Source organism: Phyllostomus hastatus, unplaced genomic scaffold (genome assembly GCF_019186645.2).
Source record: "Phyllostomus hastatus isolate PE091 unplaced genomic scaffold, TTU_PhHast_1.1 phas_contig_58, whole genome shotgun sequence".
In the NCBI taxonomy this organism is placed as follows: Eukaryota; Metazoa; Chordata; class Mammalia; order Chiroptera; family Phyllostomidae; genus Phyllostomus; species Phyllostomus hastatus.
In genome coordinates, this window is record NW_025333916.1 from 44,102,039 (window position 1) to 44,174,127 (window position 72,089).

Sequence of the window (72,089 nt, forward strand, 5' to 3'; positions counted from 1 at the left end):
TCCGGGGATTCGCTTGTGTTTCACATTCACCATGAGACTCTGAAACCTGCCAAACGTGAACACAGCTCAGGGGTGGTGAGTGTGACTGTTTTCAGGGGAGACTTTTGTTTTGGTTACCAAATTTAACTTGATAGAGTTATTTATTTATTTATTTATTTACTTACTTACTTACTTACTTATTATTTACTTTAAAGGGGAGATAATTTTAAGAAGTAATTTCACATCATTAGAACTGTATCTCAAGCTCATGGGTATCTAGCTAGTCTGCATTTTTCCCCCTTTCTCCTGGTTGCATAAAGTCTTGTCTGCCAGAAGACAAGTAAGTACATATAAATCCCACTGCTATAATGAATTCATTTTCTAGTTTATCAGATTATTAGTCACTTCTCTGTACTTAGAATTTATTGCACCTTACAAATTAGCTAATAAGGTTGACACTGTTTTCTTAAACGAGCCTGCCACCTAGTGGTTATTTGTAAAATCAGACTTGGCAAAACTAGTGCTCTGTACTTTGTCTTCCATAAATATGTTTTAAGCTGCTAATGTGTACCCAACACTGGAATGAAAGGGACAAGAATGCCCAGCCTCCTGGAGCTTACAGTGCATAGCATAAGGACTTGTGTATATAAGTTGAACTTTGGAAACGTGGTCCACTTTCACAACCTGTTAACCTAATATCTTACCCAAGTGTGTGCCCATCTTCCCTATGCTGCCTGTGGGCGAAAAGTCCCTGTTCCCATAAAGGTCAGCTCTTCTCTCTTCTGTTTTCTGGGACTTCCAGTTGGCAATCTGCAGGCCCTCGCGTTGCTTTTAGGCAGCTGCCAACAAGACATGGGGTGCCCACTGCCAGACCCCCATGGTGCCCCTTTAGGCAGAAATGGGGAAACCCGAGTTACTTGGGCTGAAACACAAGTTATGGTGAGTTTAAAAGAAGAAGAATAGAACCTTAAATACAAATATTTCTTACTATTTTTCTGTCAACACAATACTGAAGAAGTCAGGTTTTGCACTGCACTGTTTGTTTCAAGTTCACACCAAAGCGTCAGGCATTTAGGAAAAGAAGCTCAAGGAGGGGGGCGAAGAAGGGCGTGGCGGCCTCCCCTGCGTCCCCGGCAGTCAGGGGTCCCCAGGTGGAGCTCCTCTGCTGGAGACTTAGGGGGAAGGCAGCTTCAGAGCCTGGGGGTGGGGCACGTTTGAACACACCTCACTCCCCTAAAGGACATTCTGCCCAGTCCAAGGAGGGGCTTCTTGCTTCTCCCCTGCACCCTCTGTCCACGGGGAATCTTCCTGCACGCTCCAGCCAAAGTCGCTTGTCTGCGCCACGTGATTTTTACCTTTTGGTAACAATTATTTAGCAGCATTATAAGATGATGGTTTCTGTAGTTTGCAGGTGGATAAAATAAATGGCCTTGAGAGAACATTTCTTTATCTCCAGTAAAATCATTATTGAAATGTTGTCCTTTATGAAATTTCATATTCTTTACATATAAAGGGATAGAGCAACACATTCCTCTCCTTAAAGTTGATTGGTAGGAAGATTTGTCTCTCCCAACACACTGAAAATGTTTGCTTTTATTAGCAAAATTAATAGTCCATAATATTTTAATTTCTTCTTTTGGCTGCCAGGAAGCTTAGAGCTAAAATCCTTGTGCAAATGTAGCTATATACTTCAGATTTTTCATTACTGCTATCTAGGCCCTCCCGTAATCCCTGAAACAGTGCTTAACTCTTATTTTATCTTTTCCTTAATGGTCCTATCGGTGGTGCTATAAAGCCAGGCTATTTAGGATGCATTTTCTGAATGTGTCTCATGAATTAGCTAAGGGCTTTAAATACATTTTCCCACAGAATCCTCAGAGCAACCCAGTGTGGTTGGAATTTTTCCATATTCCAGATGAAAGAGGCTGAGGCTCAAAAAACCACAAAGAATTGTGTTCAGAATCAAAAAGCTGGAGAGTGGGGGCCAAGTCAGGACTTGAAACCGATGGAAGCTAAAACACCGAACTCGTCAGCTCCGCCTCTCGGATGCGCATCCCCGCCTGTCACAGGTCGAGGAAGTTCAACAGGTGTCAGGTGTCGAAGGAAACTGTCAGAAGAGCATCAGTTTCCCCAGATGAAACCCAAACAGTGAAGCGCTATTGGAGAAACAAAGCCAATTCTTGTTGGTAATTAAACATATGCAACTTAAAGCCATTTTGCACCCATGGAAAGTTATGAAGTGTATTGGTGTTGGAGCGCTGGGGAAACGGGTTCTCTTAAATTATTTGTTGGTTACACAGGACTTTTAAATCTCATTGGAAGACAAAACCCCATAAAAATCAGCAGGATGGTTGGCAGATCCCATTGCTAGACTCTTAAACTGAGGGACTATTTTAAAAGATGAGAACTATGTGTTTAAAGCTGTCACAGCAGCATGATTAGAAGTAAAAAAAATGAGAAAGGAAGATAATTGGCCTTCAATGGGATAAAATACTTAAGTGATTTTGATTCGGCAGCAGTGTTGTGTATGTTAGGTCATTCAGATAGATGGAGACAGACATGAAAACTCATGTTACACAGCAAATAGAACTTTGTGTTGATTACGGGTCCACCAGTGCAAAAAGGAAGTTAATATATGGATGGCACAGTCGGTGCTAGGTATAGGTGAAAGTCTCCTTGCTCCTGCCATCACCTCAAAAGCTGGGGGTGGGGGAGGTCTCTTGCATTAGAGGTGAAGGAGAGTGGGACACCCCAGGGATGTCAGGGCTAGGGCCACATTCTTCATCTGAACTGAGCCACTGATTTAAAGGTGAAGAAGCAGAAGAATGCAAGAAACAGAATGCAGAGTTCAAATACAGAGTGCAGGGGAGCTCATGAGAAGGTGCTTTCTGAGAAATGATTTCTCAGCCTGGGGCCAATCTCTTAAACAACACACAAAATCCTATGCGGTTCCCAAGGTAATGAATGGTCATTGCAAAAACATTCATTCCACATGGAACTGTGTAAGATGGTGCTGGAAAGCCGAGCAACCTCCACCCCACCTCTGAAACCACCCAAGTTCTCAGCCAGAGTGATGAGGGGACAGTTTTGGCTAAAATCCTGCAATCGTTCTCCGGTGTATCGATTTGGAGCCTAATAGGGCAATGTTATACTTCCTGTTCAGCAACTTGCTTTAGGTACCTACGAGGTTGTTTTGACAGCTTTCCTTGTGTTGGATTTTGATCAAATGACTACTCTAGTTACAATGAAATTGCTTTTGTTGTTCTTCCAAGTCCTCCAGGAACAGTGACAAGACCCATGATTTTCTTCCTGTGTCAAATTTCATGGTCCCTCACTGCGACACATTTTCACAGATGCTATTGGGTGTCCCTTAGAACTACTGACACAATAGCTGTTTTGCTTATTTTTTTTGAAGATATCCTCAACTGTTTATGCCAGCTTTTTCCTCAATACGCTTTAAGTCTGGCTCTCTCGTTTCTTACTGTCTTACTTTTTTTGGTTTGGAGAGAGGTCTTTCTTTCTGACGTTGAGTTGAGCTTACCTGAGGAGATTCCTGGGCATGGGACGCAATCGGGCTATAGCGTCTGTGCGTGCTGAGGGGCCTGTGCCCAGACAGAGTGAAGCAGATGCTGGAATTTGGACTGCATTTGCACTTGGAGAAGTTGGGGACACAGCACCCCAAATTAATTCATAGCAACAACGTGCATTCTCTGCATTCCTTTTGGCAACTTGCTTGTGCACTTAACCGATTTATTTTGGACACCATTCTCCGCATTGGGGTTAAGGTAAAAACATTTTAATTACCAGTAAGGGCTGATCCGAGAGAAGAATCTGGCGGCAGCAAGGAGTGGGGCGAGACGGTGCTATCGAGCACTGGAACCTCTGCAGTCTCATGGATTCAAGAGCAGAGCCACGTGAGTGATTGTTCTGCAGCATTCCTGGTGCCGTTGTGAAGTAACTTGTTCTCCAAAGGGTTTAACGGCTGATTACAGGGCAAGGGCCGCCAAAGAATTAAGGCCTGTTTTCCCAACATTGAAGTCCTCTGCTCTAATCCCCTGCCCTGCGTCTGTAGAAACAGGTAGGCGCTGCTTGGAAAAAGCCCTTGCTGGTTAGTGGGGCGAATGCCCTTTTATCATGGGTTTTGTGTGTTTTCTTAATAGATAATACTAGAGAGTAGAAAAAGTCCTTTGGGACTGAAAGCCTAGGTAGGGAAATTACAGTTGATGACAGGGAGAAGAGAGCTGGAAGTAACTATTCAGGTAGAGTATGGGATTGCTTTTTATTCACCTTTTATCTGGGGCAAAAACGTTCCTAGTGTCGTGCCAAGGCCAGGTTGCTCCTTCCAGTTCAAGTCCAACGCCTGGTAGCAAACACGTGTTTGCTCAGGTTTCCCGGCTATCCTTTTACAGTACAGGAGGGAAGTGAAATAAGGAACCAAGTCAAGCTGTTTTCTTCCAGTTGCTCAGCATGTAGTAGTAACAAGAGAGGGGAACTCAAGGTCCCTGATGTTGGTCTTCGGCACTGCTCTTGAGGTGACTGCCTGGATTTGTGCTGCAGTCGAGGAAGGTAGTCAGTGACAGGCTCAGGGTGCATCGCAAGCCCCTGCCGGAAGGAGAACTCTGCTCAATCTTTGTACCTCCAAGCCTGCTGCCTGCTCAAGATACCCTGAACCACGGCGAGAGGCAGTTCCCCTTGCAGCGCGGGCTCCTAACAAAAATCAGGTGTTTTCCAACTTCATGTGATTGGAAACCAAGGTTTCCCAAACTCACTTTGCATTTTGGGCTGCATAGTATATTGACATTTTGGACTCTGGATAATTGTCTGTTCTGGGGCTATTCCGGTGCATTGCAGGGTGTTCAGTAGCAACCCTGATTGTTACCCATCAGATGCCAGCAGTACTTTGCCTCCTTACACTCCCTTCTCCCCAAATGCCCCCGGGTATCTCCAATATCCTCTGGGGTGCAAAGGAGCCCCAGCTTGAGAACCACTGAGTGGAACTGAGGAAGTCTTTTTACTTGGCTATGTGAATGGTGAGGTTGTAGTAATATGGGGGTGGTAGGGAGAAAAATGAAATAAATACCATACAGATTTCATGACTTACCTTTGATTAAAAATAATAAATATATTTAGAGAAAAAAGATGTACATTTTCATATATAATACTGGCTGCCTGGTCTTGAACTTGCAATTTGTAGATGAAGCCTTGTCAACAAATCACAGCAACTCAGTCCTCTCACTAAAACTTACCAGCCGAGCTAAACTTACCAGATTCTCTATGTGGGTCTCAGAGGGTTCACGTTAATTCCGCCGCCTTAAATAGGAACTACCAAAACAATGTCAAGCAAAGGCAGCTGTGGCAACACTGGGGTGACACTGCTGTCACCGTCCTTTTGCTTCACTCATGTTGGTCTACATCTCTTATTTGGGACTTTCATCCTCTTTCTTCTGTCTGGGAGGACAGGACTTGGAACTGAGGAAGAGGCCAGGCCTCAGGAAAGAGAGGGGGGTGGTGGGTGAGCTCTGGAGGTGAGATGAGCTCTGTGGAATCATCGTGGGCCCTCGGTGGACTATTCGAAAAGGTGAACACAGGCCGACGTGTTGTAAACTGAGGGGTAATTCAGGGGATGATATTGCAAACAGTTCTATTGCAAATACTATAGCAAAAACAGTGGTCACTGAATAATGTATCCTTTCAATAAGTACTTTCATAATGCAGGTTTGATTCACTGAAGCAGATTATGTAAGTAGTTGAAAATGACAATGGAATTTGTTTTACAACCCAGGAATAAAAATACATGTAGTTCATTTGAAGAGTAACAGGTTTTATTTTGATGATGTAATGTGGAAAAGTAATTAAATTTGCACCTTTAAAGTAGGTTCCCAAGTCCACTAGTCTATAATCTAAATAGCTAGTGACCTGCACAATAGTTAACGTTAACAGTTTTCTAGACTCCAGAGCTTCAGATACTGAGTCATTGATTCCTTAAGTTTCTGTTTCAAAAGATGTTGGATGGAACAACTAAAAATATCACCAAATTGGACATTATTAGTGGTGTACAGAAATGTAGTATTTTGGCTACCATTTGATACATGTTTATAAATTCTGGAAAAGCTTCCACTCTTTAGGTTAATAGCACTGTCAGCCAGTTACATCATTATTTCATTAAAAAGTAACGTCTTAAACATCTCTTAAGAGAACAACTACATCTGATGACAGACAAAACTGAGGCAACCCAAAGCCTGACTGGTGTAAGATTTTGCCTCTCATTTCTATGGCAACCCGTGATCTGTATTCCAATCACACCTTGTTTTCTTTATCATGAAAATTTAGCCAGAAGCACTGAAGGTACTGAACATTAATTTTTATATGTCCTTTTTCCTTTGAAAAAAATTGGAACAGGAGAAAACAGACCATAACATCCACAGGCTTATTATACAAACACAGTAAGACCATACACTTACTAATTTTGAGATGATTTACATGCCTGGAAGGTCTGAGGGCTAAAAAACTGAATGCTAAATGAAAAAACTAACTACTCTGATACCCTAACAAATACACTCAATGAATGTCGGGTATAAAATTGCAAATGCTCATCTAACTTGACAGGGTCAAAACTTAGAGACTCGCTCACAGTGGTTTAAAATTTTATAGCTCCGTATTTTTCAATGGGGTGATTTTTGTCTCTTAGGGGACTCTTGGCAATGTTAGGAGACATTTTTGGTTGTCACCACTAGTGGAAAGTATGTGGTGGTGGTGGTGTGTGTGTGAATGTGTTTTACTGCTAACTAGTGGGCAGAGACCAGAAATGATGCTGACCATCACAGAGTGCACAGGACAGCCCCCCATCGACAGAAAATTATCAACCCGAAACAGGAGGTTGAAACACCGTGCATCTAGCCTCACAGATGGTGTGCTGGAATGAGGGACACATACTGAACATATTAAATTATTGAATAAATACTTGAATGCAAAGAAATAAAGTTGTTTTGGAGGCAATCGTAGTTGTAATTTGCGTTCCTGTTTTTGTATTCTATTTATTTGTTATTCATTTAAATAGCATAGAGAGAGAGAAAAAAGAGAAAAACAAACCCACAAAATCCCTACTTTTTTTTCTTACTGCCCTTTGGTTAAAATGGTGAGGTCACATGTAGGCTCTAAATACCTGATCAGTTTCAAAAACGAGTATTTCCATTGCAAAACCTTTGGCGTAGCACCGGGTTGACGTAGCCACGTCATCTAATTTAAGTTCGGATAAGTTTTTTTCCTGTTAATCAAAAATAGACTTACCTTTTCCCAGTTGAATGCGATGCAGTTGCCTTTAGCATCTGTCGCCCTAAATGTGGTTACACTTTGTCATCCCGATTTTGCAGGGAAACCTTGGCCCGGAATCCAATGGACACCCAGGTGAAGAGGGCAGATCCACTCTGGAAGAAAACGGGCAACTAATTTTTTTGATGGGATGGGTATAGGCGAGCATGAAAGCAATTCAATCACACAGCCAGAGGGCGCCAAAATGCCGCAAATAAAAGTTCCAAAGGTTCACCAGGGTTTTGCGGGAAGGTAACCTTCGCTTTTGTCTAAGGAAAGAACTAGCGTTGTAAGCGATATTCTGTTACGTTCTCTTTTGCACTTGCCTCTTGCCAACGGATAAGCAAGGTGAGCATATCTCCCTACCCTGGTGGTTATTTTGTGTCCCGGTGTTCAAAAAAGTGGCAGTCCCCAGGACTCCCCGACACGCTGAAGCCGGCCCGGGCTTTGACTTGTGCGCTTCAACACGGGTAGCCCCGGTTAACTCAGTGTTCCCGAGAACTGGCTGCTTCCATTAAATCACACACACAGACACAAACCCGACGGGTCCTTTCCTCGGGTTCTTGTTTTTCCTTTCTCTCTCAATTCCCGAGAGCATCCCCGCAGGGCGACACTGCCCGCCCGGCCAGCTGGACTTAAGCCGTAGCGCTTGTCCGAAGCCGCAGCCATCCTGGTTCCACCGAGCGCGCGCGGGAGCCGCCCACCCAGCGCGCGAGGTCCTCGGGGCGCCTCCCAGAAGTGCCAGCTGTTGGGGGCCACTTCCACCCCGCGGACATCCATCGTTAGAGCCTGAGGGGAAGCCACCAGGTCACTCCCAACCTCACTGCTGACCTGGGCATAGGAATCTCAGCCGATGTCGCGAGCGTACGGGATTGGGGTGCTGAGAAAGGTAGCAGGTGGTAGGGGGCGTCCTTCATCATCACCTCTAGCCAGCCCCTTAAGTCTGAGCGTGAGCCGGAGCACATCTAACCAACCGATCCAAATGAGAGGAAGAATGAGAGAGAGAGAGAGAGAGAGAGAGAGAGAGAGAGAGAGAGAGAGAGAGAGAGAGAGAGAGAGAGAGACCCACCCACAGACAGTCCTGGAGCAGCGTGGGAGGGGAAGCATGGGGGCAGGGACCCTAGAATGGAGGGTGGTGGGGAGTGGGAAACCCGCATAGAGAGCAGATAAAGAGAAGCAGAAGGAAGAAAGGGGGGACCACCGGGATGGAGAAAAGAGGTGGGGGGTTAGGGCGGAGGGGAGGGGACTTAAGGAGCGCACCGAGATGGAGCGGAGTTGAGGGGAGGCGGGCGGGGCCCCGTTATGGAGGGAAAGGAGGAGGGAGGCGGGCGGGGTGGCGGAGCGGGAGGCTGGGCGGGCGGACGCGGCGGGGGAGGTGCTGGGCAGGAAGGGGAGGGGGAGCGCGAGAGCAAGAAATGCAGAGGCTGCAGCGGCGGCGGCAGTAGCGGCAGCGCTCCAACTAGCTCCTCGCTCCGGGCTCCGCCGTCGAGCCGGAGAAAGAGTCTCTGTCAGCGGCCAGATACTTAGCCGGACGACGCCAGGGACCCGGGCCCGTCGGCGGCACCGCATTCACCCAGGGGCGGCGCAGGCACCCAGAGCCGGTAAGGAGGCGCGTCCGGGTGGCCCCGTCGCCAGCGCCGAGCAGGGGCGCCGGCAGCGTTGGGGGCCTCCGTTTCCCTACCGCACAGCGCCCTGCTCCCCAGGCCCTTCTTTCTCAGTCCGCGCTGCAGCCGGGGTGGGTGAGTGGTGGTGATGCAGGGCCGGATTAGACGACGCAGGGCGTGGGGTCTCCCCACGAGGGCTCCATCGCACTTCGGGGATCTGGGGTGATGGGGGCGGCGAGGTGGGAGGCTTCAGCCACTCGCAGGGTGGGGAGGATGCGGGGGATGTCGAGTCTGATAAACGGAGTTGGAGCGGGTGGTGGGTAGCGGGAGAGGAGCTGCTAGTTGAATAAACTGCCGAATGCGAAAGCTTTTAAGCGCACTGAGGCCCGAAGAGCGGCTTTGTGGGCCTGAAGGGAGCGTATCTGTCATCGGAACCTTCCACAGCCGGGAAGAAAGCATTTGGTGCGAGGGGCTCAGCAGTAAAAGATGGAGGGTGGGGGTGGGGTGGGGCGGGAGTAAGGGGAGAGAGAATATGGGGAATCTGGTCTGATCAGAGGAAGGAGGTGACTTTGGGGGTTAGCAAATGAATTTCCTTGACCGGTGGGACTCATGAATCTTGATTTGGGGTGGCCAAGGAATGCGAGGTTCACACGACAACGTGCCTCCAAGAAGCACATACAAGCGGATCAAAGCCTCAGCCTCGGACGTGGCTGAATTGCTTCCCCACTAACCTGTGGGCCACCTCTGAGCATTTCATTTTTTTGGAGTCTTCGGTTCAGAGAACGCACCAGGCGCTTCCACTCGCGGCCCCAGCCCAGAGGGTGTGTGTGAGCTTGAACCTGACTACGCGCGGCCCCCTAACGACCCAGCCCCGCTGCGAGCGAAGGTTTGGGGTTTAGCAGGTTTTGCCTAAAGCACAAACTATGAAACCCGACGCCAGGTTTCTGTTCCTCCCCCTCCCCCCGCCCCCGCTCCGAAAAATATAAATTGCAGAATCCCTGGATCGGATCGCACACACAATGCCCGGCTGCAAACCGCATTCTTTTCATGAATATTCATCGAACGCTTGGCTGGGCTCCTTATCTGCTTCCCCAGAGATATTTCCGCCTTGAAACGAACTCCGTGGACAGCCTTTGCTTGTGTAATTTTCACCCTGCTGAAATTAGCACCGTTCACATGGGTGCGTTATTAGTACCTTGAGCAGAATTGACACACCTCGGTCTCCCGCGAGGCCAGTAGCACGTATGTGGCTGGTTAAAATCAAACATTAGCATCGAGGTGGTCTTCCTACCAAAGGGGTGTGGACCAACACCCTTACCCCCCTTCCCTCGGGATTACAGCCTGGGCTAACAGATCCCCAGTGCTGTGGGCAAAATGAATGAATCGGGACTGTAATTACCTATTCCTTTGTCTTGGCCTCGCGCATGCGCGAGAGAGCTGGGTGTGGAGGGCCGGGGCAGCCGTGTCTGATCTCTCCATCACTCACCCACCCACTCCCTTCCGAGGCGGAGGAACAAAGGCTTTTGCCCTAAATGTTGCGTGAAACCCTTGGACACAAATGACAGTCTCCCCACCCCACCCCACCCCCCCGTGTGTGCTTCTTCTTTATCAAGCTCTCATCTTTTGCTTTTTTAGTGATTTCAATGGACCAAAAATAAGATTAGCCTTTATAATGAGAGCAAATTATGGATTAACTATTTTTTAATCGAACACTGTTACTGGCCTTTAAAGTACTGTCCATTATTCTTTTTCCTGTAACATTGCGCTGCAGTGATGGTGACTCTTCATTTGCATCAATTAACTGTTTGTCTGACAGATTTTTTGCTGCTGGTCATTTGACTAAAGGCCACTGATTTCAAAAACGGCTAGTGGGTATTGGCTTTACTGTCACAACTTGGTTAAAATTGAGACATCTTGGCGTTTATAGGAACAAGATGGCCTACAAAACCCAGAGCGGAGAAAATGGTTACCTTGTCGGGGGATCCTAAGCCTTTCATTTTTCCTTGCTTCCTACCTCATTGTTTCATTAGGAATCTCCAAAGGCAACCCCCCCTGGAGATGGAAATCTACTCATGGGGGAGGAAGGTGGCAGTCCCTCTGGCTGCTGGGGGGGAATATAGTTAAGTTCATTACACTTTCTTTCCTTCTTTTCTTCTTTTCTCCTCTTCTCTTCTCCTCTTCTCTCTCTTCTCTTCTCTTCTCTTCTCTTCTCTTCTCTTCTCTTCTCTTCTCTTCTCCTTTCCATTTTCTTGTTTTTTTTTTTCTTTTTCAGTATCTAATGGAAGCCATAATACGTGTACCTTTGCCTGATTTTCTTTCCAATAATGTATTATCCAGGTTATGGCTTTTTAGATTTCTTTTTGGGCTACCATCCAAAGGGAGACATTGTGTATATAAAGTAGGAGCTAAATACATTTTTTGCAGGTATATATACGTATAAGAATTTTAGGCTTAAGTATTCTCAGTACACCCTGGTAGGACAACATGTGGCAGGACGAGGGAAATTATCTCTTTTGTTCCTTCTAATAAAAACTTGAACCCTATATGAAAGGGCCTGTACTTGGTAGGACAGCTGCCTAGTACCTGTTCTATTTCTTATTATTGAGAGGTTTATTGTGTGTTATACCACTAGATGTAGTTTTTATCTTTTTTCTTTTCCTGTAGATTGTGTTTCTGAGGGAGAGGTGGGTTGGAATATAGACCAAATTCAATAGGGAATATACACCAATATACCCCCAAAGCAATGAGTCTCAGGTTTTCGAGCAATATAATTTTTAAATAGAATTCTTAAAAAGATTATTTATCTTAATCTTTTACCTAGCTTGATTTTTACCAAGCCCTAGCAGGTGAGAAAGGGAGCTAATTGGGCCTTTTGACAAAAATGCACCAAAGTGATTATATAGACAGTGGCATTTTCCCCTTAACTGGTGCCTGTGCTTTCATTGTGGCCTGTGGAAGAGAGCCGCCCCGCCCCCACATCACTCTAATTAAACCGTTCAGTGGAAGAGCTCAGCCTAAAGGCCTTAGCTCCCTGTTCTTGGAGGCGTCATCATTAGTTGTGTGTATGTTTAATTCACATTAAGAACAATTTTAAGCCTTTTTCATTCTATGGTCACAGTAAGTGGAGTATGAAGAACTTATGTGTGGGTGAGATTTGATCACTATAAAATAGATATCTGTGCTTTTCACTGTATTACAGAAAAAACTGCAAAACCCAAAACCATTTTTAAAGCAATCAAGGTACTGTGTGTGTGTGTGTGTGTGTATGCTATACTATAATAAATCTTACTAATGTTATGAAATTAATTGGTATAGAATATTATTTATAGTGCTTGGTATTAGTCTTTGGAAAATATTTTATTTTTAAATATGTATGTAAAAGAGAGAGCCTAACTAGTCTACTAAGAAGCTTATTTCCAATTTCTACCAGTGCACCCCTAAAACAAATGGGTTTCATTGAACATCTTAAATTAAGACATTCATCTAGAGGCTTAAAAACTTACATTAAGCCCTACCAAATTTTAAAAGCTGCAATAATCAATGCTTTTTAAATAAAGGATTTATAAAATTGTTTTGTCTTATTTTTGTGATCTCTTTTAAATTTTTGTTCTGAAAATATTCAAAAAAGGCCTGTCTATTATTTGTTAAGAGCATTTGCCTGTGGTGTCTGTTTCTGTTGAAAGACATGCTTTGGTTTGCTTAGGCTTTTGTTTTTCTTGTGTGTAGTTTTGAACCTACTCATTTTACACCTCTTTATATGAAAGATTAACATCTTAACGATCCTTTTAGCTGGTAAAGCGGAAACTAGGCAAAAACCATGCATATTTAAACAAGGGAAAATGGTGTGGAATCTTCTTCATTATATCAAGTTTTCTCATCTTACTGAATCTTATTTATTCTGTCTCTTAAGACTTAAGGTAACCCAATGCGACATGAACTTTACTTTTTGGCTCAATTATGGTGGATAAATATCAAGAAATGAATCTGAGGTTGCGAATAGTCAGAATTTTTAAAAGAGTACAGTCTTGATGTGTTTTATGGATTTTTTTTTTAAGTTTTCCTAGGGTATAATAGAAAGCTACTGTGTTTAAAAATCTCTAGGCACTGGCTGGGCTACTCTGGGCAAATTACTTCAAACCTCTCTGGATTTTACTTTCTTCAGTTATAAAACTGGGATAATAATTCCTACTTTCAAGCTATAGTAAGGGCCACACGTAGGTGTGAAAGTGCACGGGACTTCTCAGTCTGCATTTTGACACCTGAGGGCTCTGGGTGTACTCTGTCAGAAAATGAATATTTCATTCTTAAAGATGCTAATTCATCATAATCCTAAACTCCTGTTCATTCGGATATATCTGAGGCACTGCATGGGAGTTTGCCCAACAGTGGACCCAATGAAGCCAGGACAGCCTCTCTCATTGAATTCCCTATGGCTGCTTATGTAACTCAAGAGATGGCATTTGAGTTCTTTTGAGAAAACACAGGGCTAGTCTTAAAACCACGGAAGTTCCAAGCCTGCCAAAGGAAGGTTTTTCATTGTATGCTGTTCTCTCTGCAGCTATTAAGACAGACAGCTAGGTAAGGGTCACGTGAGAAAACTTGTCCAATGAACTTGATCAAGAGTAAAAGACAACCGTGGAGCCAGATTCTCACCCGGATACAGATAAGTTGTGATTTTGAGAAGCAGCACTGTGATCACACAGCATTCTCTTCTTCCCTCTGGAGGTCAGAAATGGGACGAAGTGGAAGGCCCCAAGTCTCATAGTGTGTTTTCCTTCTGCACCCTAAGGATTTAAATAACTTAAAGAAAAATCAGGCTTTCCAAAGACAGTCGATTTTTTTTTTTTTAACAAACACAAAGAAAGCAGAGATTTCTTGGCTAGCCAAGGCCATCAGTGAGGGAAGGTTGCAATTGAGCAGGCGTGGAAGTCTAGGAATAAATTCCTGAAAGCTTTAGAGATTGAGACATAGAAACCATCTGCTAGCACCACAGGGACGCGGGGCATAAGGAGACATTTCAAGGTAATATAGGAACATGGTGTTCAGCGGGGGAGGTAATGCATCGACACAGTATTTCCCCCTTCTCCCTTGAACATTCTGTGAACTTTGTTGAATTAATTTTGTTGTTGGGTTGCTTGTTCATTTTAGATAAGGGAGGATGGGCTGGATTCATTAGTTTGGTTTTTTTTTGCACTTCTCTCTGAAATGTATATTTCAGCCATTAAACACACTTACGTGTGTAGGGAGTATATTTAGAAAGCATGGTTTGCAGGGGTAGGTATAGTGGGGTTGGACTCTGGAGCCACATTCAATGGGTTGAGAACCTTGTCCCAGTCATTCTCCAGCTGTGTGAATTTTGGCCAGTTGCTTAGCTTCTCTCTGCCTCAGTCCCCATCTGTTAAGTGGGGTTACAATACATAGTTATTGTAAGGATTAAGTGAAATCCTCAGACTCTGAGGACAATGCTTCACGCATATGCAGTGCACCTTAAACACCTTAATTTGGCATGTTCACGGTAAAGTAGGAGAAGCCCAGCTTTTTCTACTTTGCCCTCTACACCTGTAGCTGTTCATCTGCTTGTTTCAGAGAGGTCATGTTTCCAGCCAGGCCATGATGGTATTTTGAAGAGAGTACCATATTTTGCCATGTATAATGTGCACTTTTTTGCCCAAATTTTTGGGGAAAAAATACGGATGTTCATTATACATGGGAATAATGATTACATGCCATGGGTATAATAATCCCATGTTTATAATAATCTCAGAAAAACGTGGGTGCACATTATACACGGCAAAAACACTGTAGCTGGTAGGACATTAAAGTCTGAGGTTTAGAATAATCCTGGCCACAATTCAGTATGTGGCCAGGACATTTGTCCCAGTTTCAAAAGTCTAAAATGGGTAGGTTAATACAACCCCAGCCTTCGTACTGAATTGGCATTAAAGTGAAAAAAAAAAAAAAAGAAAAAGCGGAAGTCCTGGAACTTGAGAGGCCTTCAGAGGAAGGCTCACTGTATGGTGTTAGGGATAGACTGAATTTCTTCAAATTCCTGGAGTTACTGGGCTTTATTGTGTCTTGAATCAAGGTGTACTAATTGGCATTTGAAAGGAGTACCAGTACTTAGATTGATAAAAGCCAATCTTGTTGTACATTTAAAATACCAAGGACTCACCTGGTGCACCTTTCACTGTCCTGCACCCTCCCCACCCCTTTCCAGGAGGGAAGGCACGACTGTATTATGCAGGAGTGTGAGGTCTTGTCAACACCCTTCTTCGAAGTAAATATCTGGATGGAGGCTTTAATCACTGTAGCCTCTTCAAAACAACAACAAAAAAGTTTCTTTGGAATTTCAGCTATTTGGGATTGGTCCATCCTCCAATCAGTTCCAGCCTTTTAGGCGTTTAATTCAGGGATCTGCCCTAGTGGTTTGATTTTGGCTTTCTGGACGCTCACTGTTGCTGTTGAGCAAAGGTAAAGTTATTCTCATTTCAGTTATGTCATTTTTAATTGTTTCTTTAAACATGTTTTGAACCTTACAGATTCGGGAGGGAAAATAAACTTTCCTTTACTTCTCTGTCCGGTGCTCACTGGAAGAAAGATGTTTCCGACAAGGTGGTTGTCTCTTTTGAAAAAGTCCCTCTCTCAGAGGTTTTTTTTCTTTTTTAATCTGAGAAGTTAAGGGATGAAATGGGACATTTGTTGATTGTACATCATATGCTCTCATTGAATTTCATCCCCTCAAATTGTAAGATGCATTTTACCTGTAAACAAATACAAACTAGAGGGCATCAATGTAAGAAAAGCTTAAACCTATAGAGAATTTTTATGGGTTTATTTGAGCCAAACTGACGACAATTGCTGGGAAGCAAAATCTCAACGGATTGAGGAGATGCTCCAGGGAATGATGGCAGCTTTGCACCTTACTTATCCATTGCAATCAGAGGAGGGGCAGAAGGGGTTACCTGGAATTCATGGTAATAGATCGGGGAGGCAGGAGAAGGCAGAGCTGGGAAGTCTCTGTGATTGGATAAAAAGTAAAGTGAAAAGACACTTCCTTTACATTTGTGGGTATAGGATAGTTAGCAGTTAACAGCTGATATGACAACAATAATAATGAGGGGTCTGGAGGTCTCTGCTTTGGTGCAGTGAGGGGTCCCAGTAAAGGAAATGACCCTGACTTTCCAAAGGTATGTTATCTTAGAAGCAAAAAGACAATAGACAAGCTCAGTTACGGTAAAGGTTGGTCTTTGTCAAAGAAGATACAGGTCTAGGACATGACTATCCGCCATGATTTACTTTTAGTTAGAAAATTTGAATTTCAGACCATTCTATGTGGTTCTTTAGGTGTCTGAGTTTGTACGGCTGCCTGCAGGCCTCCCCTGAGCTTGCCAGCTCTAGGCCTCTTTTGGGTCCACTAGGGTTTAGTAATATACATAAGATCCTAGAGCTAATAGAAAGTGATGGAATTCAAATCTGTGTCTGATGGCCCCATTCCTCTCCACATCGCTGCACTGTTCTTGCTGTAAGCCTTGGCCTTTTTACCCTCTGTCACATGGACAGCCTTCACATGTGCTAACATTAAATGTTATTTAGAGAGAATCATGCTTAGCTCTTTAATGAAAAATTACGTGTTACAGAAGAGATGCAGTGTGGAAGAAATATTTAATCAGTAAGTACACGACGTGAATGACGGATTAGAAGTGCTTCTTGTTGTAGTGAACATGGGCTCATATCCTGACGTCACACCTTTTCTAGCAGGATGGTGCTGCTGGCGGCTTTTCATAAAGACTGTGGGTGAACCTGGTGCGTTTGGTTGGCTCCCTTCACTTCCTCCTTACCCTTCACAGGTGGGCCTCGGATACCTTCCTCGTGGTTCCGACTTTGAGATACTAATCAGACAGGAGTCAGCCTTCGTCCAGCTCTGTGGTAGGGGTTGCCTGAGTAGAAGTAGACCAAGTCCTCGGTGTATTAACTGGTCTTCATTCTGCCTCCTTGTGTGCGGGGTTCACTTGTAGAAACCGGGTGGCTGCTTTAAATACAATCCTGAGTACAACGTAAGTCCTTTGTAAATACTCATGCTCTCATAACAAAAAGTTTGAAAGCTCATGACTAAAACAGTTATTTAGGAACTTAAACGGATCTTAGAAAAGTTAGTGGATTACCCAGGCTCCCTTGAGCTGGTTAGTGGCTGAGTGGAAACCCAGGTTATTTCCCAGGAAAGCCTCACACCTACTACCCCTCCCTTCTGTCTGACTGAGCCAAACTCTTACTCACTGTCTGTAACTTAAGAAAAAAAAAAATTCCCACCACTTTTCGAAAATCCAAATCTGATTCCATGTGTCTCTCCCTGCTGCCCCATCTCCTGTCTCCTGCAGAAAGAACTTCTACTGTTCTTCTACTTGGTCCATGATTGGCCCCCTACGCTCCAGTTCCGTCCTGCTACTGCTTCATCTCCAGGCCAGTTTTCGCCTCAGCTGACCTGTCTTTGCTTCTTACCTTACGGGCACGTGACTTCCTTCATATGCCAAAGAACTTATGGCATGTATGAAAATAACTTTGTTCATAAAAATACATTTTAGTGTCACATCTTTTGTTTTCCTCCTAAAATTTACAGCGGTACAAGGTTGGAGAGCTGTGGGTGGAGGGTACATGTTTGAAAAGAAGCCAGTTGGTTTTAGGCTAATTTGGGGGCCGCAGAGCAAGTGGAATATGGAGTACTGGGCTGTAGAAATGCTCGGAAAACTGTTGGGAAACCCAGCCCCCTGTGTTGGGAGAAGTGAGTGTTATCTGGCTTATTGGTTTGAAAAGTGCATAATACACGAGGTTTAACCTTTTTTATTTATAATTATCATTTATAGTATTTGGGCTGATTTAGAGGATTTAAAGGGCTCTGAGTTTCTGAAGTAGTCATTAAAATATAGAACTAAGTGACATGTTAAAACATTTTACCAAGCCTAACTTTTAGATGGTTGGTTTTAGCAATGTTAACAATTTGCATTTGTATTTGGTGAAACTGGTAGTTTTAGACAGGGCACAATTGTAATTTCATATTTTGAAATGATTACCTTTAGACAGATCAATAAATGGAGAATAATCTTTGATTAATTTACATTTTTTCCTCCCCAGGGAAACCAGCAAAAAATGACTTCACTGTTTTTGTAATGTTTTTAATTATTATAGTTTTGCAGGTTGAGAAAAAGAATATATTCCTAAAATAAGCTCCCATTAAAACCTCTTTTATGCGTCTCTGAAGAAATAGATGTTAGAGAATAGTTTTTCCTGGTTGAGCTTTCCACATTATAAATTTCCTGAATTGCTTGGCAAAGTGCCTTTGAAAAGACCCACATCATTTCCCCGTTGACAGCCACTCAAAGCACCATTACCACCCAGGCCAGCGCAATAGCCAAGCTCACTGGAAACAACGTCCAGTTGTGGAAACAGTGCATGAAAAGGGGCAACAGCAGCAACCATCTAGTAGCTGGGACACCATCCTGTTTCCTCCGCAGGTACAGAAGAAGGTGCTTAGAATTGTTGGGTCTTTGCAGGACACTGTCTTAAGCTTTTCTGAGCTTTGTCTTGGAAACCATAGGGGCTGTAGGAATATTTGCTGCCTTTAACCTTTACAAATGTTCTCAGCTGTTTCAATAGAGGATAAACGACTTCTGTATTTGCCTTTGGGATATTTAAGATGATTGGGGAAAAGGAAAACCTGGAGAAATGGGTGATTTACAGGTGGGGAGATTTGAGGTGATTATTTTCCCTCCTTTACCCTGCATTTCGTCAAGAAGGTAGGGTGACATTATGTGACCACTGGGGTATTTACTAATACATTGTATGGTTAAAGAAGGTGCTCTGGAATATTCTCTGAATGACTCATTTTCCTAAGGAAAAAGAAAGAATCTCGGTTAACACTGGGCGGTGAGGAGAGTTCCTGGGTCTTCTCGTGATAACCCGGCCTTGGTGGGTGCCCCTCTGTCGACAGGAGGGGTCCTGTGGCGAGAGCGTGTCCTCAGTAGTTCCGGTGACCTGCTGGTGAGACCTCAAGCTTTGGGTTTCCAGGGCTCAGCCCACTGGACTCTAGAAACCTGGTTCCAGAAATTTCAGTGTTCGGTTTGCAGACAAATAGCAACTAGTGTTTGTCCTGGTGTTCTCGGAAAGGTTGTTGAGACCAGATGGATAATGGTTTCCCAGGTATGTGTTTCTGCACACGTGACTGGCAACTGAATGTTATGCTTCTCCGGAACACGGGGCGCTGCTTGACCCATGAAAAGCCTCACTGAAGGCTTCATTGGTGTAAGACAAAAGTTCATCGCTCGCTGTATTTACCTCTACCTTTTCTATTCAAACTCATTTTGTTTCCACCACCCAGAGAGCTTAGCTCTGGTTTCAGCTGTACTAGAGTTTCCTGGGTGGGTGGGTGGGTGGGTGGGTGGGTGGGTGGGTGTCTGAGGGGACCGCACGGGCCACAGTACAGAGAGGGGCAACCGACCGGTGGACTTACACAATTTCACCAAGGTAAGAGTTGTGGTTTTAAATATAATGCACTCTCAGTGGAAAATCGGCATTCTAGTACTATGTCTAAGATACTGTGTTTAACTCATTACTACTCTGAATGCGGAGAAGGTAATAAAAAAGTGAATTTAACAAAAAAATTTTTTTCAGCTGTCTTCACATCTGTGTCCCTCATCCAAAATATCACTTAGTTGCACTTTAAACTTTAATGGCTGTCCATAGTAACACTTTTTTTTTTTACTGTGTTCAGCAACAAATATTAGAATGTTTTGGGGGTGAAGAGGTGGTTAGAGAGAGCAGTCAGCAACTCAGGACAAATGCACGCACGCCGCCCCTTCCAGGTGCCTTCTGTGGACCAGGAGCCGGCACCTGTGGATCTTGTTCTTGTCCCGATCCCCAGTGGGGAGGCGCACAGCCAGACGAGGGGCCTTTGTCATTCTGGAGCGAGAACCAAGAATCTCAGATAAAGGGCAAAGAAGTCCGGGATGATGTCATACTGCAAAAAAAAAAAAATGTTAACTGCTGTTTCTCAGGGAAGTGAAAAAACAACAAAAAAAAAGCCCCCAAAAAGCTGAAGCCAGTTTTGAGTTGGGCATGATTCCTGTTGGGGGAGGCTGTGAACTGGGGGAAGATATATCTGAAAAACAAAACAACACCCAAACTCTTAGGGTACTGAACAGTTGTTAGCATTTGCAGCCTGGCACACCAGCAGGTCCTGCCGGGTTGGCGATTGTTTGCATAGTTTACCTGGTAGAGGAAATATCTAACTGCCAGAACAAATGTTTCAGCGCACTGTTATGCACTGTGGTTAGTGTGAGGTTAATTGGCCTAGACGTATTTCCATTTAAATTGGATTCTGATAACACATTTCACTACCTCCCCACCTAATTAAACAGTTCAATCTAGGGGATCGACAGCATTTCTTATTCGCTGTTGAGGTTTTTAAAGACCTGCCTGAAAAGGTGGAAAGGGCTGCCTGCGGGGGTGGAGGGGGGAGTTCAGCGCAGTAAATGTTTGGTAATTTTGCAGTGAGGAGTCTGGATGGAGAGAGGGGAACACCATTCCTTTCTGTTTCCAGGAATGCCCGTGTGTGTGTGTGTGTGTGTGTGTGTGTGTGTGTGTGTGTGTGTGTGTTTCTGGTAAGTACAATACAGGAAGCAAAACTATATTCTAGGTCAGCAGTCAATGTTACCTCTTGTTTCTTTTTTTTTTTTAATAAAGATTTTTATTTATAGACAAGAGGGGAAGGGAGAGAGAAAGAGAGAAACATCAATGTGTGGTTGCCTCCCCTGCACCCCTGCGCTGGGGATCTGTCCTGCAACCCAGGCATGGGCCGTGACCAGGAATCAAACCAGCGACCCTCTGGTTTTGCAGGCCCGTGCTCAGTCCACTGAGCTACACCAGCCAAGGCTACCCCTTGTTTCTGAGCCCCAGGTGCCCTCCCTCTAGTGTTCCACAGGAGTGAAAAGAAAGCACCCTCAAGAGGAGGAAGTGTGAATAGGAGAGGGTGGGAATGCATACGGTAATAGAAGGCGATAGAAGTGGTGGCAGGCACTGGCCTTGTTCCTGTTAGCGCTGCCATAACAGATAGCATAGTCTGGCTGGACTGTGCAACAGAAACCCATGTTCTCACAGTTGTGGAGGCTCGAAGTCCAAATCGAAAGTGTTGACAGGTTTGATTTCTTCTGGGGTCTCTCTCTGTGGCTTGCAGATGGCCCACTGTTTGTTCTCACAGAACCTCGCATCTGTGGGCCTGCCTCCCTGGCGTCTCTGCCAGTGTGTCCTCATCTCTTTTATAAGGACACCAGTGCTATTGGATGCAAGGTTCACCTTAATGGCTTCATTTTAGCTTAATCATCTCTTTCAAGGCTGTCTTTCCCAATACAGACACATGTTGCGGTACTGGAGGTTAGGGCTTCAACAAATGAATTTCTGGTGAAGTGCTCCTTCACACGTTCTTGCCCTCAAGAAGTGGGCGGGGAAAACCAGCAGCACTTGAGCCTTTGGTTTAATGCTCATGAATCCAGTGGGGCAGGCTTGAAGTGTCCTCACCTGACACATTAAATGCAGGGAGGTTCATTTTCTTAAGATTCACATTGCTAGAAAGGCTAGGGCCTGGTGTGGGGTTCGAAGCATTGTTTCTGTGGCTCCATTGTCCCTCCCTGTGCGGGTGCATTGCCTCTGTTGTGCTCCTGGGCGTGGGTTTGCGGAGGAGGCCTTGGGGTCCCTCCCGGCACAGGGCTTTAGGCAGCTGCCACCAATCGATAGGCATTAGCACGTAGTGAAACCTATTTTTCATTCTAACACTGAATTGTGTCCTGTCATGCTTTTCCTCTGCCTGAAAGCCTTTCCATTAGGTTATTTATATATCCAGATTTTGCAGGGGAGTGCATAAAGGAAGAGAGAAGGATTTGCGTAGTGGGTCTAGTATAAAGAGCTAGCTAGTCTTGAGTAAATTTGAGTTATTCAGAGAAAGCCCACTTTAGAGTCTCCCACCAACAGTGGCAGGGGGAAACAGGTCTTCTTATGCTAGCTGGAAGAATGGACAAGATGTGTAGGCCTGTTTAAAATCCTGTTCAGGGGGCAAGTCTTACTGGATGGAGACTTGAAGACGTTAGAAGATAGAGGCTCTGACACAAGCACATGTGGGAAGAAGGGCTGGAGTTTTTCTAGGTTTCTATACAGTGGGGCGTTACACAGTGGGAAATAAGAAGTGCCAGGAATCATGTGAAGTCTAGGATGACACAAAAGTCAAGGCTAATGAACTTTGGGGCCTTTCCAGGCAATAAAACAAGTGGTGATATAATTAAGGGATTCTTTGAGAGGAATTTCCAACAAATGTGGATCTGGGTGTGTCCATATGTAACCCCCTTTATTTTTGGAATGCAACAACTTTATTGAAAGAAAGTGCAATTAAATGTGTGGAAAGCTTAAAGGGGGGGAACTTAGTAACCTCCCCTCAGTCTCAGGACCAGGTGCAGAGTGGACTCTTTCTGGATGTTGTCGTTGGACAGGGTGTGTCCTTCCAGCTGTTTCCTGGTCAGGATCAACCTCTGCTGGTCAGGAGGGATGCCCTCCTTGTCTTGGATCTTGGCCTTGACATTCTCGATGGTGTCACTGGGCTCAACCTTGACCGGCAAGACCCTGGAGGTCAAGCCCAGTGACACCATCGAGAATGTCAAGGCCATGATCCAAAACAAGGAGTGCATCTCCCTTGACCAGCAGAGGTTGATTTTCGCTGGGAAACAGCTGGAAGGTGGGTGTACCCTGTCCTACAAAACACTTAACCCCTTTGAGAGGCTGTTTTTATAAAGCAGTTTACAACTTTTGAGGGTGCTCTCTCAAGGGATGTAATTATTGCTTCCTGTTTTCGAATTTCGGATCATGTCACGTGGTGTTAACTATGGCAATAAAAATATTACTGAAACTGGAAAAGCTGGCGTTCATGCTGCCTGTCACCTACCAGGCCCAATCAGCAGAGACAAGAATTGAATCTTTATGGGCACTTTATTCAGATGTCTGGCGATCTGAGAAGACAGCGGGTTTGTACCCTAACAGACTGTCTTAAATTCCATTTTGAACTGACCCTTTTTATAAGTAGAAGACAAGTGTAGGTAAGGAAATTGGAATTCAGGGAAAAGTTAATCAGATAAAAGCTGCAGCGTTCTTTCATCTGTGTCCTGGGGGGTGGTCTTTATCAGGGCCCGGGCAGTGGGCATCTCACCCTGGAGCACAATGACTCAGATACGATCTTGATGCTTGAGACCCCTGGAGACACAAAGGTGGGACTGCTTATGGTCTCCTGGAGTCCCGGTGGGTCATACTTTCAGTTCTGGAAACAACAGCTTTTTACATACATTGATTACTAAGCTTAGTAGGTATCACCTGAAACAAATTTTTCCAACATTTTAGCCCCCAGTCAGTATCTCATTAATCCACAATCTAGTTGAACATAACAATTCAATTTTACCATACCAGAAAAATCACTGACCCTAAAATAATTGAAAGTTGGTACTGTTCAATATCTTTAATGCAGATTTTTACTAGTAAATTATGGTCTTCGTGAAACACGTGATATGAGTTACTGGAGAACATTTTACTTTAACTCTTTAATTTGTACAGCCTCTATTTTCAAGCCAATGTCCGTGGTCTTCTTTTAGTGCTCACCGTCTTGGTCAGTAACACCTTCTTCCATTCATTCCGGAAAGCAGAGTTTTTCCTGGTAACAAAGCTCCATCAACTCTACCTTGTAATTGTCTCGCACGTATGTCCGTTTCCCCTGTCAGGGAGGAAAATTCCCCCCCTACCTTTTTCAAGGTTCTTCTGGCTCCTCTAACAGTAAAGTTGAGACAGACTAAAGTTTGATAACAGGCATACCACCTCAAACTGAAGACAAAAGAAGACGTTGGGGTGAAGAATCGGTTATAGCAGGAAAAGCACAGGTGACAAGGGCAAAATTGTTACTCAGATTTAAGTCTGTGCCATCTCCATTCACAACAGTTTTAAGGATTTAGATATCTTCTTGATGCAATGAGGAAACACCTGTACAAATGGAGATTTCTGCAGATGTGAAGATCCTTTTACAAAGGATGACTTTACTTGATTTTCAGATCTTCTCCCATGGCTGCTGTTTTTTTAAATTAAGCAGCCTGAAACAATCAGTGTCCCAAAGAGGCACATTTTAGGGAGGCAAACTCTGCTCCCTTTTACTTTGTACTTTAAGCTGTGAATCTAGTCAAAGCCTTTATCCCTGTCCTTGATCACTGCCCAGTACTCCTCTAAATCTAAGCATGGCATTCCTGTGTGGATGCATCACAACTTTCCGTTACTCTTAGAACAACATAATAAAATCCTTCACTGATCTGCACGGTCTTGCATGTTCTCTTGCTGTTTTCCTCTTGACCTCCTTCCTTTCACAGCTCTCACCCACCCTTTGTTCTCCAGCCACATGGCCCGCCTTCCAGTTCTTCCAGCCCTCCAAGCTCTTTCTGTTCCTTCCACCTGGAATATTCTTTGTCCCACTGCCCAAGTATTCCTCAGGTTAAATTCCACTTTCTCAGATGCCTTCCCCATACATTTTGCTCCTGCATATATCAAAACTGATATGATTATTTAATGTGTGTAGATGAAAAGACGCAGGAGGCAGGGAAGTGTTGGTTTTGTTGACGAATCACAGTGCTCCATAACAGTTCTGATATATACCAAGCACTCCACATTTGTTCAGTGTCAGAGGTTGCCTACAGCACATTATATTCATGGAGGGCACATGTCTTTTGGAAGTCACCTGTGGCAGGTGAGATGACTTTCATTTATGGGCAGTAAAGTTCACCTCATCAGTTGTGCTTACTATGAAGATGAATATCTGATGAACTCCAATTAGTGTAATTATTCTGTTTCCAGGCAGTAACCTTAGTAGTAATTGTTCTAAATCTCTGAGACATTACGAGTAATTAGTACTAATGGCTCATGCATCTAAGCTTCCTTGCAAGGTAGATTCTCAAAGGAAGAATGAAACTGTGTATCATTTGTGGGAAACAAACAGTACAGTACTGTGGAGTCTGCAGAAGTAAACTACCAGGAGTGACAGCCAGGCTCATGGCCCTTACATCCCTCATGCCCTCTTCCAAGGCATTACACACGAGGGGTCTGCTCCAGGTCCATTACTGTTAAGCAACTCAACCAATGCATTCTTTTTTTAAACTTTTTATTTATTGATTTGAGAGGGGGGAGAGAGAATGCATCGATTTGTTATTGATGCATTCATTGGTTGATAGTTGTATGTGTCCTGACCAATAATCAAACCTGAGCCTTGGCGTATCAGGAAGATGCTCTAACCAATTGAGGTACCCAGTCAGGGCAGAATGGTCAGATTTCTAACTTGGCAGTTCAGGGCTCCAAAAGCAAATGTTCCCAGAGAACCAGGCAGAGGCTACATAGCATCTTTTGAGCTAGCTGTGGAAGTTACGTGGTATCACTTCCACCACATGCTAATTAGCCAATGCATTCTTGTAACAGCCTTTGTGAAGGCTTTGTAAAGTCAGGAGTATTTGGTCCTCAGATGAGCATGTGGCTTAAAATCTTAATTTACACATTAGCTGATTATATATAAACCTAACAAGATAAATAGGAATCTTGTCCCGGTTCTGTGCTGTGACTACTTACTCTACACTGTGAGTTCCTCCAGGCCAGGACTTGCTTCATTCATCTTTGGAGGTCAGTTGCCAGCACAGAGCCTGTGGTCTAGTATTGGACAGAATGGGATGTTTCATGGTGGCCATTGGCACTGTGGTCTACAAATAAGGCATGTGTCAGAGTGTTGTCCTTTGCTTTACTGTCACATCCAGGAATCACCTTGTAAGTGAACCTTGTGCAAACATCACAGTGCTTTTGTGAGGGGAGAGGAGGAACATCAGACAGCATTTATGATTTATTCCCCTATCCATGACCCCATGTTTTCAGGTACTTCTTTATGGTCAACATTCAACTTTCATTGTCTCATCCCTGACTCTCACTGGCCTTCACAGGTCAGTGTCTAGCTTTCTAAAGCCAATTCTTATTGAGGGAATTCATATTAAATTTAAAAGTTGTAGGTTTTTTTTTTACAATATCATGAAATTGATTTCTCAATTGATTTCTCAATTTCTGTAGTTGAATAATAGTGCAGGATTCTGGTAAGCGAGTCTAATCTGGCAATACAATGGACTCATTCTAGAACATTTCTAGATAGTGATACTTTATTTGTAAAATTTTCATTTTAGTAGGCTTTTTTTGACGTATCAAAACTAGTTATAATTGAGGGGATTGCAGGGTCTTTATTGTCTGCATCTGTGAGCTGCATTGGGGTGTAAGACATACTCATACCATGTCTACCTTAAACACCTGCTACTTTGATTGTTAAGTCAGTACTTTGTCCTAAAATGGTCTCATTTTAAATACACTTAGTTTATGCCATTGTCTGCAGCTGTGACTCCTTTAGCTCCTCCTCCTTCCCCTGATGCCCCATCCCCAACACACAGGATGGACTTCCATTAGGATCTAAAGGAGCTGGCCAGCAGGAGGGGAGGGCACAGCTAATGGGTCATGGCTCATCTACTCCACAGGGTCAAGTCAGTTTGATTTAAGGTGAGTAGTAGAATTGAAAGGCCAGTGGGAGCTCATTGCAATTAGTTTTTTATTTTATGTACTATTGAGCCTCCCTAAGTTGCCATGCTGACTGCTGATCTCTCACATACCAAATTTCATGTTTTATTTTGAAGCCTTGGCCCAGGTTGTAGATTGTGTGTCTGGACTATGTAATTAGCTGGAATGACGTGGTATTGATGGCTGAGCAGCAATTTATGACAAATGAATAACTGGATGACTGAGGCACTTTTTTATGTGTTTTTCCAAGCAGTTTACTAGAGGATATTTTCCTTTATTATTATTTTTAAACTCTCTGATGAGACCTGCCAGGGTGAAGGTATCATTTTGGTTTTGAAGTTAGAGAATATAAACAGAAAAGTTGCTGTGGCTGCAATAAGGAAACCCAAGGCATGACTGATGTAGAAATTTAGATTCTGACATCTATTTCTGCTGTACACTTATTCACTTGAAGTCGTAAGTAAGAAATTATTTTATATAGTTAAAAAGTATTGCTTTTGTGATGCATTCATTCTTTAAAGATCAGTGGCTTTGTATGTATATTTCTAAGACTAAGCTTTTTAAAAGCAGTTCAAATGAGCAAGCAGTGTGGGTTTTTTCTACTCTGCTAAATGTAATGTGGGGAAATGCAAACCACATTAAAATATTGCACAATTAGTGTTTGTTTATTCAATGAGCTGGGGCATGGATGCCTCTTTCCTTCCTTTTAAGGAGTTTATAGTGAGTGTGGCAAATAAGTACACCAGTAATTACAGTGAGCCAAGTGTTAGTCTGTAGATGACACAGGATGGAGGTGTTCACCAGCCGAGGGTCATTAAAATAACTGCTTGGATCAGTCATTCCCTCTGTACTTTCTCTAGTCTGCTGTCAGATCCTTAAGTCTGTGATATATTGCAAGTTCAGTCGGCTATTATTTAAAGAGTCTTATGTACCTATCACTTTGGAGAATCTGGACTTCCGGATTGATTTCATTTAATTCCAAGGTTTTAATCACTAGATAGATAAGACATTTACATATCATAAATTTTTATCAAAAACAAAGTACTTTGGGTTTATGAATTGAAGGAAAAGCCTTCTAAGAATAGGTAGATCTTGAGCAGCATCTTTACAGTAACTAGGGACCATGGAGGACCGGGGAGCGGGGGGAACATCCCCAGCAGGTGTGCCCTCCTGCCTGCCTAACCGTGTTCACGCGGCCTGGCTCAGCTTGAAGAACAGGGATGAACTGCTGTTGCTGTTGTCTTCAAGATGCCAAGAAAAGCTCCCAATGGTTTTCCGGATCCTTGAAATCTTTCTTTCGGGGAAATTACTTGAATGAATGGTGCTCGTCCTTTGTTCCAGAGAGATCTTTTGGAAACAAGTTGAGGCTACATAGAAATGACTCTGAAATTCCGCGGAACGTATGACAAAGGAGGGTGTCTCTATACAAAGAAAATATTTTGTCTTGATTTAGAGCCTGCTTTGGAAAATATTTGTTCTAGAGTTTCTGTGTGGATTGGGTAAGTCTCCAGTGCTAACGTTGATAGATCATTTTTCTGTTAATGTTTTGTTGTACTAATTGTATTTTCCCACATAGCTAGTCCCTTCTGTCATAAAAATAGTGGTTGCTCTTGATTCCTGAATTGCAAACAGCTTACAGAGGTAGCTGGGGCTCTTGAACATGATTTTTGTTCAAAGTCTCCCAACAAACTTGAAGTAAGGTTGGTAACCCATGTCTTATCATTTCTCTAGCCTTCACCTTCCCTTCTGATTTGTACTACCTGTGATATGTAATGGCTGATTGACATTTGATTACTTCTCAACCCCATGGGCGAATGCCTTGGACATGGGTACTCCATCTGCTTGACTGTTGGTTCTCCTAGAACTTCAGGTGTGGGAGGCCCAGAGTAAATTGCTCAAGATGAGTTAATGATTAATCTGAGAGATTATTCTACCTTGGGTGAGAAAAGCAAAACTGATTTATTATTATGTACATTCAAACCATCCTATATATTTGTGGACATCTTGGGCAGACCATTCAGAAAGCTAGTTTCCTGGTTGACAAAAGAGACTTTACTATTCTGTATGTTGATGTTCTCTCCTACATAGTTAAATGGCTATTGAACATATCCTGAGGGCATGTCCTCAGAGTTTAGTTTTCATTCATTGTTTATAAAGACAGAAATATTTTAATAATAGGAATTAAAGAATTTTGTCAAGTCCTCGCAGACCCTAATATCTAAAAGTTCAAGTGTGGTGAGTAATGCACACTTTTAATTAGATCCGTATCCTAAGAAAGAATTCTCAATAGGCAGCATTGCTGGGTATCAAAGGAGATGCTTATGCTGCTCTGTAATTCCCCTGAAATTTTCAAAAGCTGGAATTTTTCTGTAGATTTCAAAAGCTTGTTGATGGACTCTTCCAGCCCACACTGCAGTAAACAACCAAGAATTCTTCACAGAGGTGTCAGGAAGGCTGTCCGACAGCGACAGCAGCACCCTCCTTGAGCTCATCTGGAGTGCTCTCGGAATTAAAACACAGACCAAAGGCTTGTTCGTCACATTAGTGACTTGGGTAGTTTCCATTTTGCAGAAGAAAACAGCCTCAGTTTGTGGTTGAATGGACTCGCAGGCCTGACAGGTGTGGGCCTCTGGAAGTGAGGGGTGGAAGTAAGGTGCACCCTGGTGTTACCTTCTGAAGTCAGAGTACCTATAGTGCCACCAAGGTAGTGCGAACCGTGATGTGCGTGGAGGCTGTTTAATTGTGTGCGTGTGTACTTGGGGGATCGTTGTCTTTTCCCCAGTCCCATTCTGTTTTGGATGGATCTACACAATTGGACACGTCTGCTGATACTTTCTTTGGTTTGTGACTTGAAAGAGATTTTTGAATTACATCTGTCCTATTGTCTAGGTGCCTTTCTATGTCTTCTCTGTTTAAATTGCTCTCTTTTTTTTTCAGAACAGTGGTGGACTTTCTCCCAAAAGTCATTCCAGGCTTGTCTGGATCTCCTCAGCACCTCAGTCTTCTTGTCCAGGAAGAGTGGTCACTAGTTTCAGCCAGCTCAGTTTACAGAGCTGGCTCGCTGAGTTTTTATTGAAACCAAAATAAAACTTCAAAGAAACTGAGGAAGCTTGAGCGTCCCTGCTCTCCCTTTCAACTAACACCCACCAATGTTTATCTTAGAAATAATTTGATGTTTATCTGATGAAACATGTAGTTAAGTGTTAATGGAGACTAATGTCAAGCCTTAGAAGCATGCGCAGAGACCTTTAATAGTCTGTGGTGAGTGTCTGGTATTCTGTGGTCCCCGGTTTTTGTAGAATGCATGGAAACTTGGAGTAACAATGCGTGCCTAGCCCCTGAATAGTCTCAACAGAATGTACTGAAGTGTAGCCACAACCATTTCACACCTGAACTTGACCTGCCTTTTCTTTTCTTCACCTGCTGCCATCTCTTCTTCCTCGTCACATCAGCTTCAGTTTGTCATCCTACTTTCCAGCACTGTGAACTGTTTGTAGTTTCTGAAGTGTGGAATGATATAACTATTTAAATATGACTCATTATGAATTGTATTTGAACATTGATATGACAGTGACTTTTGAAAGAATATGTGGAAATTTCTTTTTGAGTATACACCATGAATCGCCTGCTTTCTATTCAAATGCAATTACCTTCAGTAAACTTTGAAGCCACTCAAATGAGGACAGCCCAGCTCTCTAAGTGCCTGTGAAAGTAGTATTGATTTAGTGTTTGCTCCTGTAGCTTTGTAAGAAGCCAATTTAGCTGGCTCATTCAATAAAATGTATGAATGAATTGGGGAGTAAAGCTACACAGCTCCTCACCCCTTCCTGAATAATCAATCAACTTGACTAAATAATACACATTGCCATTAGCTCTTTCGGAGAAGGTATGCTATGTACGAAAAGTCCCCTCATTGTCTTGTTTCTTCATGGTAAACCATTTTGGAAGTCATCGAACTCAGGGTCCAAATAAAACAGGTCAATGTTACTAGAGTAGCCATCCCCCCTTCCCCATTCTCAGAGGATATGTCCCAAGACCACCAGTGGATGCCTGAAACCTCAGAGAGTACCAAACCCTGTTTATACTATGTTTATCCTATACAAATGTACCTTTTCACCTTAAAGAAGCACTTTATGCCTTCTCTGGCATATCTAAAGTGCCAGCATTACTACTCTACGCTTTGGGGCTGTTATTAACTAAAATAAGGGTTACTTGAACACAAGCACTGTGATATTCTGATGGTTGATCTGATAACCTGGAGGGCTACTAAGTGGCCAATGGGCGGGGAGCCGCTGGACAAAGGGATGACTGACCTGTGGGGCGGACTGAGCTGGGCTGGGAGAGATTTCGTTACGCTGCTCGGAATGGCGCACAATGTCAAACTTCTCATTTCTGAAATTCCCCATTTAGTACTTTCACAACAGCGACTGTGGCTAAGTGGAGGCTGCAGTACGTGTAACAGATGGTTGTATATTAGGTGATAACTGTTGACCTTGCACTCCCCCTGGGAACTGGGCCTCTGTGTCCTGCAGGATGTGTTAAGATAGTGCACGCCATTGATCTTGGTCCAGCTTCAGTTATCTTCTCCCCGGGGCCTCGCAAAGTCAGGTCGATGCTAGTTGGTACCCAGTTAGGAATTCAGATACGTGGGGCATGTTTGAATCTGATAATGTCCTCTTATGATCGAAAACATAAGCTTCGATTAGTGAAGCAAAACTCTTCATCTGGATTTCTCCCAAATCTGTGAATCTGTACTTAACTCAAAATCTTTCTTAGGGGTAGCTGTCATGGTGGTAGTCGTGTCTTTGGAAATATCACCCCAGTAATGTGGTGGTGTTTGCTTTTTCTTTCTCTTTTTAAAAAGATTTTATTTATTTATTTCTAGAGAGGGGAAGGGAGGGAGAAAGTGATGGAGAGAAACATGAGTGTGTGGTTGCTTCTTGCGTGCCCCCTACTGAACGCTGGCTGGCACCCGAGGCATGAGCCCTGAGTGGGAATTGAACCGGTGACCCTTTGGTTCTCAGGCTGGCGCTCAATCCACTGAGCTACACCGGCCAGGGCTGCTTTTTCCTTTTCAGTCTGTAGTCCTGCATTTGGAACTGTAGCCATCCCCCCAACAAGAAACATGTATTTTCAAAGACTCTACTTTATAAATAAAAAGTTTGAATTGTTGTGATTTTGATTCTAAGTTGGTAATGTGAAACCATTTTTACAAGGAAGGCACAATTATGCAAAGATTCATTTTTAAATGACATTTCACAGCATTGTGTAATCTTTTAATTCTAAATTGCAAAAAATACCACCTTTTAGTTTCCAGAATGCAGGCTTACTGTGTGCTAAGCCAGCAGTGGTCCTAAGCTTCACAAAGATTAATGTTTTAAGACAAAGCACCCTGATTCAGTATGTACTGCTATTATCCCGTGGTGCAAATGAGGAAGCTATAGCACAGGGAAATAAGTAACAGGTCACGTAACCAGTGTGACTCAGCCTTTCTTGGTCCACATTCCATGCTCCTGTCTTGCTCGAATTGTTCTCAGGCCATAAAACTTAATTTATTGCTTGCCATTTGGGTAACTTCTCTTTGACTTCTTTAAATAAGTGCCATACGTAGCTGCATTTGTTGGAAATGAATGGGATTCTGAAGCCTTCCTAGGATCTGTTCCAGAACTGGAGCAGAGGCAGCCTGACGGCGGTCGCTATTTCTGTGAGCCTCCAGGATCCCAGACGCCCCCTTCTCCAGCCCCTTTGACTGCACTGGGTGGGTGTCAGGCTTTTGGATCAATTCACTGAAACAAAACAAAGGCTTCTGACCCACTGACCCACCAGGAGCTGATACATTTGGAGACAGACAAGGCCACAAAGCTAGCATGTGAAGACAGCGTGCAAAACTGGGTTTTTCTGTGGCTCCAAGTTAAGCTTTCTAAAAATATGGAGTCAGGGGACTCTTGGCTGACATATTGAGTCATACTGTGGTTTCCCCACAAAATTTGAGGTGCGCTGCATTTTAAGGCTGAGTGGTTCACCCGGAAGAACACACCTCCCTCCCTCACTCACACTCTGTGTGCTTTCTTGAGTGACTAACACCGCAGTAAGGTGCCATCTTACTATGCTGCTCCCTAAGAGTAGAAGGCATTCTCTGAGGGCACCTTGAATAGTTGTAGCAGTTGTGATCAACCACAGTGTATTCATAGTTTCTCTTTTCTTTTAAATTTTGTTGATGACTCAGTTCACAGAAAAACAAGGAAAGGGAGAAACTTTCGTATATGTCCATATTTGCAGTGTAGGGGGCTGACAGTGATGCTTTGGTGTCTCTCTTGAGTGGTTGGGCATCGACTCTGATGTGGCCTGTGTAAGGTTCTCAGGCCCGCACTAGGTCTGCCTTTGATGGAATAACCCCTCAGTCGAACTTAAGAAATTGGATCTCTTTTCGTATATGACAGTGGTGGGAATGAAGTATATGAGTTTGGCACTTCAGATGGTTCCAGTTTTAACTTAAAAGAATTGGTGGTTTCATGCTGTTGGAATCGGGGGATAAAAGCATTGCAGAAAATTTGGAAAATACCTAGCATTTTATGTTTTTTTTTTAGCAGTTTCCCACTGATTCCTGGAGGAAGGGCTTTAGTGAGCAGAGAAGTCTCCGCATCTGGGCCGCCACGAGCGGTCTTACGCATTGACTGGTCAGTAGCCCCTGGGTCATGAGGCTTCTTCGGTCTTGCTCTTGGTTGCTCACGATGATTACAGTTCAAACACTCAAATATTCTAGATGTGGGATAGTCAACGATGGATTCATGCTAGTCAGTATTCTATTAAGTGTGTTCTAGATGGTTGCTTGTAGTCATCTTGTCAGAATTCTCACATCGACTATAAATGCAACCATCTCTCTGGCGCACAGTTAAATTTAGCCACTGTTTGTTGCGATGAAAACACCAAGTTCATGTCCAGTGTCTATCACCTGGAGAGAGTGACCAACCAGTAAGTATGCATATCAGGGCAGCCTCTTTTGTGCCCTATGTCTACAGATTTGATGTGAAAACAATTATGTCATACTTTAAAAATAGAAGCTTGTTTTTTCATCATAAACTGTTACTGCATGTGCTAGATAAAGATATTGCATAAAACTTATTTCTGAACATTGGTGCATATGTGGAATTCTATAGTTGACTCTGCTGCCTAAATTGAAATGGGAGGTCACTTCAACGGAACTGTTCAAAATTATCTGCTTCAGCTTGAGTTGGCATTACCCTGGGGTATGGTGGTGTTTGGTAATCATTACCATAAAGACAGTTTAGTGTTTATTCTACAACTGAACATTCTCATTGCATAAACTTGAGGATTAATAAAACCAAGTTCAGCTGCTGACCAAGTTCAGACACAGAAATATTCTTTTAAACTCAGAAGAAGGGGGCAGCATGTCCCTGGCAGGGTGTGAATGGTTTCCAGCAATAGTAGAGTGGGCACCCTAAACCAAGCATGCTTACGGGTGCTGGGTGACTCTGAACACCATGATATTGATAAAAATCATTAATAAAAATACATGTCATGTTGTAGTTGTGCTTTTTTATAGGTTTTAAAGCACTTTTGCCCATTGGTGCTCTTCTTCTAGGGCTCCTTGAATATATTTTTTTATTCACATACCACTGTTCTTTGGGCTTTAGCATCTCTTAATTATGGAGGAAGCCTTACTCCTCATCATGTTAAACATTAAAACACTGAAATCCCAAATTAAAGATAATTTGTATAACTATGAATCTGTAGGTGTTAAGTTGTAGAAGCTCATTGGCATAGCTACTACTGCAGATAAGTGTTGTAGACACTTCTCTTGTCCATTCAGGCTCTTCTAACAAAACACCATAGAGTGGGTGGCTTAAACAATAAGTACTCATTTCCCTGAGATTTGGAGGCTGGGATGTCCAGGATCAAGGTGCCAGCAGACTGGGTGTCTGGTGAGGCCTCTCTTTCTGGTTCCTGGGGACTGAATATTGCTGTAATAATCTCACCTGGAGAAAGGGGAGGGACTTTTCTGGGGCCTGTTGTATTTAAGCATTAATCCCATCCATCCAGGCTCTGCTTTAATGACCTAACGCCTTCCGAAGGCTCCACCTCCAAATGCCATCATATCGGGGATTAAGTTTTAACATACTCAGACAAATTTGAGGGACAGGTGGTGCAAACATTCAACCTATAGCAACACAGACACTTATTAACTAGGGTATGGAGGTCTTCGTTCTGTGTTCTGGAGGCACTGTTTTCTTTGAGGTCTCAAACTGTTAGACTTCCTAGGGCCCTTGTGAGCCCAGACACCATGGCCCCAGTCCTGTCAGGCCTGAGCCAGGAACCGTTGCCATTGTCAGCCTGGCATTGCTTCAGCTCTGGATGCACAGGTCAGACCTGGGAGGGGTGCAGTGAGTAGCAGTCTTCCCCATGCCTTGCTTTTAACTCATGAAAATAACTGGTCCAAGGTGAGAAGCCACTTGCTCCTGTTGTGCACCACTGTAGCAGCCAGTCCCCATTCTCTCCTTGTCCAGGACCTTCCACCTGGTACTTCCCTCTGGAGCTGTGGGGCTAGCAAACGTCTAGACTTGGCGGGGGGCAGTGTCCAACCCATGGCCCATGGGCCACATGCAGCCCGGGGTGGCTGTGAATGCAGCCCACCAAAGAATCGTGAATTTACTTAAAACTTCATGAGTTTTTTTTTTATGATTGTGTCACAGTGTATTTAATGCGTGGCCCAAGACATCTCTTCTTCTTCCAGTGTAGCCCACAGACACTGAAAGGTTGGACACCCTGGTAGAGGGTGTGATTATCTGACTCATAATTTGAAGAGCCAAATTCATTTACTACTTCCATAAGACCTTTCGTCTTATTCCAGTAATGCTAAGGCAGTTTTGCATCATACATTTTTCTGACCCTACTTTAAATTACTTGCTGTGCACAGCCTCTTCTCCTATTGAAACTTCAGTTTCTCGACTCTGTCATACTCTCTATGAATGGCTCCTTCTTCATATACTAACATTTCTGTATCTTTGCTTGCTTTGTGCTTCCTACTTCCTTAGTTTTTCCTCATCCCACAGCTTGAGCGAAGTCTTTTTTCCTTGGCCATCCCTAGGGCTTCTTATTCAAATGTGTTTTTAGCTTCCTTTTTGTTTTTAATTGTTAAGATTCTTGCTGGAGCTGTTTTGTCCAGCTATACTAAAATCACCTCTTTTAATTCGACCATGTTCCATTGGCTATAAAAACCCACTTTGTTCTTTATAAAAATGTTGCACTTTATAGAAAGTGTGTACTTTGATTAGCTTGTCTGTTATTTTGTGAGATTAGCTGCATTGACTTTATAGTAGATATTAAACATCAACTTAATTCTTTGTTACTATTCAGTTTTTACATCATCAGTAATATTTTATGTGGGAAATTCACTTAGCAGACTTGGTATTTTCTAGTAGTATCATACCCCAAACACTAATAATTTAGAAATATATATGTTGGAGAGATGGTCATGGGGCTGGGGGAATTCACAAGAATGACTCATTGCTAAATGTGGTGAGATACTTTAACTTGAATTTTTGGTGCTTGAGTGGTTTTGAGAAATTTACTCTGTTAGAATTCGATGTTGCTGCTAAGATCAGAATATCCAAAATTATAATGACTCAAATGACAGAAAAGTTTAATTGTCTTTTACATAAATTCCAGAAATGGGCTCCAGGGCTGATGTGGCAGTTCGGTGGTGTTATCCAGCTATCAGGCTCCTACCCTGTCGCTCTTCCATCCTCAGTGTTGATTTCTGTCCTTCTGGTTCAAAATGGCTGTGGGAGCCCCAAGCCATCTTTCTTCAGAAGCACATACAACATGTTAAGTCATTTTTGTTTACCAGCACCTAATAGTGGAATTATTAACAGATTTTAAGTGGGAGAAGGACATAAGCAATTGGATGAGAGTGGTGGTGGTGGTGGTTGTGCAGATTGGTCCACAGAGTCCCCATATTTCTGCCTAGGCAATTGGGTGGGTGGTGCGTCTGGTCTCTTGGATGGGAACACAGGAAAAGGAATAGGTTTAGGTAGGTGGGAAAGGTAGCAATGAGTGCACTTGAGAAAATTTTGAATCTGAAGGACCTAAGAGATGTCATGCTTGGTCAGTGGTATAACACTGGGCGCAGAAGTCTGAAGCTTAGGAAATGATTATCAGTAGGCTATAGGCATTAGACAAAGGAATGCTGAGACTCCTTGGAGGCTCTTAAAACTGTGCAAGTGGGTGTATCTCCCAGGAAAATCAAGATGACTGAATGGATGTGGACCCAAGGATGATGCCCCCATGAGCCTGTGAAGGAAGCCTTGGACAGAAGGGTGAGCTTCGGTTGGGGCTTGAAAATGAGAGACAGGCCTGGGGATAGTGAAAGGGAAGCAACAGCTGTGTTTTCTGTATCTTCACCTTCAGCATTGACTATTGTTGATGTTGTGGAAGTGTCGCAAAGATGAGCATTTCCACTTCAGAGAATGTCGGGCATGATACAATCTGAAGGGTGCCACAGACCACGCCCCTGGCTCAAGAGAAGCACCGAAGTCTTTGTTATCTTATTCAACTGTTATACGTTACCATTTATCCCGTTTATGAAAAAAACTGGCTCACGGAAAGAGAGGCCTCGCAACTAATTCTCTGCCATGCAGCAGAAAGGGATGGAACCTGGGCTTGGAACCCAGGCAATTTTTTTTCTTTGTTTCCGGTCTGGATTTTGTGCTGTGGCATCGTAATCTCCTTAGAGGTTCAATGAGTGGTCCGGATTTTTTGAACTGGGAAGTGCTGCGTTGATATTTCCTAATCTTAAAACATTCCCGTGTAACATTCTTTTTTACTGATGATATTATCGCAAATCAAAAAGGTGGGATTACTCTTTGCAGCATCATTTAGAGTTGGATTACACTCTTGTCTAACAGCAGGAACTCGGCCACTGGCTAAGTATGTTCCTCTAAGATTCTCAAGAGGGGTCAGCACACTGTTTCCTGAAGGACCAGATAGTAACTGCATTAGGCTTTGCCACCCAGTTTCTGTCACAACTACTCATCTCTGCAGCGTGAAAGCAGCTGCGTTTTGTAAATGCACGGGCCTGGCTGTGTTCCAAGTAAACTGTGTTTTCGAAAACAGGTGGCCCAGTTTGCTGACCTCTGCTCCAGAAGAAAGCTAAATTCTGTAATTTCTGCTTTTCATCTCGCAAGTGAAATCATCCGACAGATTGGTGAAAATAGTCAGCTTTTCTTTTTCATTTCCAGAACTAAAAAGACCTAGCTAATTCTGTTTTTAACATTGACTTTTTTGGTAAAAGAACCTTTTATAAGGGCAATGACACTTTCGGGAGAAGAGTGGCAAAGTATGGAATTTGATTTCCCTTTTCTATTTTATTCATCAAGATTCTTCCTAATGTCTCGAAATAATCCCTGTCTTTTGAGTCAGCCCTGAAATCACGGAGAGCCTTGGCTTCTGAACCGTGCTGTGGATTTTGCCTTGGTCACCATGAGCGTGTGCCGCGACAGTGGTCGGGTGTACAGACTGGACTCTGTGGCTGAGAGAAAGCTTAGACGCCTGCATTATTAGAGAAGGTTCACACGTTTTCTTCTCCAACAATAAGAGCTAGCACATTCAGGCGGCTTTGTGGGAGAAATTGGGAGGACTTGATCATCTTATGTACAAAAATGTCCCTATGAGGATAAATTAGCATAATTAATTTGTACAGGAATCATAAGGAGACTCTGTCTTATTTTTAACGGTTCTCGTTTGTATTAAAAAAGCAGATTTTTGCTAAAATAATTATAATTCCTCCTTTGTGCCCATTTCGAAGTGCCCTTTCCCTCCCAGGGAGGCTTGCAGGCGTTGCTGTGATACGGGATGCACCTTTAGCAAATAAATGGACCTCTCATTGCTGATGAGTAGTGCTTATCTGTTTGGCCTTGAGCTCTCCTCTTGACTGCCAGGAAATAAAGTATGTCTGCTCCAGCAGCAGGCCTTCTGAAGGTAGAGTGACCAGAGGAGCTGAGAAGACTTGACTAGGTTTGGGGAATCTGGTGACTCCTTCATAATCACCTACGACAGTCAAGTGTCACTAATTCCCAAGTAAGAAGAGACAGTTTTGCCTGACTGAGAGGATGGTTTGGACTTTAGGATGATCTGTTTTCAAGGTTATATTATAAAAGGAATAAAACTGGGTGCCTACGGGAAGTGAGGCCAGTTGGTGAAACGTTCAGTTTGCCATGACTCTTCAGTATGTGATGGAGAACTCAATAGTTTCGAGTCACTGTATTTATTTCTCAGATTTTAATTCCTTATGAATTGCAGATCCCATGTTCAAGTTACCACAACCTAAGTGATTAGAATAAAGAGTTTTTACTATATACTGTGCTTGGTAGGGCTCCCTATGACATTTTAGGCTTAAATTGGTAAGAGACCCAATGTAAAAGTGGAAAAAAATAAACCTGAAAGCACTGTCTATGTTGGATGTCCTCATTTTGTTAGGTAACACCTTGATACCAAAGGAAGTAACAATGTTCTGACACTGATCTTTATCTTAATAAATTCTCCCTCTTTTATGGGGGGTCGTTACATGATTTCAGTTTGCCCTCTGCTTCTTTTTAACCTTCCAGCTGACTGAAGGTATAGCTTTGACCTTTTCATGCTACATAATTTGTTCTAACCAGCAATGCATCTATCTATTTACTTGAACCCATTGTTGCAAACATGTAAATAGTTTGGGACATGCACATTTTTCTTGATTCGTATTTATTATATTAGTGTTTTAGACAAGTGGAATTTTTGAGATGAAACAGTGCAACTCCTTTATTTTATAGAAAAAACCTTGTAAGTCCATAGATGTGAGGGATACGTGTGTAGTTGTAAGAGCTAGGAGATGCTGTTTTAACAGACATGCTCCGTCCCTTTGGTTCAGCTTAGTTTTTATTAGGTCTCATGGTAATGACATAGTGGGTAAAATAATGTACCCACTTGATACCATAACACGGTGGTCCCCAACTTTTTTGGCACCAGAGACCAGTTCTCTGTCCTGCCAGCCCGCCGACCACCTCCTGCTGTGCAGCCCGGTTGCTAACAGGACCGGGGGTTGGGGACCCCTGCTATAAGTTTACTGGGATTTGCCCTGTTAAAAGAGACTCATGAGCCATAGCTTGGTATTGCCTTCCAAACTTTTATTCTATTCCCTCCTTACACCTAAGAGTCCTGTGGAATCTCTCGTACCTTCACCAGCCTGAGACTGCTGTGTGTTTTGAAATTTCTTGCCCCACTCTGATGCCTAGTGTCAACCAGGAAATGTTGCAATTTGTAACAGGGTAGGAGGTGGTGGGAGTGCAAGGTTGGTGGCGGGAATGAGGAGTGGAACCCTCAGAATCTCTAATTTTGCCACCTTAGATAAGTCAGATAAACGTCGTCATATTAAGTACATCTTTCATTTCCACTTTGTGTTTTAAAGGAGCAACGTGTTTGCCTTTGCCTTTCTTATGAAGACAGTTCACCTCTCCTCAAATGTGTCTGTCACAACTCCAGGATTACTTAAGACTCACACTGCCAATGGTATATGCTATTTAGCAACGTCCTGTAGATGAGAGTACACTTGCAGACAGTGGACTCTGGACACCCACGTGGTTCAGTGCAGAGGAAGGACCCTTGGTCTACTAAGCAGAAGGAATGTGTACCTGATTGAGTGAATTTTGAGATGTCTGTTATTGACATCTGAGGTTCCACTTGTTCCTTATTTGTCTGGTATCAGCTTGGCTTTCCACCCTTGCCATTCAGCACCCCGCTTTTAACAGCTTCCCTCTCGGTCCTCATCCCAGAAAGTGCATGAAAGATTGGAGGGACATCAACAAGAGCCCAGAAGCTTCACTAGGAAAGATTTGGGCCCCTGCCTATGTATTTTCCGTTTTGACTCTTGCAAAATAAATGGACTTTTTCGTTGTAGTGTACTTGTTAAAATGGTTTAAACCACACTGTCACAACCCAGGCCACAGGCTAACAGCTATTTGCTGTTCCTTTTGACATTCTTACTAGGTGTAGTTTTCCTGCCCTCTAGACCTGAAAGGCCTGTAGGTAAGTCAGAGTCAACCTTGTTTTACACTAGTCGCCCCTGAGTCTAACACAGTGCCTAGACGTTTGTGGTCTTCCTGAAATAAATGCATAAGTGGATCTGAGTGTTCAATGCTGTATAGTTAAATATATACATTTTTACTACACATTTGTATGAGGACTAAAAATTATAGACTAAAGGGATGCCAAGTTCTAGTCCTTTATATAACAAAGGAAGAGACCAAGTCCTAGGGAGTTAAAAAGTATTTTTTTAACATAAGCAACTACTAGTGGCTATGGTGAGACTCAAGTCCAAGTTTAACAGATGTTTCAAGAGTCACGTTCACAAAAGAATGGACAATGAATGGTGTTAGTTCCTTTCCTAAGGAGAGTGATTCAGGTGAGTTACTGTGAGGCTTGAGCATGCTAAAAGGGATGCCGCTGGGAAATTAAATAGGTGCCCTGTGTTAAGTTCCACGTGTTAGCATGGTACTTAGCACTTGGTCATCAAGCTGAGTGCCAAGGTGCTATCGGTGTGGCCTAGAACGCAATGCCACGTTCCCTAGTGGTTGGTTCCCTGATTCCCGGAGAAGTGCTTGTGGATTTGGACAATTGGATTTCCTTGACTTGCTTTTTCTAAGCCTACAGGAAAAATATAGAGAAGTGGCTGACTTCTCGCTTGAATTTTATGCTAAAATTGAGGAAGGATACCTGTTCATTCTTTGCTTTGTGTTTGAACACACTGTTCAGTAGCTGTAGATTAAAAGTAAAATATTGTCAGGGAAAAGATCTATTGATACTTCTATTTTAAAACTATTCTTGAACTCCAAACAGCTGAAATAGGCAAAACCGAGTGTTGTGCGTGGCCTTTGTTACAACCTGACGATTTACCTAAAGCAAATAAGATGGAAATATAGTTTGGAAAAGAGCCTTTCTTTCCTAAATGTTGCTGTAAAAGCCATTTTCCCTTTTGATTTTTTTTGTGTAGTGCTTTTTCATATACACTGGGCTACATTCGACATTTGGTGTTCTTGATTGTCATTTGTCTTTTCCTAAAATGTGCCCATTTAGTATAACATTTGTTTCCCTTTAAAATCTAGATTATGTGATGGGTTTTGCGATCTTTAATCTAATCTAGGATTCGGACATTTAGGGAAAGTGATTATTATTTTGATGATAATTAAATCAGTTTCTATTTGTTTGCTTGTTCTGAATACAGTAATTAGTTCCACTTATGCTAGGCACTCTTGACATTCCGATTTACTCTCCATTACCTGGTAACAGGGCGGAGAAATGGCTTCAGGTGAGGGAAAGTCAGTGACAACTTACTGAGTACTGTGTCATGAGTTGAACTGTAGTCTTTCCTGCAAATACTCTATGCAATGCTATTAACAGTCCCCCCACCCCCATTTTTTCTTTTTATGGGTGAGGTTGCTGAGGTTAACTTCCCTGCCAGAGTTCACATAGCTGAACTTGGCCTGCTGGCCCCATTGCCCATATGCTTTCTCCCATAGAGTCTATTGAATCCAGGCTCAAAACTCATTGGCAAGACTTCAAAGTTCTATTTGAACTAAAAGAGAAAAACCTGTTTTTTGAAATGTGAACTCTAATTACATAAAATGGATGCTTCTGAAAACAGTATTGTCTTGCACAGCGTGCTGTAAGCCTTGAATACAATCAAAGGGAGTTTACAGAGGCGGATGGCCACCATACAGTTTCCCCGCACCAGTGGCCGAAGTTGCCTGAGCAACAAGGTCACCTAAGGCCTGGGGTAGGTGTGGGAGCTTCTCTGCGGCTGATAGGACTGCTGCGGTGGGGAGAGGCCCAGGGGGCCACTCTCTGCAGGGGAGTGTCTGGAAGGAAGAACAAGCCCTGATAACTCTAATATACTTGTGGTTCTGGTAACAAAGAGAACTCAAAGGTAAAATGGCTCAGGAGTTTATGAGGTCTCACTGGATTTCTGTTCACTGTTCCCTCAGGTTCCACGCAGCTAGGGGTTCTTGCATGCATGCTTGCCTTCAGCTTTGCAACCACCTGGAGTAACCACATTGGTTTTTAGGGTTTTTTTCATGCTGTGGTTGTTATAGAGAATGTGAAAACATTAGGTGACTCAATGTCACTGCCAACTCTGTGTGTCTGTATTTCTCTGAGAGTGGCTCTGGAGCCAACGGCTTCAGCTTTACCTGTGGTTGATTTGTCAAAAAATGCATTCTTAGGACTTGCTGTAGACTCATTAATTAACCTCTGGGAAGAGACCTCTGATTCTGCACTATTAATAAGCTCCTCTGACAATTCTTATACACACAAATTCCACCACTGCTGTTTAACACATGATATCAAAATGTTGACAAATAAGAGAATATGGGTGACTTTACTCCAGGTCACATGAATAATGGGCAGATTAATATTGAATTCTAGTTGCTTCGATTAGAATTCATTCCTTTTCATTCATTAAAAAGACATGTATTGCGTTTTTACCATGTGGTATCTGGGGATAAAAAAAACATTATTGTCTAGGAATTGCCCAGGTTAGGAAGGAATAGCCTTCAGTCATGTTTTAAAGTCTTACAGCCCTCTGGGACTCAAACCTCCACTGCTCCTCATTGCTAAATGCCTCGTTGGGTAGACAGGATGCTTACATTTGAAAAAGGCACAAGTGCGGAGGGAGTATGAACACGGACAGCTGAGGGGTGGAGTGTTCGGTTGTGAAATGCTGAGAGATAACATTCGGATTTATAAGGAGGGGCTGAATTACAAAGGACATTAAATGTTGCACTGTGCTGTGGAGACAGCATGGCGGTGAGGAGCCTCTTGAAGAGAGACTCAGCACATACCACTGCCTGAGGAGGATTCAATACATTCTTAATTCAGCATACATTTACGGAACCCTTATTTGTGCTAAGCATAACACCAAGAAAAAAATGCATTTTTTAAAAATCAAAGACATGATTAAAGACTTTTATAATGGTTTTCCTTGGAAATGATTAAACTACGAAATAGCTTTAGGATTAAAAATACTATACTTGTTATTGATGCCAAAAAAAGATATATTAAAATGTCAATATCTAACAATGTTAGGTGGCTATAAAAAGTGTGAATAGAACTTTATGATCGGTGTTAGGAATTGCTCAAAATACAATTGCAGTTATTCCTGGAATGGGGGGACCCCTCCCTTCTGGCCACTGGGTTGGCTTTGTCAGGTGGGCTACAGTGTGCAAGTCTGTATGGCTCCAAGCCCGAGATGGTCTGTCTGGTCCGTTAATGAGCAGCAAAAATAGCTCCACTGCTAGAAGTTGTTCCCCTGTGCTTTCTTTTAATACTGTCTTGAGAGTTTGGAATTAGTTGAGGCAAAAAGACATATTAGCTTCCCAGGTCTGTGGAAGAGAGGACAGTTCAGAAGTGATCTCAGCAGCCTGCATTTCCTGAGCTGGGTGGGGTTTACTTACTAGCTTTATTAAAAGGGCAGGTGATTCATATAAAGTCCTATGTGAGAATCCTGCAGCCAGGGCTTTTTGAAAGGACTACCCGTTAAGTACAAATAAATAGTGATGTGAATGCACAGCAGACTCTAAAAGCATATTAGACTATTGATGAGAATGAATAATACATGTCTTGTGATAGTGTTTGCTTCATGTGGAGAGATATTTTAGATGGCGGAAGAATCCTCTGCAAAAGATCTGCATCCAGTTTACCTTTATATTCAAAGACAAGCTCAACTATTACTTGTCTTATTTAGAGCAGCATCGCTTCAGAGCTTTATGGTTAAAACTTGTAGAATCAACCTTCTTGTATTTATGTGGTGGGTCCTGTGCTGTAGAATTTGCTGTCGTGGTGATCCCTGGAACTTGGCCATGTCTTATTCAACAAAGTGGACATTTCAGTCATAATTTAGCACACTTATTTCTACTGCCCAGTGAAAGCTGAGTTTATAAACTCAGTGTATAGTCTTTGTTGCAGTGATTCTTAAAGTTTGTAATTTGGAAATTGCATGTTTCAGAGTCTGTAATATTTATCAAGAACCCATTGTGCACTGCAACCCATAAAATAAAATCTTTGTTCTGAGGTTAGCAGAGATATGTTGAGAAAATCTGAAGAAAGGCTTTTGATTAATATTCAAGGGAGGCTAGATTTATTTTACTGCTAAAACTCTCAATGCAATACAATGGAATATAAGAGGGTTAAGCAATAAATATACAATACACAACCAAAGATGGATGGCTTATCTAAGACAAGACCAGATTGAATAAGGAAAGTAACAAGGAGAGTAAAGGAGTTCTTAAGAAGGTTCTTTTTCTGGTTCCGTTGAGAATCAATGGCTAGACACCTGTGCATTCCCTTGTCTCTTAAACCCTCTAATAATGCAGTGAGCCTATTTGCTTTACTTGTGCACGCCAAATTGTTTCACAATAAGACCTCTCCAGGTTTAGTGGTCACTATGCTAAGTCTCTAACATTTAAGTTTATGAAGTATCTGTCCTTTCCCTCTCAGGACTTGAGAAATCCTAAGTGTTGGAATGTGAAAAGAACTGAAGAAGTAAAGACCTAAAGTACTGAAAGATAAAAGACTGTTTCAAAGACACATGATCTAACATGTGCTATAGCAGGATCTTATTGAGTCTCTGGTCTGGGGTAATTCCGATTTGACCATATTCACTTGAAAGAGAGTGACCCTGATATGGAGTCGGCAAACAACCAGTGACTTTGGAATTGACCTTGCTTATTTTTCTCCCTCCCTGCATCTATTTTGTATGTGCCCCTCTTTACCAAGCTTAATTTTGACGTACTTTCTGAGAGTTCCAGAACCTTGACCTTTGCCTTCACTTTGCCTACACTGTTTTATGTTGACCATTGTGGAGCTCTTCTGGTTCTTCATATGCTCCTTGAGCCCTTGCAAAGAGAGGCACGTGTCTTCACTCCTGTACCTGAGTCACTGCAGGTCAGTAGTTGACAACGCATCATCAGATCAAACCACACAATTTCTGTTCTTATCTTTCTTAACCTTTTTGCAGCAGCATGTAATTTCAGGCTGCTTTTTAAAATTCTCTCTTCTTTTGATTTCTGAGACACATTTTTTTTCCTTTAACCTTTTTAAGGGCTTTTTTTTTTTTTTTTGCTTTCTGCCACCTAAATACATTCTATTTGGCAACCATTATAGACGAACCTTCCATCATTTCCTCCTCCAGGTCAGTGTATCCTCACCTGTGTCCTAAATGTAAACAGGATTTTCTTATACTCTTGACTAGGCCCTTCCTGTTACAGGTTTGCTCTGACATAAATGCTCTCCACGTCCCCATCTTCATCTGTAGACGGGTTAGCTATCTTCTAAGGCACTTTACCGTGATGGCTAGCAGACCTCCTCACTCAAGAGCCAGAGTGTCTTGCTTCACTCCACATCTCTAGACTAGTAGATGAATGATCTTGGGTAAGATGCCTCCAACATGCCTTAATTTCCTCGTGGTAAAGTGGAGATAGTGATAATTCCTTCCTTGTAGGACTGCTGAGACAGTTAATGGGCTAAAAATGTAAAGACTAAATAGTGAGACTATCCTAAACAGAGTAAGTGCTGTGTGTGTAAGTACTATTGATATTTTTTGTCATCTCAAACTCCACCTTCTCTATAAAAAGTTTTTCTGGCCCTGGCCGGTGTGGCTCAGTTGGTTGGAGTGTCGTCCTGTGGACCAAAAGGTTGTGGGTTCGATCCCCAGTTGGGCATGTATAGAGGCAACCAGTTGATATTTCTCTTCCGCTCACTCTCTTCCTTCTTCTTTTTCTGAAAAAGCAATGAAAAAATGTCCTTGGGTGAGTATTAAAAAAACAAACCAACTGCAAACCTTTTTCTGACCCCCCTGAATCCAGCTAAAGGTCATCTCTTCTGGGAAAACTTTACTGTTTTTCACTCTGTTATGATACTTACCTGACCCTCATTTTAATTGTCTCCGTGTGTCTTAACCCTCCTGGTGGACTAGAGTAGGCTTGTTGCTCACTCATGTGCCCTGCCATTGCTTACACTTAGTACTCACTTCAAAATCGTTCTTTTCCCATTAAGATCAAGTCTGTTTTTCTAGAATAATTTCTGAACATCTGAAGTTCTTGAGGCCACTCTGCATATTGGATTTTTGATGAGAGCCCCAAAGACCTGGATTTTCATGAAGGAGAAAGGTGGAGGGGTCCCTTGTGACTAATCTTCTACTGTATTGGAGGGCTTTCTGACTTTGAAGATCCAAATCATCTTAATGAGGTTTTTTTTTTTTTTTTGAGAAAATTGGGTTGTAGAAGTGTGTGTGCCCTCTTCTCCAAATATTTCTTACACATTTTTGCAGTACATTTTTACAGTGTTGAATGAAAATTTTTATTGTGACAAGAGAATCAATTGTCTTGGAAATGTTTTCTCTACAGCTTTACTCATGGTATTTAATAGGTATGCCTCAGAAACGTAGACATGGGTTGACACTTATTACTATAGTTTCCTCTTCCCAAAGGATGTTCTCACCTCCTAAATGTTGGTGATGTTACCATAACTGAGTAGAAGCTGTGGCTGAATCAGACTCCGAGAACAGTAAGTCTAATGATGAAAATTATCACCAGGCGTTGATAAAACCTGACAGCAAATCACGGTGACTAAGCATACCCTGGTAGAAATACCAAAGATTCACACAGGCTATATTATCTTTATTTCATTTTCTTCTTTGAGGATAATAATCTTGACCATTTAAAAGAAAAAGGACAGCCATTTGTGGAAAATAGAAATTGTCGGGCATAACCAAATGTCTTAATTTTCCTCTGTTCTTATTGAAAATATATTTTTTTAATTGGATGGGTTTCTTTGTGAAAAGAATATGTGTAAATTCTTTCCATAAGGTAAAAAAAAAAAAGGGTTTCCCTTTCTCTTATCTCAACATGTGCTTCAGCTGGGTTTGACCAATAACTTGGATTCAGCCTGAGTAATTATAAACCCAACTTGTCTAGTGTGCAGTTTGTCTGCAGGTACAACTCATGAGTCACTTCTAACTTTATATTACTGTAAAAAATCAATATAGATTGCCTTGTATATGAACCTGTTGAAACTTTGTAGCCCTGAATTCACAGTGACAATTGCTTTTTCAAGAGTATAGTTAATATGCTGCAGTCACATATTTAGCTGTCAAGACACATTGATTCGTTCTCAGCATTCTTGTGATTTTAAGATGGAGAAGAATCAAGACTATTTCTTGTCTTGATCACATCGTGAAGCAGCAGTCAAACCAGAAATAACATTCTGGTCTCTGGCACACTGTTGCATATTCATGTTGGGTTTTGCTGTAGACTTGAAATCATCTTCATTGCCATCTGTTTGGTATCATCCTTAAGAACTGTATTCTCTTAGTTCTGGATGGAATGGTTAATTAATCCAGGTTTGCATTTTCAAAGTAGAAATTTGGCAATGGATGGGACCTTGGGACAATTCAAACTGGCCTACATAGGAAGTACCAAGATATCATTAGTGAGAGACCAAAGACGTAAAAATAAAATGTGAAGCCATAAACGTAGTAACTTTTGGATCATATGGAGAAATTCTGTATCAGTCATTTTCTTGTTTTGTTTTATACACCAGTTAATGCGTGCCAATAATTTTTATTATCACAGAATCATTGCGAGTAACAAAGATGTAAACCTATGTCAGTGGGAAATGGAATGGGAGGTGACACAGAGTGTGTAGTAATTGTAGGAAGAATACAGTGCATATAAGGCCCCACGGTTTTGGGATAGTTAATGCCTGGAAACTGTGTCATTGTGCAAGGTTGCATTCTTCTGAAGAGGGACAGTACTACAACTGGGGTTTGCATTTTTTTGTCCAAAAGACTTGGGCCATTCTAAATAATTGATATAACCAACAAAGTGCTATCAAAATGAAGATTAAACAAGTACAAGTGGTGATCATCTACATATTAAAACATCTAAGATTTAGTATGTGGGCTGTTAATTAGCAATAATTTTGCTTGCTACCAAAATGCAGAAGGGTTCTTTAAAGCTATTTGGATGACCTTGACCTCTGGGATGACCAATAGGATGCTAACACTTAGCCCTGCCCCAGTGGGCTGAAATCTTAAAGTTGGCCATGACAATGCCATTGTTGTTTCTCTTACCGAACTCCTTTTGATCCAGTATTTCTCTTCTTCTCTCTTACCTACACCCAACTGGACTGTTTAGTAAGTGTTATATTTCAAGGACTAAAGAAAGGAAACAGTAAATCAAAGCTCCCAGGAACCTGACATTTCATTGGGAAGACATAAAAATAATGCCCATATTGGCTAAAATATTGATTAGACACTCTCTGGGTATGTAGGACCATGACTTTCATGCCTTAAAGCACTGGCAGTTTTCTTGACAGAAACCAAAGGCAGTGGACCTGAGCCATGTCTTTTCACTTGGTAGCAGTCAGAGGATTTAAGAAGCTCTGTCCCTGGAAGGGGTAGAATGGTGCTCCAAAGAGACTACTTAGCACCAGTTTAGCTCAGTGGCTCCACTCACCATAGCAATGGGCATCTGTCAAATTGGGATCCCCTCTTAGCACTGGAGAAGGGGAAAATATTCTGATGGGCTTCCTGATTTTACAAACAATTGCTTAGGCTTTGGTGCAGAATGGGGTTGAGGTTTCAATCCTGTACTGCAAATACTTTCCTTCTTATGTGCCTCTGAAGATATATGGAATGAACTTATGGGATAGAATATTAGGCTTCAGTTTCCATAAGTTATAAATGCAGAAAAAAACCCAAAACAGATTGTATTCAGTGGAGAAGTAGATTTTCAGAAGAAACAGTATAGGGAAGGTGAAGGGAGACTGTATTAAAAGTGAGAAGCATGCGCTCTCTCTCTCTCTCTCTCTCTCTCTCTCTCACTCTTTTATGTGAGAGTAATGAATCTTTGTTCTTACTGTGTTTAAAAGTCACCATGACCTTGTGCTGATATTCCCAAAGCAAAGCTGTTGGCATTTAAAACCTATAACTGGCCTGGAACTTTCCAACTTACAAACTCCTGGAAAAATCTTCTAAAATGCTGCATTCCAGTTGCTCTGTAAAAATGCTGATATGTCCTAGTTTGGTTTATCGTATCAACACAGAGTGCAGTGCACCACCACTGGCCTCAGTTTTCTTGCTGGGCCACTCAATGGCTAGTGAATGACCCAAATGTGGACAAATGCAAAGGTAGTTGTTTCACCGTAGCTTAGATTTAGGTTTAAGTGATTTCCAGGGTGGATTACTAGTTGCTGTGTCTTTTTTTTCCCTTTAACTTAGAAGTTCCAACTTACAATTTTCTATACCAACTGATTTCTTTCAAAATTAGAAGTAATAGAAATGAGAAAAATCATTAAAATATATGCCCATCACTCTCTCAGATTTCTTAAGGATCATGATTCAAAGCTCTACTAACAAATGGGGCGATGAAAAGTTTAGGGACAGAGAGTGCCTGAAGTTCTGCCTTTCTTCATTATCTTGTTAATATCTTGAGTTCTGAGTCATCCCAGATCTGTATGATCCCTGTGACCCAGGGTGGGTCACATTCCTGAGATGAGAACTCTGCCCATTTGCCAGCTGCTTAGGGAAGTTCCCTTTGACCTCCAAGATGCTACCTTCCCGCCTCACCTGATTTTGCTGGACTCAGCCTTTTGCTTCTCCTGCTCTGTGAACTTCGCTAGAATTTCCATATGGGTAAAAGGAGGATGCTAATGGTATACTTACTACCATACAGTACCACTGAGAAGATTGAATAAAATAACTCAGTAATATATTTAGGATTAGCATTGTACTTGATACCCAGGAAACAGTTAATAGATTTTGAATTGTAATTTTAATTTACTCTCAGGGGTAGGCAAGATTTTCACCCGTATTGTCTTGGGAAATAACCAGCTACCTTGCTTTTCCAGGGTTCTAGTGAATTCTCTAAGCCTCCCTCTGATACCTCACTATAACTAACACAAGAAGACTATCAAAAGGTAGGAGTGTTGGTTAACTTTGTGTTTGAAAATCAAAAGGAATGAAGGCATACCTTCGTACTTACAACTGGGTTCTGTACCTTCATTTCCTACCCAGAAGCGAATCACAGCTGGGCTTAAAGCAAAGAATAGAAAGTGGCCCGAACTGTGTTTCAGAAAACCAGTTTTAGCAACATAGATTTTAGGTCTGTAAACCAACGGGACTTTAAGCCTCCGGAGATAGGTATATAGAATTTCATGCTGTGCGTGTCAGAAAGCGGCACTCCTGTGCTATATTCACAGCAAACTCCTCATTTACACTTTGTCTTCTATTTTGTGATTTCTAAGTTGGTGTATGGGTTTCTATTATGGAATTGGGAGGGGATCATTGGCAGGCCGGTCAGCTTTTCTATTTCCTAGGTATCTTGAAATAAGAGCTGAAATTATTTAAGAAATTATATAAGAAATGAAATTATTTTGACATAATGCCATTTATCCATATTGGCTAATTAAGAATTCCATGAAAAATTTATAACTACAATTTAAAAATACCGATCTAGTTTATCTGTTTATATTTTGATTTATGGCCTTTGTGATTGCTAATTGGATAAAAATACGTTTGGTTATATTTTTACCACATATGATTGCTCCCACTTCTGAGGGAGAAATAATGAAAGATTAAGTCACATAGAGCCCACTGGATATCTGAAGTAGGTATGACCCCAAATCACTCCTTTTAAAAAATATATATGTATGAGAAATTCTTTCTTTGATAACATGATAAAGATCTTTCTTGAGAATAGAAGCTAGGATTTTAGCCGTCTTTCAGTCTATTGCTTTTTTCTCTCCCAACTATTAGTCTTCCCAGAGAGGACATTAGCATATGGAGTGGGGAGACAAGTTTTGACTTCAGTCAGAATTCTTCAGATTAGTGCTCTCCTACTCAACACCCAGCTTTTAGAATAAATGTAGGTTATTTCACTGTCGTGAATTATCATTTCAAGGAGTATAATGAATAAACAGCAAAATTTCTCCCTTGAAAGGATAATATTTTAGAAAATGACCGGTCAAGGCATACTTTATAATTCTGTCAGGAGTGGACCCTGAGCTGGGACCAAATCAGATGGTCCCACCTACACTGTATAGCCTTCACCTGGGCCCCAGTCAAGGCGCGCTCTCTCTCGCTCTCTTTCTCTTCTTTGTGGGGATGAAAGAGGATACTGGAATGTTATTTCTGCTATGCTTCATCAATAAAAAGCAACTGATTTTCCTCTAAAGAGCAACATTTCAGTGGGTTCCCACTGATATATGATCCCGTAAAAATTCGTTAAAAAATAAAAACAAAACAACACAGTGCCTGTTTAACTCTGGCAACGGCTTTGGACAGAATTTATTATTTATAAATTTAAATTATTTATCTGAATTAATGGTTTGGTATCAGAGGATACAAATTTCAGAGTTCAATTATGAAATCATGTTCTCTTGCCCAATCAAAATGTCAGCCTTTAGTAAGTTGCAAACTTGACTTTGAGCGAATGAGGCTGTTAATGATCATTGGACTTGCATATCTAGTTTGAATCCTAATTAAAAAAATTGGTAACGAAGGACACTTTTATATTGCTATGGAACTATTTGTTTTAAGCCAAAAACTTGAAAGGCAATGAATACAAATCTGACCCAAGTAACAACCAAAATGTAACAGGGGACACTGTGCTTTTCATTTCTCGGGGGAGATTTTTCCTTTAATTGCTCCTATTTACTGAGATAGACCAAATCCTGCTTGACTTTGGTCTTTGAAGAGGTGTGTGCTTATATGAATACATAAATGAATAATGGAGTTTGAAAGAAGTGTTTTCTTGAAACCTGTGATTTGTGCTTGATTACAGCTGTGCCGCATCTCTGGAAAGCATTTTGAAGTCTTTTCGTGGCTCTGCTGAGATCTAACAGGGCTGCTAGAGCCGTTCTGTACACTGTTCCATGTTGGGGGCCTCAGTCGGAAGTTGGAGGGCAGATAAGAAGCAAATGCTCTTCTACTTTTCTTTAGTATGGACCAGCTTAGTCGTTAATCACTGCTTCTTTGATCTCAGCTTATTTCCTCAACTTGCTGTGATTAGACACTCTATAACTGAGCTCTTTTTTAAAAATGATTCACTATTTTATTGCTAACTGTGGCGAAATGCAGGTAAGAACTTCGCCATGCTGATCATTTGCAAGTACCTGGTTCAGTAGTGTTCCGAACTCTTTGTAAAGTGAAGCCCCTTTTAAGTTTTCGCACTTGACAAGCTTCGTCATCCAGGCTGGCTGGTATAACACACTGACGTATATTGAGTGGCTTATAAATTATAGAAGTTTATTTCTCACAGTTCTGGAGGCTGGGAAGTCCAAGATCAAGGTGTGGGCGGTCTCAGTCTGCAGAGGACCTGTTCCTGGCTCCTAGGTGGCCATCTCTGGGTGTGTCCTCACCTGGGGAAAGGGACGATGGAGCCCTGTGGGGTGTCATCCATGACAGCAATTCGCCCCTTCAGGAGCGTGCCACCTCCCTGTCCTCATCCCTTCCCAAAGGCCCCACTTCCAAACGCTATCACAATGTGGGGTAGGGCTTCAGCCTATGAATTTTGGGCGGAGCACAGACATTCGGTCTGGAGCGACAAGTAACTCCTTTTTGTTCTGTTCTGTTCTGTTTTGTGTTGTGTTACAGAACTCCAAGATGGGAGGCAAGCTGAGCAAGAAGAAGAAGGGGTACAATGTGAATGACGAGAAGGCCAAGGACAAAGACAAGAAGGCCGAAGGAGCAGGGACGGAAGAGGAGGGAACCCCGAAGGAGAATGAAACCCAGGCGGCCGGGGAGACCACTGAGGTGAAGGAGGGCAAGGAGGAGAAGCCGGAGAAGGATGCCCAGGATGCCGCCAACAAACCTGAAGACAAGGAAGGTGGGAAAGACACAGAGGCGGCCAAGGCAGACGCTCCGAAGGCAGAGCCTGAGCAGACGGAGGGAGCAGCCGAGGGGAAGCCGGAGCCCCCGAAGGAAGTGGAGCAGGCGGCCACCTCGGGTCCTGCTGCAGGCGATGCCCCCAAGGCTTCGGAGGCCGAGGCTCCCGCGGAACCCGCGGCGGCCACCAAGGTGGATGACAAGAGCAAGGAGGGAGGGGAACCCACAAAGACTGAGGCTCCCGCAGCTCCTGCTTCGCAGGAAACGAAAAGTGACGGGGCCCCAGCTTCAGACTCAAAACCCAGCAGCACTGAGGCTGCCCCATCGTCCAAGGAGACCCCAGCAGGCACGGAAGCCCCCAGTTCCACACCCAAGGCTCAGGCCCCCGCAGCCCCAGCAGACGAGGTTAAACCTGCTGAGGCCCCGGCAGCTAATTCTGATCAAACCGTAGCAGTGAAGGAATAACAAGGACAGCCTATGAAAAAGAAATTACAGCTTAAAAACAACCTGTTTCTCTCTGTCTCTTGTCTGTCTCTCTCCTATACTAACTTGTTTCAAATTGGAAGTAATGATATGTATTGCCCAAGGAAAGAAAAAAAAAAAAGATGTCCCATCAAGGGAGGGAGGGGGTGGGGAGAATCCAAATAGTATTTTTGTGGGGAAATATCTAATATACCTTCAGTCAACTTTACCAATCAGTCCCGGATGTTAAAGGTCAATGTCTGAAAGTACAGTACACCTTTTGTACCTGAACTGCTGTTACCTGCACTCCGCCACTAAGATCCGAAATCTTGTCTTCTGCAAGGGGAGTTGGGAGTGATGCGTTTGATTCTGCCCGCAGGGCCCGTTCCAAGGCAATCAGATCTTTATGAAAGCAGTATTTTCTGTGTTTTCTTTTTCATTTGCAGCCTTTCTTATTTTGATATTTTTTTAATGTTTGTGGATGAATGCCAACTTTCAGACAGCCCACTTAGCCTGTCCACATGTATCTCCATGCCAATACTCCATTCTTCCTCCCCAGGTATTTTTGGGAGTAGCAAACATTCTCATCTGACTTAGGCCTCCCTAGATTTCTCATGACGAGTTAATGCATGTCCGTGGTTGGGTGCACCTGTAGTTCTGTTTATTGGTCAGTGGAAATGAAAAAAAAAATGTCTGCGTTCATTGCAGTTCCAGTTTCTCCTCCATTCTGTGTCACAGACACCAACACACCACTCATTGGAAAATGGAAAAAATAAAAATAAAAAAAAACAACAAAAAAATGTACAATGGATGCATTGAAATTATATGTAATTGTATAAATGGTGCAACAGTAATAAAGTTAAACAATTAAAAAGAAGTATGAATGACTATTGGTTTTCTTTGGCCACCCCTTCCTCCTTGGTGATTAGCTTCAGTGGGGGACAGATCAAGGTGTCCAGCATTTTCTGGGATACATTTGGATAGAAGTGTAAGGTTGTGTCCTCAAGTTTTTGTGAACATTATCTGTTTAAAACGTTACTTGGACCAGCATCAACGTTATCTTGGAAGAGGCTAAACTGAAAACTTGCTATGCCTTTGGTGTGCACCCTATAGAAAAATGTGGGCAGATTCATTTACTTCAAAAAACATTCTGAGTAAAACAATTGAAAGACAATTGAAAAACAATTGAAATAGATTTGATCTTGAAGGTTGGGAAGAACAGAATTATAAGACCTTACAGAAGCATCATATGTATGCAAGTTGTGAAGCCACTGGTAATCATTTTGTTTTACCCCCTGGTTCATCACATTCATGGCAGAGCCTGGAGAGGGCACCCCATGTTGTGAGCAGGCAGTGAGGAGCAACAGCCTGAAAGCAAGCACGGAGCTGGCCTTTATGGTGACCAGATTCCCATCCAGCCATTGCCACTCTGTATAGCTTTTAAGTCACTTCTGCCCTCCAGGCTTCCTTGCACGATCTACAAGAGGGTGAAGAAAGGCTCTATGATCACTACGGAAAAACCCCTTTCAGCTTCTGAAAATGTAGTTATTAGTGTGTATATCTAGTGGCATGTTTATGTTGTGATGGATATGTATGTACCAACAGATGTGATGTCACCTCTATCCCTTGATTTCTTGCCCAAACCCCTCTGTTTGCTCAGGTTCCATACATTCTGCAGGTGGAGGAAGGGTGGGAGAATTGGTGTAAGCAGTGCCTTATGGGGTGGGCAGGCATGCACATCAATTCTCTAACGTAAGAAACAATTGTCACTTGGATCTCGGCAGTCATTTTGGTCTTATCTAATTGGATATTAGAAACCAAGTGGTGAACATAAAACACTTAAAAATGAACTTAACCTTAGTCACTGTGAAGATTGCTCATGCCTAAATCAGTAAAGTGTTAGGGTTTTGGGGATAGCATCATTAGGTAATAATTGCCCAGAGTGATAAATTCAAACAATTTATACTTTAACACAGGAGTACTTTGTATGTGGACATAGGGAACTTCCTGTAGAATTTGGGAAAGACCAGTATACTGAAATTTGTTCCCAAAGGGGACATTAGCAATATAGTAGATGGGGATGAACCTGATTTTGCGCTTATGCATTATGTTACACGTGGTTAAATAAAGAGGAACAAAACTTCTCTTCAATTACTTTCTGAGTGCCCTGTAGTCTACCTGCCCTAACACATTGCCAGGGGGTAATACTGGGGAAGAAGTGATGAAACAATATTAGGCAGATATACCTGTTGGGTTCAATTTATGTCTGTGATCACCTTTTGGCAGTTTTGGTTCTTGTTTCTATAGCGAAGTAAATTTGAACTCTTACTGCTTGAAAGCACAGCACAGAAGAAATATGCAAATACAAAACCACCATCCTACTGTTTTAGGTATGAAAAACAGCAGAGAACCATCCAGATTATTACCAATGTGTCCTAGAATATATAAAATAGCTTGGGGGCGAGTTGGTGGTGGTAGCAGGGAAACAACAGATTCAGTGAACCATGAAGAACATCTATATAGTTACTAACATTAAATAGTGTGTGCTTTTTGCAGACCAAGGTGCTTGGTGGAAGTATTATGTTATATGTACATTGTCTTTTCTTCCTCTTCTTTTAATTAAAATTATTACACATTTTGGTGACTAGAACAACCAAATCAACCTCCTGGATTACCATTTATTACTACAAATGACCGTTTAGGGATAAATGAAACTAAGACTTTTTTTTTTCAATTTATTTACATTAAAAATTTTGGAGTCAGGTATAAGAGAATTAAAATCTGAGCTATATATTTCTCTTTTCTAACTTCATTAGAATTGTTTCCAAGCAATGAAAGAGTACAGAAATGTGGTCACTAAAATATTTACATCAGAATTTTAACCTAACCATGGCTCGTGACATTTAATTTTACCACACCTGAGATAAACTTTAAGATGTAGCTTGAAACTGTATATTCAACAGGAAATGTTCTATGTGTGGGAGTGATTGGTTCAGCCAGGAAGGAAAGAGTGTTGGGCATTTAAGTTAATTTTGGATTAACCTAGATTGTTCCTTCCTCATGAGTGATATAAAATGAAGGGGAGGCAACACATAGGCTGTGCTTAGCAGGCCAGTCAGCACTCTTCGGGAACACGCCACATGTCTGGCTCACTAACTCACATGTGTACAAGTCTCTATGAAAAATGAAGGGGTCTCAGAGTTCCCTTGTTTGTTGAGTGCCTATGAGCATGCTGTGAGGAGGAAGTTAGCAGGAATCAAAATGGACTTGTTCAAGGTTAGCTTTGGCTTTCAACCTTGAAGGTCCTGTCCAGTAGCTGACACTGGCTCTGCGTGATGGGAATGGATCCAGATCCTCCAGAGCTGGGATGCCCCAGACATCCTAGGATGAACCTCCCTGGCTTCAACTCTACGAAAAGACTGTCTTCAGTTGTCCCTGGCCATTGAGGCAGAGGGCACACATGGCCACAATCCAGGAATACCATTCACCATTCTTGGAGGGTCTCCGTGGGGTCCAGACCCCGGTCTAGTGCACAGTAGGGAGTTGGTTGCTAACTCTCTAATGCTGGCAAGATGTAGACATTCTTCAGCTGCCTGAGTTGGGTAAATTATTAGGTGCCAGCAGCTACACAAAGTTTGTTTTCATAAAGCATCCTGAAACCTTAATTTTTAGTAAATGAAACATGGTATATTGACACAGTGTCTTCATTGAAACACATCCACTATTAGATCTGGCTCTGGTCCACCCATTTTTTGTTGTTCCTTTATGCACATAAGACATAGCAAACTTCAGCCATTTCATTTGTGGGGAAAATAGCAATTTGTCAGATTTATAAAATTTATTGTTTCGGTGTTATCCAACATCTTAGGATTGATGAGGTTAATCTCTAACATTTTGATTTCTCTTTTGGTTTTGAGATTAACAGTGTAGTTATTTTAAGCTTTATTTTTAATTGATTTGCAGAAAGTTGAAAACTGGATGTTTGGGAGGTAATTTTAAGAATATATCAAATAGCAGTACCACTAACAGTTATGGGATTCATCAGATGAACTTTTATATGCATCCTTATAAAAAGAGGCAAAATTTGCTTGATTTTTGGCCTGCCAAGTACTTCATATTTTAAATATTTAGCTCTGGGGTTGGTGTTTGGACAGGGTGTCATTTCCCCCACCTCTGGTAATGGAAAAGTAAAAGGGGAATTATAGGAAGTTTTTCATGAAGGTATATGTCTTTGATTTTTTAAAAAGGGATTCTTTATTATAAGCCTGTATGCTTCATGACTTCTTACTGGTAGAAATTGTATTAGTGTTCAAAATCTCAAAGTCCAGGAACCATTGGTTCCATATGTGTCTCCAAGTTTTCTCAGTCTTTAAGAGCAACTTGGATTCTGAGGCTGTATACTTCTATTCACATACATATTTAAGCAGATGTCTAGTGTGAACATCTGTTTGAAAAAAAATCCCTATGATCTTTAAAAAGAAAACTCAGTTTAACTGTACACACTGACTAGAAAAATTAAATAAAAATACCATATATAACTTCTATCCCCTGGATACTTGCTATTATGTTTTCCCAAGGTCAAAATATCATCTTTGTTCTTTGTGTTCTTTGAAAGTTGTTTTGTGTTTCCCCTGAGTTTTCCTCTGAGACCAGGAAAATTGACCTTTAATATCACTCATTTATAAGTTAATTGGTCTTATGTAATATATCCCTTTTTTGTTTTAACTTTCTCAGGTCACTGTGTTAAATGGCCAAAGGACAAAGTGATGGAGCTACATACAAATTTAGAATCATTTAGAGAATCTTCATATTACTTTCTTCACATACACTTTTGCTTATGCAGTTCAGGATTTAAGAGAAGAAGAGTAAAAGTCTCAGAAAAAGGGGCTGTGTTAGGGAAATCTCATTTTGAATATGATTTTCCATATATTTCCCTAATTATGAAACACAGTTTCACATAATAAAACCCCCAAATTATTAGGCCACAGGCTTCTCTGAAGTTGTGGGTATAGAAGTGTATATGAAAGTTTAAAAGGAAAATTATTTTTAAAAACTTACTTAAATACTCTGACAATCATCTTTTAAAAGTTATCTAAAAGATGGCTTTCCAACCACTAGCAAGAAAGAAAGCCTTGTTGTTGGCGAACTCACTGTCTTTTGGCTTTTTAAGCTATGCCTTTATTCAAGTAGAAAATGAGCTTGAATAGGCACCAAAGATTCTTGCCTTATAATTGAATAAATTATTCCATAATGGCAATTGGATTGTATTTAAGAGCCACACAACCAGAAAGTCAGGTTCATGATATTGTTACTTAGAGGAAAAAGGCACTTTTTTTTTAACCTTGGGGAGATATATTCAATTTAATACACTTTTGACAACGAGAAGAATGGGAAAGAAAATTGAAGAAAAAATATCAAAACAAAACCCTCCACCCCTTAAAAGGAAAGCAATCCTCTTAATGGAAGGGAGAGACGTACACTTCAGTACGTGACTGACAGAAAGAGCCCTGTTTTGAGATTTGCCGTGAAAGAAGGGGATGACATGGCTGATTATATGAGCCTTTTACGCAGGTTTGGGCAATTTGATCTGACAGGTGAACCCCATTAAAAGAACCGACGAGGCGAGGGTCCTAGCGCAGCAGGGAGCGTTTCTCATCCCACTGGGCCTCAGCGCAGACATCTAAGAATAGAGCCGCTCTCACTGCAACCGCCCACTGCAACACCAAGTCTGACTAGTATGCAAATTCCCCGGAGGGTTGGTGGTTTTTTTTTTTTTTCTTTCTGAGGAGAATAGAGGCTATATTTTCCTTGCTACCTATTCAGCTGCCTTCACTTGCAGGAGCTGAATTTGTCTTGACACTCAGAGAAAATTCTACCTTTTCAAAATAAAACACACACAAAATAGTAAAATTACAAAACCAAAAATAATATAATTAGAAGACAAACAAATTAGAGTACCTCAGAAAAGAGCTGCTTACATTTCTGATGCTAGTGGAAATTTTACTGTGACATTTTTGTCTTTTATTTCCTCCCTTCCTCATTCTATTTCCTCTGCATTTTGTCTTTCCCATCAAGTTTTCTACTTTTTGTCAGCTAATTAAATTCCAAAGTGATAACCAGTCTTCCTTCCTTCCTTCCTTCCTTCCTTCCTTCCTTCCTTCCTTCCTTCCTTCCTTCCCTTCCTCCCTCCCAACCTCCCTCCTTCCTTTTTCCTTCTTTTCTTCCTTCCTTCACCTTCACATTGAGGCAAATGCTTATACTGAACCAGGACTATGAAAATTATATACAACTTTAATGTGTTCTTAAATACACTTTAAGTGTACTGTTCTTTCTAACTTTGCATAACTTTTGTTATTCATTTGTTCAGAAAGAACAAATATGATTTACCCGGAAGGTGCCTGTCCTTTGCTTATCTCCCTCCTCACACCCTATTATCTGTAAGAATAACAAGTGAATGGTAGGGTTGCCCATTCATTTTGATGAAACAGAAACTTTCTCAAGCCTGCATTATAACCCAATGTTTCTCAGCCTTTATTCATTCATCATCACTCCCCCGACCCCATCCCCGACTCAGCGTGAGAAAAATAATCAGGACTGAGGGAGGAGGTTAAGACTTTATACTTGGATACATTCATTTCAGGGGTTTTGGAGACATAGAAGTTGACAGCCTGAGTAGCCACAAGGACCTCAAAGGATAGAACTGGACCAGAAATGGAAGTCAACATCCTTTAGAAGGTGATTGACACCATGAGCCTGATTAATGTCACCTGTGCAGGCAACCAAAAAGAGAATGGAATGAGAAGTATGCCTAGGACTGAGCCTTTTTCTTGATGATTAGAGAAAGGAACATGCGCCTGCAGAGATTCGGAAGTTGTACATGAGTGAAGGAGGGAAGCTGGGAGGGCGCTGGGTGACAGAATAAAAGGAACAGATGTTTCAGGAAGAGAGAATGGAAAAACATGTCACAAGTTGCTAAGATGTCAAATAAAATGACTTTGAAAGATGCAACCTCAGGCACTGGCAACCTAAATAGGAGTTGTCAAATCAGAAGGACAGAGGCTGGAACCTGAGGAGCCTGAGGGAGGCATTGGACACAAGGAGATAAAGCCACAGGTTCTAGAAACTCTTTTGAAAGTGTGGGTTTGATGGGGGTGGGGGGGGTGGAGAAATAGGGCTGAGAGTGAAGAAAGAAGTGTTTTATTTGTTTGTTTAGGTGGGGGAGATTTCACCCAGTCTACACATGGGTGTAAAGGAGTCAGCTGAGGAGGATGAGGTGAATACCAAGGAGCTAAAAGAGAGAATTAGTTACTTGAGAATTTTGACAGGCAGACAGGATGCAAAATGCAGGCAGGAGGGTGACACTGGAGTTCCAGAACATGCAGGCCGCACCTGGGAGTGGGGAGGAGAGGTCAGCCGAGTCTGAGGCAAGGAAGTAAAACGTGCCCAATATTATGTGCTGTCTCAAAGTCTAGGGGGAAATGGCTCGAGCACGTCTCCCTCCTCTCTCTGCCCCTATGAGCAGGGTGCTCTACCCCTCTTCTCATGGGGAGGAGGCACTGGGCCGCTCCTCTCTCAGCAGCAGCTTCGGTTCCCTGCCAGCCCACGGATCTGTTCATACAAGTCCATCACATCCTTCCATGGCAACCACCTCATCCTCTTGTTGCTACAAAGCTTATCTCCTACAGCTTCTGCTGTTCCCTCTGTGTCTGAAGGCAACTCTGGTGAGGCAACTCAGCAAAGAGCAGTGTCCTCCTCCCTTAGGCTGTGGCTCTATGGGACTAAGACACTGCTGTGGATCTCATCTGTCCAGTGCTGAGTGGCATGTGTATGGCCCACCTGTGACACTTGGGTGGGAATTCTCCCTTAGCTGTAAAGAGGAAGAGATCAGATGACCACCTATGGTCCACAGCTGCCACCACAACACTCTGTCATTCTGGTACCCTGTGCGGGGCAGTGATTGGGATGGGAAAAATCAATCTGAAGACACATTCACATTGAACCCTGAGCACATGGCCATTTCCACAAGTTTTCTGGGAGTACAATTTTAGGAGTCTCATTGGTGAATGGGAGAGATATTTTGGGAAGTGGACAGGCTTCAGTCCCATTGCAGGGATGATTTTTGTGTTTGTCTGATGGTAATTCCTCTGCTCACATGCCATGCACCAGAGAAGGGCTGCTGACCTGCACGTGAAACTCAGAGTCCTGGGCAAAAGGCCATACGTGTTTTTAGAAAGGTACCGCATGCCACATTTTAACATTTCAAAGTTCTCAAAAAACCCCCCACATCATCAGATAAAAAGAAAAGACTGACTTCCCTTGCTTTGAAAGCACATGGTGTATGTAGTGGTGGGTAATGGGTATTGGGGTTTCACTCGCTGTGTTGAGGTGGAGGTCTGACTCTCAGTGCTAATAATCCCGAGTTACCCTCGGCCTCATCTGGAAAATGGGGATTCTGGTGGGAATGAATGGGTTCATAGTGCCAGGCCCTTGGTAAGTACTGTTCATGTTTTTGCTGTTTTTTTTTTTTTTTTTACTATATAGAAATCTCTATTTTAAACGAATGTTTAACAGCAACCATATGTTTTAATAATGCTATTTTCTAATATCCTAACTTTCTGGGGATTTATGGCTGGCATTTTAGTTTAAGTCTACCTTAAAACCTTACTGGTCCTTGACTGAATTGCCATTTTATTTGAAAGGGATTTTTCTCTTGTCTGAATCAGTGCAAGGGGAAAGCAGTGGGTACTGGGCGTCGACATGCCCGGTGCATGCCCAGCCAGCAGCTGGTAAATGAGTGCAGTGTTAGGCACAGTTTCTGACTTGCTAATCTGGATTTTCCCACACTAATGCCTAACATTTCTGCTTTCATATCTGTGTTCAAGATGGTTAGGTTTTTCAAAAGTCTGACTATCAGAAAAAGAGAGATATCACTCAATTATTGCCTTGAGGAATTATGCTTTGGTATCATATGTTATATATTCACTGTTTTAATTGGGAAAAAAATCATTGTTTAAAACAGAAGGCTATTTTTTTGTGTTGGAAATATGGCTGGCATTCCATGCCTTGTTTGTTTAGGTAATCGGACCTCTAAAAGGGTAACATTCCTAGAGAAGTACTAACATGGTTTGGGAGGGGCTATTATTTATACATGATGAGGTCAGATAAGGGTGTGGTTGATACATCATATTTATTAGAGATAGAAAGAGCAAAGAAAAATTTGACCGAGACATTGTAGATTTAAACTTAATCTTTAGATTATTTTAAATATGTGTGTGGACAAACAGGTGACAATTGGAGGAGGGCATGTCTGCACATGTATGTTTGCATGTGAATATAGGCGCATATAAGAAAGCAAACACATGAAGGAATGGGTAATGACCATGGAGCATCAGTGACCCTAGGAAAGGGCCGAGTGACAGTGCAGCTCTGGAAGAGCGACATCTTCTGAAAGGGCAGAGTATAAGAACTATTGCTACATTCATGGTAATTTTTGAAAGAAAAAGTTTACGTCCCCCCCCCCCATAAAACTAGAGTAGAACTGAGAATGGAAATAGGATTAGCCCTTCCAAAGTTGTTTTTATGTCAATTTTCTAGTTGTTGAAAAAAACACATTTGTTATCTTGGATCACTCATAAAGTGGGGGAAACATCCTTTATAAGGAGACTTTTGGAGTTAAAACTGTAAACAGTGAAGAACTGAAGCACTCTGGCAGCCACACCCATGCACATTTCCAAGGGTAAAGTTAGCTTTTTGTTTTAAAGAAATGCTGTCTTTTTTTTTTTTAAACAAAAGAGATATTGTAAGCCTATGTTGTGAAGATCAAACAGTACAATCTATGGGATGCATTAGCACATCCCTGTTTTCTGGAAGTGGAGGTATCAGGCTAATGAAAACTCAGGAGCTGTAAACCCAGAAATAAGCCAAAGAAAACCATGAGCAGAAATCCAAGAGAGTTCCTATTATGAAGCCTACTAGGCAGTGCTCTCCAGAAGTTCCCACTCTTGCTTAGACGATAGTCTGTAAAGAAGGGCGTGGATGAGAGAGATGGTGATTGCGAAGTAATGGTAGTCCACAGAGAGGGGGCAGAAAGGCTATAAAAATCAGGCAGAAGTCTCATAGCCTGAGTCCATCAAGTGTGGGGCAAGGGGTACCACAGGTCTCAGGAACTCCTTTTCTTAAAATTTAAAATGTAAGTTTAGTTCTCCCACCAAGAGAAAAAAGATCTGTAGTGATGTGAGGGGACTGACATCATGGAGACTTATTTTAGTGATCATTTCTCAGTACAGGTTTCTCCCAGTGTCTGAGAGCAGAGTGTTCCCATGAAAACCTTCGCAACCTTCATTCATTTATATGGACAGATTTTTTATATTTCTCAGACCCTCAAAATAACCTATCAATCACCTATCATACCAAGAAACACATGAGACCTAAATTAGCACTAAGAAGCAGTACAAACTGCACAATTCTCCATGTTCTGGGTGTGCTCTGCAAAAAAAAAAAGCTGAAAACTAGTTTTGCTTTTTGTCTTTTTTTGTGAAAGTGAAAATCCTCTTCAGATTTCTTCCAGTTAGCGAAAACAGGTACTTATGTAGTTTTTAAAAATAAAAGTAATGAGAACCTTTGAAAAATGGGGAATACCTATATTAACACATTGAATCATTATGTTATATATCTGAAATGAAGGTAATGTTGTATGTCAATTATACCTCAATAAAAGTAAAGGTAAGTTTATGAGAATAATATTGAAGTGATAGAGGCAGAAGAATTCCAAGTGAATCTAAGGAAGCTCAGCAAACATGTCTCAGGAAACCTTGAAAATGTCCTTGAGCTACGATGCCCAGTGAAATGTCTGATGTGTGTAAAGGCAATGAAAGACAAAGAAAAGCTTCTCTTGTACTCATTGATTTGCCACAGTCGGTTTCTTTCCATTTCACCCATCGGCGCTCTTGCTCTCCCTGGTTATGCGGTTATGAGGAGTGCCCACCTCTTCCTCCACTGAGCCCTCTTCCTGTCTCTAGATATTGGGGCAAACCCCCAAGCGGTTTCTGACATGAACCAGAGCATCTGGATTCTGATGTCACATTAAATTGTGAAATATTTGTGCTTTACACAACCTATATGTGATAGGGTACAGAACTTGTGAATTTCATCTGTGGCTCTTCTCCACACTTAGTGTTTACCATGACCCTCACCCTTCCTGTCTTCCTAGCACATGTCATCCGCTAGCCCAGGAGTTGCAGACCCAGGGACTGTGAACCCAAGGACCTGCGGAAGTCATGTGGGGCCAGGTGGGGACTGGGGTGAACTGCTCTGGGTTGGCTGCTGCTCAGCTCCTGCAGAGGGCTGCCGGAAGTGAATGTGGGCCCAGAGTGGCCAGACCTTTCAAAAGGAGCTCCCCATTTGGATTTTTATGTAATATTTCTAAACTTTGTATTTTAGCTAATGTAATATTTAAAAACGTGTGGAATGAACATAACAGTTTACGGGACACACCTAACCCATGGATTTGAGTCTGTCATCCCAGTCTCATTTATTTTTGAAATTCACCTTGTCTAAGTCTTCCCCATGTCTGACTTTTGTCTAATAAGATATCTATGAAGGCCCAGCAGTGTGTATTAAGACACTACTTCAAGCTAGATTACAATTGTAATAATTGTATATATACTATATATTGTTGTAATAGTATAACATAATATATATACTATAATATAGTAATAATACATTATAATGATTTAATTATAATATATAATTGTATAAGCCTGGACACCATATGTAACCCTGGACAGCAATATATTTTCCAAAAGGAAATATATACTCTTTAGTTATAGATGGCATATTAGGGAAAAAAAGTTGATTTATAATTTATTCTTAAAAACTTGAATTTATAATAGAACAAAAGGAAGCTCTAGTTAATATTCTTCAGTGATTGTAAACCTCTCCAAACTATAAAGATGTAGCCTAGGGCAAGTTTAGGATTATAAAAATAGAATTCAGATTAAATAAAATGTAATTATGGTCCTGTCCTCAGTACAACAAAAACATATTTTAATCAAATCATAGAAAAAAAAAAAGACAGAATGGATCATGTCAGTTATGAGAAATACTTTATTGACATTTTTATTTGGTCTATTAACAGTTTCTTTAGGTAAATGTAAACTTGTCATTTTCTTATATAAACCCCTTTGTAAAGTTTTTGCCTTAAATAAACACTTTTTTTTAGTCACATAGTCACCCTGCTACTAGTAACTTCCTTTTATCCCCTCTGATGTATGCCTCAACTTCCTCAAATTTAGCCTTGGGTAACAAAATTCTCAGGCTGATATTATTTGGGCATGTTGATCAGTTTTGAGTTAGCTTTGTGACATAAGCTTCATGCCAAATCTAGTTTAACTAGATTGGGGGGAGGGGAGAAAACCAAAACACCTCATTTTTTAGATGTCAACCCCTAGGTTGTCCTGGAGATTCTTATCACCTCTGTGACTGCTGTGAGCAGAGTCCCACCACTTGGCACCTGGCCAGGGCCATCCCCAGCACAGCCCTTGCTCACCTCGGACCTACTTTCACTATTTCTTAGACCATTCTCAGCTTGAAGTCTTCACATCTACACCAGCCTCCCAACTCCAGGAACCTCATAGAATCCACCATTGCTCTGTGGCAAATTTGCTAAGATCTTAGCTGGCCGGCCAGTTGGTAGTTTGAGCCATTGCCTCGAAATCCCCATTGGCACTGTCACTTCTGAGACCCCTACTCTGTGGTCCCTGACTTCTGCTTCTGCCCCAGGGTTTCTGCTGAAACTTGTACATTTACTTTTCTCTGAGTTGCAGGCACTAAGCTGGGCCTTCATGCTGAGGAGTCCTCTTTTCTTGTTACTCCTGCCCTATGGTATCTACCTGGAATACACTGCTCCCTGGAGGAACATACTCTTTTGGGGCTCCTCCCGTGTAATAGTTCCATGTAGATGGCTTCTCATACTGGAGATATAGCTCAGAATCTTGCAGAGAGCTGCTCTGAAAGCACTATGGAGTGGATGTCACCACCCTGTCATTTAGCTGGGCTGGAGGGTGGGATAGAAGAGACAAGGGATTGCAGGGAGTCACAGCAGAGACAATACAACTGTCTTGTCTTAAGATGCTCTCTCCCTTGGAGACCTTGGGTGGACTCTGTGCAGGTGGGTGTTATCTTACACTGAAAAATATATCTTGGAGGTCACGCCATACATAGAGCATGTTGAGTTGTCTCGTGCTTTGAAAGAATACGTGATATAATTTATTTAATCATTGCCCTCTTGAGGAACTCCCAAACTTTTTGATCAGACATTGCTGTAGCAAGTGTCCCTATACCCATGACATTTCATCCACGGGTATATAAACCTTTCTCAGAAATTTTAAGTAGGTATAGCCTGCTTTGCCTTATTTATGAGAGTTCAATGATCATTAGATCTATAAACACCCCTCCCTCCTCTCCTCTCCTCTCCTCTCCTCTCCTCTCCTCTCCTCTCCTCTCCTCTCCTCTCCTCTCCTCTCCTCTTCTCTCCTCTCCTTCCTTCTCTTTCCTTTCCTTTCCCTTCGCTTCCTTCCCTTTTCCTCCCTCCCTCCCTCCCTTCCTTCCTCTCCCATCTGCAGTGTTTTTTCTCCTACACAACTTTTGGAAAATTCAATCATTTATCTTCCAGAAACATAGTAGCACATGCCCAAATGAGTTTCAGAGTGAAAGATTCCTACCAGATCCTCTTGCAGTTAGGGAAATGTGATTATTTTCATTTCAAGGGAAAGCGCAGGAACTCCATTGAGAACCCTCAGTTCCATAGAGAAACCAGTACAGGAGGGACATCGTGTCTCTGAGTTTGCATGCCAAGGGAACAGAACTTGGGAAAAATTTTGGCCTTTCTAAATGAAAATGGCCAAAACCTCTCAAGCCCTCTCTGTTTCCCTTACACTGGATGGGAAAGAGTGTTTCCAACAAAAGATTCAGTGGGGCCATTGTTGCTTCTATGCAAGATTCTGCGTCAGGAGGTAATTACTTTCAGTAGTGGGCTCCCAAACCTCCTTACCTACTTATTTCATGATTAACCCCTTAAAGAATCAGTTTAACAACAACAGAAAAGCTCTAGAAATGATTATGGAACCAGGCACTCTGTTAGCTGGTGTGGTTACATAAATGAGTAGAACATAGTGTTTTCCTCCCCCTGAAATAATTTATAGTTTGGACAATCAGAACAGATTTGAAATAAATGAAAATGGCTGCTTCTTACAAAATGGTCATTTTTTTTCCAGAACAGTCTACTCAATATTTGCAAATAAAGGATTAAAATATCTCTGATAGTCTTGACAATACTGGCAACTATGTGCTCCTTGAGTTTTCAAGTTCCAGGAAGGGGGATTTATTGAACCTATTTGCTCAGCAACTTACACGTCACCTATTCATTTCCACCTGTCTTTGGCATCACAACATCAATCACCATGCATCAGAGGCACAACTTTGCTCTTAAAGACCTTCTGGCTGAGAGGGAGAGACTGGAGCACCACAGACAATATCTCAGAGGCCTCTTGTTTGTCTGCATGGCATAGTTTACTGAGTCAATGGCAACGAGGTTTCAAGGTTTGGAAATATTTTTCCTATGGAGGAATTTTGCTTATAATGGTATTTGTTTGTATGGACTTTGGCCTAAGCTGCGATGATACCTCTGTTGGGTCACTGAGCTCTGAGACAGTGAAGGACTGCTGTGGCTGTGTTTCTGTTTTAGCATTTATGGAGAGTTTAGGAAAGCTGCACGCAGAGAGGATTTGTTTCTGTGAGTCAAGGAGCCCTAAGTGCAAATATATGGACAAAGATCTTGATGATTGTGAAAATAACTGTTTTATTTGCTTTAGGAAGACATGTCTTTCTTACAACTGGCATTTAATATTAAATTGGCACTGGCTAGGAAATAGAAATTGCAGAATTAGCCTGGTCACCACAGTTCTCTCTCACCAACATGATTAACATTGTAATACATGAAGAAAACTTCAGCTGAAATAAAAAAGGCATAATTGACATTAGAAATCTAAACGTGGTCTTTATTAAGCAGTCTTAAAGGCCTTCTGGCTGGGAGGGAGAGACAACTTGTTACCTCTTCAACTAGTTGGCAAGATTAAGTAAGCATAAATATAGGATAAGTCTTACAACCTTTGGTGAGGCCTGTGGGTCAGATAAAATGTCTCTAATATAACGAGGAAGTAGAATGATGCAGAAGTGCACTCTTGGAGGTCACAAAGCAAGTCTCAGAAGGGCTAGGAATATCTTGAGTTTTCCTAAACTCTAGGTCAGTGCATCTCCAAAACCCTAGCCCTCCAAATGATCGTCAAATATTCAAATATTTGGCTCTAGATAAAAGGCAAATTTTTATTGCTACAATTCACTGAAAGGGTGTTGACTTTTGGTGGCAAACAAGCTGGGATCAGACCTGCTTGATATTGCTTCAGGCAGTGATGTCAGCAGTTGTGTGTTACATAAAGAAATTAGAGATTTGTTTAATGCCAAGTACACAAGTGGAAACCAACAATCTCTTCCCATTTGCTTTTCACAACAAGGTTTGTGTAACTTCAGGGCAAAACCCAGAGTAAGTCCACTGGCAAATCTGGGGACTAGTGAATATTTTATAGTATGGCAGATAAAAGATGTAAATGCTGGGAACAATTCCAGACAACTTCTCTGGCCACTGGGAAGGGTAAGAGGTGGATGAAGAGCTACAGGGCAGGCCGTGAAAGGCTTGGTTCTCTACGAGGATCTGGTCTCTCACTCACCCCTGACTCTCAGGTTGGACCAGTGACCTATGAAGTGTGCATTCATCTGTGTGCTACTTAGCATTATGTTCTTTTAATGATGATTATTATTATTACTAATAAAAACTACCATTTATTGAGGGCTTCTTATGTGACAGGCATTCATTTAGGGGTTAACTAAATTTGATTCTTTATTGCTGTGGGGTTATTTGAAATATTTTTCAAAGTTTCAAGTGTGACTTGTGAACAGACTTAAAAATGGATTAATAAAGAGGATTAAAAAGAATAAGTTTGAAAACAGGTCCTCACACAATTGTACAAATTTTCATAGGAGCATTTATTCATAATAGCCCAAAAGTAGAAATAATCAATGTTAATCAATGGATGAATCAGCAAACTGTGGTTTATACAAACAACAGAGTATTATTCAGCCATAAAGAGAATGAAGTTCTGACACTTGCTACAATGTAGATGAACTTGGAAAATGTGCTAAGTGAAAGAAACCGAACACACAAGTTTTCACACCATCTATGATTTAATTTTCATGAAGTATTCAGAGCAGATATGTCTACAGAAACAAAAGGCAGGCGAGTGGTTGCCAGATGGTGATGGGGTGGGTAGTGGGCACGGAGGGTGACTGTTACTGGGTGTAGGGTTTTCTTCTGGGGTGGTGACAGTCTTTCAGAAATAAAAGTGGTGGTCATGCAACATTGTGAATGTACAAAAAATACCACTCAGTTGTTCGTGTTAACATAGTTAATTCTTTGTGATGTGAATTTCAACCCAAAAATCATAATTTCTAGAGACTCAACCTATTGAACAGAATAAAGACAAAAGAATCCAAAATCCCACACCCCTTATACTCACACCTTTTCATTCCCAGCTTGCAGCGCTTCTGCCAGGCCCCGTGGAAATGAGCTGAGCAGCTGGGTTGGTCTCGCCTACTTCCGGTCTTGGTTCGCAGGCCACCTGATCAGAAAGGCCTTTCTGTTCCTCTGTAACAGCGTCTCCATCATTCTGGCCCCCTGTACTCTTGGTTTGTCTATGTAGTACTTATTACCAACTGACATTTATTTGTTAACTCTTCCGCTTCTCCCCCCAGCTGAATGTCATCTCTATAAGAGCAGGAATTTTCTTATTTTTATTCACTGTTGTGCCTCCAACAATACCTGGCACAGGAAAAAGACATAGAAATAGCACATATTTGAAAGAGAAATAATACATATTTGGTGAATAGATGCATGAACTAACATCGGTATTAAGTCCTGATTTTCTTCAACATGGGCACCACAAAAGCATAAAATTCATGGGGGAAGGGTAGGTGTCCTTTACCTTATACTCTTAATACTTAGGACACAGTCTAGAATAGAGATGATGCTCATGGGGTAGTTTTGGAACTAAAGACAATCTAGTAGGCAGGATGAGACATAGGTAAACAAAAAGTTAAATGACAAGCAGAATCATAATATGATGTTAGAGTGGACGAAAGCATTATCTGGGAGTCATTAAATTTCATTTCTAATTCTGTCTCTTTTCCTGATCTCAGGAGAGAATTTTAGTCTCTCTGGGCCTCCATGTTCTTGAAAGTAAATGTAGAAGGTGGGACCAGATGGCCTCCCTGACACACCCTAAACTTTAATTCCTTTGCGTGTGTGGGCATGTGTTGGGTGGGTGTGGGCAGAGGAAACCAGTGCTTTGCATTTAAGTAAATGGAAAATTGCCCCAAATGGGACAGCTATCAGGTCAGCTACTCTGCCCCCACTCTGATCACATGACAGGTCTAAAGAAGAAAGCTGCAGGCAAGCTCTTCCCAAGGTGGAAGAATAATTATTCTTGTTAGAATAATTTTGCTAAAGGTGAGTGAGAATGAATTCTAAGACATACTCTAAGCCTTTGGAAACAACCACCTTTATTTGGAAAAACGGTGAGTTCATGAAGTTTGACTTACTGATGTAAACTTTGCAAGGACATTTAACCCTGCATTAAAAAGAATTCTCAAGGCTGATGGGATCTTAAATGGATCTTCACGCCTGCTCAGCAGTGAAAGCTGTCATTGCAATGATTTCTCCAACAAGAGTTCTAGCATTCCCCAAAGATTTCTCTCATTTATAACAATGTGCAAGGCATTGGCAAACACCAAATAAATACAACCACAGAACTGAAGTCCAAGCAGATATTCTGTTCTCCTCTGCCTCAGGTGCTTAAATGGAATAGCAACAAAAATATTATGCAAATAAAAACCAGGGTTCTGCTGGTTCCTTTATAACGCTGGTTGATTTCAAGATACGTTTGGTGAAATTTTTAAAATTTGACAGTAGGGACCTGGTAGCTCTCTTTCACTTTCAGCTTTTGTTCAAGAGCAGAAAAGGGAGTTAAAACAGACAAGAAGCA

General features: G+C 42.0%; 1 protein-coding gene and 1 long non-coding RNA gene across 2 annotated transcripts; one reads left to right on the forward strand and one right to left on the reverse strand.

Annotated features, from left to right (window-relative positions):
- Window positions 1–4,132: 4,132 nt before the first annotated feature.
- Window positions 4,133–8,264, reverse strand: LOC123824763. The gene is made up of 3 exons (XR_006786748.1): window positions 8,119–8,264; window positions 7,267–7,403; window positions 4,133–4,581 (listed from the first exon to the last, which is right to left on the reverse strand). It is a non-coding gene; the product is annotated as an uncharacterized LOC123824763 (long non-coding RNA).
- A 419-nt stretch (window positions 8,265–8,683) lies between these two features.
- Window positions 8,684–54,814, forward strand: BASP1 (brain abundant membrane attached signal protein 1). Its single transcript, XM_045848014.1, has 2 exons — window positions 8,684–8,888; window positions 53,245–54,814. The coding sequence occupies exon 2, from the start codon at window positions 53,254–53,256 to the stop codon at window positions 53,938–53,940; it is 687 nt and encodes a 228-aa protein (XP_045703970.1). The 5' UTR covers window positions 8,684–8,888; window positions 53,245–53,253; the 3' UTR covers window positions 53,941–54,814.
- Window positions 54,815–72,089: the final 17,275 nt, after the last annotated feature.

What these genes read in the sequence shown, in the direction of transcription:
- BASP1 (XM_045848014.1), top strand. Translation starts at nt 53,254, where the DNA reads ATGGGAGGCAAGCTGAGCAAGAAGAAGAAGGGGTACAATGTGAATGAC.